Source organism: Papaver somniferum, chromosome 7 (genome assembly GCF_003573695.1).
Source record: "Papaver somniferum cultivar HN1 chromosome 7, ASM357369v1, whole genome shotgun sequence".
Classification (NCBI taxonomy): domain Eukaryota; kingdom Viridiplantae; phylum Streptophyta; class Magnoliopsida; order Ranunculales; family Papaveraceae; genus Papaver; species Papaver somniferum.
In genome coordinates, this window is record NC_039364.1 from 124494894 (window position 1) to 124566982 (window position 72089).

The 72089-nt window shown below is 37.4% G+C and overlaps 2 protein-coding genes and 2 long non-coding RNA genes across 6 annotated transcripts; 2 read left to right on the forward strand and 2 right to left on the reverse strand.

Annotated features, from left to right (window-relative positions):
• Positions 1-8403: 8403 nt before the first annotated feature.
• Positions 8404-16242, reverse strand: LOC113298345 (protein NRDE2 homolog). Its single transcript, XM_026547065.1, has 10 exons — positions 15563-16242; positions 14666-15394; positions 13060-13682; positions 12723-12879; positions 11497-11857; positions 11065-11175; positions 10328-10679; positions 9467-9692; positions 9043-9264; positions 8404-8751 (listed from the first exon to the last, which is right to left on the reverse strand). Exons 1-10 carry the CDS (start codon positions 16063-16065, stop codon positions 8598-8600), a joined length of 3438 nt encoding a protein of 1145 aa, XP_026402850.1. The 5' UTR covers positions 16066-16242; the 3' UTR covers positions 8404-8597.
• A 5778-nt stretch (positions 16243-22020) lies between these two features.
• On the forward strand, positions 22021-23293 carry LOC113298346. The gene is made up of 2 exons (XR_003334164.1): positions 22021-22256; positions 22370-23293. It is a non-coding gene; the product is annotated as an uncharacterized LOC113298346 (long non-coding RNA).
• A 217-nt stretch (positions 23294-23510) lies between these two features.
• LOC113298347 lies at positions 23511-24683 on the forward strand. The gene is made up of 3 exons (XR_003334165.1): positions 23511-23649; positions 23957-24466; positions 24543-24683. It is a non-coding gene; the product is annotated as an uncharacterized LOC113298347 (long non-coding RNA).
• LOC113298343 (DNA-directed RNA polymerase V subunit 1-like) lies at positions 24201-39365 on the reverse strand. Of its 3 annotated transcripts, XM_026547064.1 has the most exons (21): positions 39199-39365; positions 38405-38518; positions 37399-37525; positions 37158-37273; positions 36289-36339; positions 35468-35632; positions 34585-34743; positions 34300-34455; positions 32029-33765; positions 31748-31923; positions 31245-31320; positions 31004-31131; positions 29861-30015; positions 28448-28722; positions 27937-28110; positions 27688-27828; positions 26879-27530; positions 26069-26737; positions 25499-25877; positions 25035-25149; positions 24201-24775 (listed from the first exon to the last, which is right to left on the reverse strand). In XM_026547064.1, exons 2-21 carry the CDS (start codon positions 38486-38488, stop codon positions 24539-24541), a joined length of 5772 nt encoding a protein of 1923 aa, XP_026402849.1. In that variant the 5' UTR covers positions 38489-38518; positions 39199-39365; the 3' UTR covers positions 24201-24538. The 3 variants fall into 3 exon arrangements, with proteins under 3 accessions (XP_026402849.1, XP_026402847.1, XP_026402848.1); XM_026547062.1 differs by having other exon boundaries at positions 26069-27530; XM_026547063.1 differs by having other exon boundaries at positions 26069-27530; positions 38405-38508; positions 39199-39357.
• Between the last annotated feature and the right edge of the window lie 32724 nt (positions 39366-72089).

Consider the following 72089-nt stretch of genomic DNA (forward strand, 5'->3'; position numbering starts at 1 on the left):
TGGTGGTGGAGATGACAAAGGAATCATTGATGGTTTTGGTGGTGGTATTGGCGGTGGTTCTGGTGGTCGCAGAGATGAGGAAGGAATCATTGACGGTTTTGGCGGTGGTGGTGGCGGCGGAGGTGGTGGTGATGGTAGTGGTGGCGGAGGTGACGAAGGAATCATTGTCAGCTTTGGTGTAATCAAAAGGGTTAGGGTTGATGATGAGTCAAAATTAGTAACGGTGGCTGCGGAACAAGAAACAGAAGAACTATGGAGGAGTTCAAATGTTCCGGTTCCAATATTATAGGCAAAACAGCAGCCCATCACTTACAAAAATCACACCATTTCGGTCCACTGGGTTGAAAAATTTGAGCATGCCACCAATTTTTTCGGGTGATTTGTAATCCTGCATTACAATATTTTTGTGCACCGATTGCCAACCCCATCTTCCATTTTTGCAACCATCCTGGAGCATCCAAACACTGAGAAAAGAGTACATGAATCGTGTCCGTGATGGCCAAAATAGATGGAACCTTCCGACTCACCAAAAAACCCATCAAGCTGCTTATTTAAAGGCCAATAAGCCGGCAATTCAATCCTATAGTCATAACAAATGTTGAGATCATAAGCTCTGATGATATGTTTATTGTTCGCGTAAGCTCTGAGGATATGCATATTGCTTCTGCCTTCTTCATCGGTCCAATACAAGACCCCATTGCGGATAATCATATCACTATAACGTGTAAACAAACCTTTATTACCTCTAATTGTATAAATTTTCCAGTCACCTGTTTCCGAAGAGAAGATCTGGAAGATGAAGTAATCAGGATGGATATTTATGAAAATTCAGATACAAGTCTAGTATCTCCAATATTTCCAGTTGCCTGCCTATGGCGACGAGGAAGTGAGACATGTTGATTAGTTAGCGGATTACATACATAGTAACGCCTCCAACGACGTGTTGAATACAGAACTAAACCATTATTGCACGAAGCTAAATGGTGTACGCTGCCGCATATGGATGGATCTTTGAGAAGATTAAAACAAAATCCATTACGACTTTCACGGTGAAATTTTTGGGAGGACGGAGTTTGAAATAATCGGAGATGAGATACTGGTGATAGATTCAAAATGCTAGTAATATTCTTAAATACCTTGTTCAAGAGTGTTGCATCAGAGAGAAGGTTAATCCATAACTTCGATACACACCTGAATCTGAACGTATATTTGTATGGAAGACGAAGAAAGATGTCATGGAAGACATCCCTTGGTAAATCGACAGAATCTTCAGTGCTGGAATTCAATGTCGAACTCATTGTAATTGAATCCTTGCTTGAGAAGAATCAAGGACCGACTGTTTTATGAACTCATTTATTTTACATATGGTTTACATAAATCTACAGATTAATTCATGTACACATGTCCGGAGACGTGCTATCAACAATAATCGACAGAAGAAGCCGGTCATTTACACGTCCTCTCTGCAAGCGTGCTACCAAGTTACTAACTGCTCTGTGAGGGTATAACTGATACTCCACGCATGTGTATCCTGGAGGACGACAGGACACTGCAAGGTTTGAAAAACGGGTCACGGCTCAGGTCACCGGCACTAGGTGTGACCAAGGTTCGAAAAACGGGTCACGGCCCAGGTTACAGGTACTAGGCGTGACCGTTATAACGTGTTTTGACGGGTGTGAGCACGTTTTGGGTCAAAAACGCGTTATATAGGAATAAAACGCGTTTTTTTGACGTTTTTTTTAAAATAACGGGTGTGATAACGGTTAAATAAGAAAAATAAATAATTTGTGATCTGAATTTCCTATGTAACGGTAATTACAGCTGTGAAAACGATTACAACGGGTCTAAATAACGTTGTTACTACGTTTTTTCATTTTTTTTTGGTTTAATTTATTTATTTGATTTTTTATTTATTTGTTTATGGGTTTTTAACATACAAATTTATGGATATCTAGTAAAATTCACAACCCTAAGTCTATGACTTATAACAATGCATTGTAGTTATCGTCTACCGACAATATTTATACACGCATACTATCACTATCCACTTGATATGTTCAAGTTGTCACTCGAATAGTTCAATGCATTCCCCAATATTTCAATAATGCATATTCGGATTCAAAAGCAGACAAAACTTTGTTGTCAAATAATACTCCTAGGCTCTTAGCTACTTGCTACAAGACTAACCAACAAGGAATGCAACAGGAAGAGAGTCAGAGACTAGCTAGAGAAAAAGAGAGTGAGAGAGGGAAGTCAGGGAGTCGATTTATCTTTTTCTTTTGCATTTGGAGGTGTGTAAAGTATATGCTACATGTGGTCTGTACTTTAGAGCTCAGACTCAAAAGTTAAAGAAATAAAACAAAAAAAAAAGTAAAAAGAGTAGTTGGTTTCATGATCAAAGACATAGCTAGCCTGTGCTTATATACGCATGCAACGATATTCCAAATGTTTCAAGAATATTTCGATTTGCTAGCTATTATGTCTTCTTTCCCAAAGGAATGCTTTAAAAGGACAAGAAGAGAATTGAAATGAAATCAATACCTCTGGTTCTCTGGTTCTCTGGTTCTTTGCTCAAAGGAATGCTTTACATTTTGAATTTCTCAAATACAAGTTTAAGAGGTAATATTCATAATTAAATAGTCCATCAACTTGAATCAGTTGGCACGTAAAAAATCATTGTTTCTTTATAAAAAAAATGTCATGATGAATTGATGTATGGTATGTTTGTATTCCTGTTCTCAATCATGAAAAAATGAGAGGCTACACGATCCTTAATTTCAACTTTTAATATTCAAGTTGAGTAAATGACTAATGCAACTTGTGATTTCTAATTATAATGCTAGTCTAACCATTTTTATATTGATGGAATATGTCCACTTAACTTGTATTTATATATGTCACTTATTGCTATGTGAAATTTCCTACTTACAGAATATAATGGAAGGATCAACATCTGCAAAACGAGATGTTTTTCATGCATATTGTACTGTAATGAGTGATGGTAAAAAGTTGAAGTGTATTTTTTGTGAAAAAGAAGTGTCTGCGGGAATTTCGCGTTTCAAAATGCATTTGGCACAACAAAGAGGTACAATTACTCCCTGCATGCATGTGCCACCTGAGATTAAAAATTTAGCAAAAGTATGGGTGCAAGACAGAAACAAAGCAAAACGGCAACGAGTACCAGAAACTGAATATGAAGATACAGAAATTCAAGATATGTATGAAAATGAACCGTGGAACCCTGTGCATGATATAGATGAAGAAGAACAAGCGCCGGTAACACAAAAGAAAATGGGCGGGTTATCGAAGTTGAATAACCTTTTTGGACGAAAAAGTAAGAATACTAATGCCGGAGAAGGTACATCACAGCGTCCACAGGCCTCTATGGACATACCTAGTTCTTCAATGCGTACACCACACCAAGCACCTAGGATGTCTGTAGATATGGGAGGACAATATAATACTAATAGGGATTCTCAACCTATCATGGTGAATTTTTGGAGAAGTAAAACATGCCGGGAAAAAGTTGATTCTTCTGTTGGACGTTTTTTCTATGCTAATGATATTCCCTTCAATGTAGCCAACTCAACTCAGTACCACGAGGCATTCAATGCAGTTGCAAATTTCGGAAAATCATACAGAGCTCCGTCTTCCTATAAGTTGTCGAACCCATTATTAAGGCAGGAAAAACAAAGGATTCAGAAGGATGTGGTGTCGGTCCAACGAAATTATTGGAGAGAATATGGGTGTACACTCATGTCAGATGGTTGGAAAAACAAAAATAACCATACGATTGTAAACTTCTTAGTTTACAGTGGCCATGGGACAGCATTTTTGAAAAGCGTTGACATCGAACATAATCGGTTGACAGCAGAGTATTTGATGAGTTTTTTCAGACCGGTTATAGAAGATATTGGTCCGACAAATATTGTTCCAATAGTAACTGATCAAGGATCCCAATTCAAAGCCGCAGGTAACTATTACAACTTAATTTAATTACAGTTGTTTATTTTTATATATTATTAATTCATTTCTCATTTTGTTTTAATAGGTATGAGATTGGCCATAGAGTATGGTACATTTTTTTGGGTACCTTGTGCAGCTCATGTGTTGGATTTAATGTTGGAAGATACTGAAAAGTTCCCCTTTGTTAAAGGTGTGATTTTAGAAGCTAGAAAAATCAGTAAATTTATTTATAATCATGGTTGGGTTATTGCTAGATTCAGACAACATTCTGGGGGACGCAATCTATTGCGCCCTGGCTTAACAAGGTTTGCGACAAATTTTATCGCAATCAAAAGTATCATTGATCAACGTAATGCAATCGAGAGTCTTTTTGTAGACCAAGAATTTGTGAACTCGCCAGAAGGAAAAACTCGTACGGCTAAAGATGTGAAAAACATTATTTTGAATGAGATGTTTTGGCACACATACCAAAATGCATGCATGATGGTTGGTCCTTTATTGAAAATGATCTGTTTCTTGGATTCAGATAAACCTACCATGGGTTATTTGTTTCATGCACTTGTTACATGTGTGGAAACTATAGAAAGGGGTTTGGGTAAAACTCGAAATAATTCTATTGTAGGTGTGATTAACCGACGATGAAAAGATCAGTTGAGTTCTCCTCTTCATGCTGCAGCGCATTTTCTGAATCCATATTATATCTACAACCCAGCATCCAATCTCATCAACAATGAAATTTCTCAGCCCCAAATTTGTCTCAGTGAAGTTATATCAAAAATGATTAGTAGCCCTCAAGAACAAGCGACATGCATGCTAGAGGTGTGAATTTTTATTAACAATTAATTTCGTAATTATATGAATTTCTATTCACAGTTTTTGATATTTTTAGGCGGGAAGAATGCAAATGATGCAAGGCCAATTTGCATCACCATCAACAAGATTGGCTGCTCTGCAAGGTGATCCTGTAAGCTGGTGGTTGTCATACGATGCTCAGTTTCCATCACTCCAGAGGATCGCGGTAAAGATACTAAGCCAGACAAACACATCGTCTGGATCCGAGAGGAATTGGAGTGTGTTTGAAAGAATTCACACCAAACTACGCAACCGTTTAGTTTCGTCAAGAATAAACGATTTGGTATATGTTCAGTACAATTTAAGATTGGAGCAGCAAAGAGTTCAAGGTAAAGCAAAGCGACATAACATCGATGTCCACGATGTTCATAGCCTGCTGACAGATGAAAATATGCTTGATTGGATAGCAGGGGATGATGAAACACCAGTTTTACCTCAGGAAGAACATTGGTTAAATGAATTGGAAGAGGAATCAGCTAATAATCCAGAGCCTCTCCCTCCACCATACGAATGGCATGATCCAGAAGTTGAAATCTCATATCAAAGGTTGCCAGTGAGTAACTTTGTTTATGACTTTGGTAACCTAACATTTGGAGACAATACACAAGGTCATGAAAATGAAATCCCATATACAATTCTCATTACACTGAAGATCGTCCAGAAGAAGATACCCGAGGAATTAATGAAGAGTATAATTCCAATATTAATATCAATAATGAAGTAGATAATCGTAATGATAATGAGGAAGAAGACTATGGTTATGAAGATGACGATATTGTTAACTACGACAGCCAAATGCATTACGCGAACCAATATGAGGCGGAGGAAGAGGAGGAGGAATCAACTGAGAATCGTCGAGAAAACAGAAAATACTTGAATAAGTCGAAAAAAAATGCCGGTACAAGTTGGTTTGTCTAAGTTTAAAATTTCAAGCACTACTGTCACTAGGTTACTTATTGTAAGTTTATAAAATTTGAAGTGTTTAATGATTATTTATGAAATTTTAGTTGTAAGTTTGAAATTAAAAATTGTATAAGAATTTTTCCAACTCAAATTTTTTTTCCTTAAAAACGGGTTTAACCGGTATGAAAATACGGTGTAAAAAACGTGTGTTAAAATGTTATTTAGAAGAAAAAAACTGAAATATTAATTTTAGAAAAACGGTAATCACAGGTGTGAAAACGGTTATAACGGGTCTAAATAATGCCATTTTTTCCTATTTATCGGTGTTATTTAGGTAAGCGTGTTGGTGAGCCTCACGGGCACAGTATATGGACGTGAGCGTTATAACGGACGTTTTTTCGGAAAAAACGGCCGTTTTTCAAACCTTGGGTGTGACCGTTATAATGCGTTTTGACAGGTGTGAGCGCGTTTTGACAGGTGTGAGCACGTTTTGGCAAAAAACGTGTTGTATATTAAAAAACCACGTTTTTTGGACGTTTTTTAAAAATAACGGGCGTTGTAACGGTTAAATAGAAAATAAAAAAAAATTATGATCTGAAATTCCTATGTAACGGTTATAACGTGCGTGAAAACGTTTTAACGAGTCTAAAAAACGTTGTCACTAGGTTTTTTTTCTTTTTTAATACTCCTTTCGTCCCTAAATAGATGACCTATTAATTTTTAAATTTTGTCTCACTAATAGATGACCTATATCATTAAGAAATGGGATATTTCTAACACTACCATTTTAATTGATTATTGTTAGTATAAGAAATATGTATAATTCGATGGTCATGTTTATATTCCTTACATAGGTGTTTTAAAATGCTTTTCACTATACAATTTACGAAAGTTTGATAAAATTCGTGAATAATGGTTCTGGACGACGTGTCAAAATGCATGCATAATGATTGGTCATTTATTGAAAATGATTCGTTTTTTGGACTCAAACAAACCCACCAAGGGTTGTTTGTTCCATGCACTTGCTACATGTATGGAAACTATACAAATGGGTTTGGGATCAAATCGAAATGCTTCTATCGTGGGTGTAATAAAGAAATGATGGAACAGTCAATTGAGTTCTCCTCTTCATGTTGCGACGTATTTTCTCAATCCTTATTACATCTTTAACCCAACAACTAATCTCATCAATAATGAAATTTCTGAGCCCCAAATTTGTCTTGAAGTTATATCAAAAATGGTTAGTGGCCCGCAAGAACAAGCAAAATGCATGCTTACTATCTCCAAATATGTTTAATTAAGTAATTTGAATTTTTAGTAACAATTGTACTTTTCTTTGTAGGCGGGAAGAATGTGAATGATGCAAGGTCAATTTGCATCACCATCAACACGTATTGCAGCTCAACATGGTGATCATGTAAGTTGGTGGTTATCTTATGGTGTATCCATCCCTCCAGAAGATTGCAGTAAAGATATTAAGTCAAACAAATACATCGTCTGGATTAGAGAGGAAATGGAGTGTGTTTGAAAGAATCCACACCAAACTACGCAATCGTTTACTTTCATCGAGAATAAATGATCTGGTGTATGTCCAGTACAATTTGAAGTTGGAGCAACAAAGAATTAAAGGTAAAGCAATGCGACATAACATTGATATTCACGACGTTCATAGTCTACTGAGGGATGACAATATGCTTGACTAGATAGCGGGGGAAGACGAAACACCGGTTTCACCTCAAGAAGAACAATGATTAAATATGCTGGAAGAGGAATCCGTTAATAATCCAGAGCATGTCCCTCTACCATACAATTGGCATGATCCTGAAGTTGAAATCCCGTACGAAAGGTTACCAGTGAGTGACTTTCTTTATGACTTTTGTAATCTTTCATTTGGAGAAAATACACAAGGTTATCAAAATGTAAATCCAACATATGATTCTCATTACACTTCCGATCGCTCTGACCATGGTGTTCAACAAATGAACGAAGGATATAATTCTAATATTGATAACAATAATGAAGTAGGTAACAATGATGATGAAAGTGAAGGAGGTTATAATGATGAAAACGAAGGAGGTTATGATGATGATACTTATGCAAACGAAGATAGCTAGTACCCCACGACGATGACTATGATGTGGAAAGGAACCGCCGAAAAAAATGAAGAATACATGAATAAATAAATAAAAAGGCGGTGGTCGTAGTTGGTTCGCGTAGCTTTTTAAATGATGAACACTAATTTAACAATTCTATGTTTTTTAAATTTGAAGTTTTTAATCATGTAGTTACTTTCCTTGTATCATTAAAAAAAAAATTAAATCGAAGTTTTAAGCTTTCAATCCAGATAAAGAAAAAAACTCAAAAAAAAATGGTAAGAAAGTTATTTACACGATTATAACGTGCGTGATAACGGGAAAACAGTTCTAAAAAACGCACGTCAAAATGTTATTTAGAAAAACAAAACATTCAAACTAATTTTAGAAAAACGATTATAACGTGTATGAAAACTGAAAAACGGTCCTAAAAAACTGCCGTTATTTTCTATTTATCGGCATTATAAAGACACGGGTTCAGGAATCCTCACGACCACGGTATATGGGTGTGACCGTTTTAACGGTCGTTTTTCCGGTAAAAACGGGTGTTTTTCAAACCTCCGGACACTGTAAGGTTACAAAAAAAGAATTAAAAAAAATAATAATTTGTGAACCGAAAACTTACTTTATACCACCCACCACCGGGGGGTATTTTTATAAGATCCTGAAAATACGAGTACAATGTATACAACTACAAGGCAAGTAGATCAAGAAAACATTTGCAAGGCAACCAACGTGAGCACATCTTACAACAGCTGGATGAGAAAAACAGACTAACAACGTTCATGCATTGGTCTCATCTTGTAAGAGGATCTCATAGATGTCTGTTCTCAGATGGATTTCTTTATCGCGCATAACCTCTTGAAGATCTGACAGCTCCTTCACGGTTAGGATGGAGTTTAACTTGAGAAACCCATCAAGCCATAGCTTTTTCGACCTGGCCAACAAAGATCAAGCAAGATCAAGTTACAAGACTCACACAAACATATGGCAGCTGCTTGTGATGTTATTTATCAAGATGAAGTTCGGGAATCAAACACCTGTGGTTCGCATATACTTGAAAAACAGAACTTCCACACAAACTTTTTTCAAATTCTGTACTTGATAAAGGTCATTGCAACGGGGCAAGATCAAGAGATAAAGGTACTTGATAAAGGTCACAGAATAAGAGATACTAGAAACACAACTTCATTGGAGAGAAATATGAAGATGTAGAAAGAGCACTTACCATGGGCAAGCATGAATAGCTCTGAAGAAAACCCGTTTAGCTGCAGAAGGGTTACACACAACATCCAACTCATAAGCAATATAGCACCGCCACAATATTACCGAGTGTTCCAACTTATCATTTGCTAATGCCCTTTCAAACAGTGCATGGATTCTATGCCGAGAACCTTCTTTGTCCAACTCATATGAAACCGCAAAGAGCCAAGCAATAACAGATGGTCTCCTGTAAGTATATTAGTATAGGACATACGAGTACTAAGTTTCAGTGTAGGAATACATACAGATACAGTGGACTGTAAAAGGAAAGTTAAAAAAGATAATATTCCATAACTCAGAAAACAGAGTAATGAAAGAGAAAATCAGTCAATCGAATCTCAAAAGTGGTAATGTTAAATCTTATGACACAATTAAAAAGGAAATCTTACTTCTGACAGTATTCATCAAACATTCTCCGGAGTTTGACTGGTACTGTATAAAGACAACCAATCTCTACCAAAGATGTAAAGAGCTTTGAATTGTAAGGATATATCTGCAAGCCCTGCAAAGTAGAATCCCATACATTTGAGAGTTTCAACTGACTGTAGTATTTCTGCATCATCTTTATATAGTAGTTGAGCAAAGATTCGAGCTGTAAACTCTGGCCCCTCCGTTCTGAGGATAAAGAACACTACTTCGTCAGTCTGATACTAAGGCATTCAAAAAACAACTTCAGTTTAGCTTTTAACACAATTTAAGAAGTATGTTTTAAAACTAGGAAGTGAAGAATTAGACATTATTCTTTTCTAACATGGTCATTGAGACAAGCATACAAAAGAAAGAGACATAGATCCTTATCCATAAATAAACAAAGCCAGAACCCTTATATAATAGAGCTTCTCTATATTTGCAAATACAGCGTTAGCTTATCAAATGGGACAGAAAATTGCACAACAAAAGTGGACCGCTGGCAGTCCAGGTAATAGCTACAAGTTGGACTAAAAAGAGAGTATGCACTTGTTTACCACAATTCACCAGAAAGAAAGATGAGATCTATCATGGATTGTAAGTTGGGTTTAAGGGGTACCATTTACTTTATCTATATTTGTTTACAATTGTTAATCCTTCGTTAATCAAATTTTGTGTTTTCAAGGAAAGTCGGATCTTAAAGCACATACATATGGTACCCTAAACCAAAAAAATGCACCTTCAAATGACCGAAAAAGTTACCTAATACAAAAGAGTACTCAAGTGAAAATCGTAATTACTAAATGGACGCATCATAAGCGCAAGCAATCAAATTAAATTACCTGGAAGCACCATGGAAAAAGCTTCCTCTATAACTCCAATACCTGCAGCCCAGCCGGTAGTTATCTCTTCAAACAAAGCAGCAGCACATATAAGAGCAATAGACTCATCTTTAATATTTCCACGTGCCCACATTGGTCGTAATGTTCTAATGAATTCTTTAAATCCTTGGTGTGCTTTCAGCAACTGTACTTGTGATGGTTGACATTGGTATGTACTGTATTTCACACCACTTCCAAAGCAAGATAAAATGTGAACTGCACGTTGTGAACAGGTTCCTGAGCCACTGGTGAAATTGGCAAGCTCCATTTCTGCATACCAGAAGTACAAGAGAGGCACATTCCTCCGAAGATCCTGCCCATTGGTTTGAAGTGTACAGTGATATCAATTACAGGCAGGATGCATTAATTAAATAGAGAGCAAATATAATTAAGACTGCATATGCCCACAACAATACTAGAACAATCTGATGAGAAATAGAGTCAACGCGGAAATTGAGAGTGCACTAGTACAGTTGTTTTGACAATCACTAATGCTCAATTGCAATATTCAGCTCAGAAACAGGTACCACGAGTTTGAATTACATGGATCAAATGTTAAAAAATTATGGATAGGACCGAGTCTATGATAGGTGAACCACAAGAGGATTTGGTGTTGGATTAACACGGTGGCACCAAAACACTAAAACAATGGTTCCTCCTATTCGGTCACAGTACACCAACAAGTGTTGAAAGCTTACCAGGGGAAGTCCTTCAACAGAGGATAACGCCATGTCAAAAACCTTTCTTGCAAGATCAATATTCCCATAAGCAGCCTCACGTCGCGCATACAATCCACATAATAATAGATCCTAGACCAAAAAATATTGAACATATTACAAAGGAGTAATAGTGACTCCAGATTGCTGACTATTTGGAAAAGAAAAGCTTCAGAGGAAAAACATTCTATCTTTTCTAATAATTTATCTTCTTCTCTGTCTTATTTATTTGCCAAAGTTCCCTATGGCACGACACACATAGCAAACTCGAGAAAAATATATAAGCCGTTCTTCAAATTGCTTATATATATAACGTTTTATTTCTGCTGTATAGCTTCGTATTATACGCCGCATATTATGATATAAAAGGAAGGTTGATTTAGTCCATTATTGAATGTTAACAAGATAACATACCTGCCGATCATTTTTCAGAAGAACCTTAGCTAACGTCCGAGATGGTGTGACGGACAGTGGACACGAATTCATTTTTGTAGTAAATAGTTCTTCAGCAACAAGAGCAGCTTCTTCCAAGAGGTGGTTACGTGGAAAAACATTCAAACAGAGTAAAATTGCATTTCGAAGAAACTTCATCATGTTAGTTCTTTTAACCTCATCATTCGAAAATTCCAAAAGACACTCCAGAGCGGAATTACTGGAACTGCTCTGCGTCTTGGTCACCACTTGACGTACACATCTCAAATTATCTAAGATTGAATCCGCCAATGTCTCTAAGCTAAGGGTGCTCTCGATCCAACTTGGACTATTGGTGCATGTCCTGCCACAAAAAACAAAATAAGGTATTAAAAACCCACATAACCTATATGAATTTGAAAGCAGGCAGACACAAAACCTCATAGACGGTGCACAGTTCAAGCATACAAGCCATGAAATAACAGATACTTTTGACCCTAGCCAATATAATAAACATCTGCATGTTTGTACACTAATAAACAAGTCAATCTGGCACATGCAGAGCCCGTGTCAGTGGACACACATGTCGTGTCGACAAGTTGGTTCGGATTTCAGATACCGGTGCTTACATTCACTTTCTAAGCACCCATTTTGCTCTTCTTTATTACAGTTATTATTTGATACATGTTGATGAAGATCCTAGTAATTTCAACAGTAGAGATGGATGTTTGGTGATCAGCCTATTTACATACTTGTTAATTATCTCACAAATGTTGAGAGAACATCATTTCTCTTACTTCTCACAATATATAAACATAATGAAAAGACGTCGTAGGTGCCTTAAAGTAGAAAATGATACACATATGCATTTAAGCATCAAAACTAGTAAAAAACAAGGAAATATAACTGTCAGCCAAGAACACATAGATACATAAACTGTAAGGGGTGTTGCAGTTGTTCAATATAAAAACAGGTTACCAATCTCCATTCACAAGTTCATCACAAATCTCAGAACCGACTCTTAAACTACAGCAGATACCCAAACAGTGCTTGTTTCATAACAAGAAGCCCATGGAGGATCTACAGTAGCTTAAAGGTCTATGTATGGCAAATAAACAACAAGAATGAATCTTAATCTGTGACCTGAACTACAAGAACTAAATTCAGTTTAAGCTATCGGATAACAGCTAGCATTATATGTTGATATTGAGTATAGATTAAATACCAACCACTGAGACATCTTCCCGCCAAAAAACTCAATGAATTGAGATGCCAAAGAGAAACGAGCCTCCTCTGAGCACAAGGAAAATAGAAACTCCCTAACGTCTTCAAACAATATAGTACTCATGATTTCATCATCCCCTTCTTCGCAAGAGGCAGCCCCCACTATTTGACAATCAGAATGAGTTAAAACAATGTAAGTGAAGGGATAAGTTCAGATTTCTATTCACTTCGGCAATATGTAAAGCTGCGGCACTAAAGCATAAAATAGCAATATATGAAGGGCAGAGAAATCATGGACTTCAGGTCTAAAAATAAATAGCGAAAATACAGAAGAGGAAGTACCAGAATTTTCACGCGAAGGCATCCATTGCTCCCCGTCTCTTACCAGCTCCTCCTGTGACCATTTACTCCATGTAGCTGTGTCCTTAACATCGGTATCAGCATCAGTCTCAGCATCAATGCCCAGCTTTTTCAGCAAACATTCAAAATCATCATCCTGCAAACTGGTGTCAGCCTCAAAATCTTTCTCAAAGTCATCCTCACCCAGATCACCATCTTTTAAATTTTCGAGATTCTGTTTACTTTCATTTATGACTGATTGAGGCTCCGACCAACCTGTCCAACAACCTTCTTCATTTTCTCTTAAAGTCTCCTCATCCTTAATAATCTGCTGCCTTTTTTCTTCCTCTTTCTCCAACCATATGGACCACCCAAGGGCTCCATCTTCTCCAAGTCTTGCATCATTTCCACCCCAGAAATGCTCAAACAGTCTTTGCTTGCTTTGCTCAGTGAGGAGTAAAGATGGGCAGAACAAACTATACTCAATTTCAGCCTGAAATAACCCGGTTGCTAGCTCTTGATAGCCAGACTGCCACTCTAGTCTGCACAGACTAACAAAAATATCAACCACGCCAAGCTCCAGTTGGATAATAGCTGGATCTGCAGAGGATGGTTTAGCAGTTAACCTGCATGAGGACAAAACGAAAAAACATAAGAAACCGCAGCTGGAAAAAGTGATTAACCTTTCACCAACAACCACATGAGAAACAAGAAAATAATCAAAGTAAAAAGGTTGTCACTCATTGACTTAAAGAGACACAATCCATTTGGGCCTAACTACACATACTTAATATGGCTTCAAAACATCCCAGTACAATAATTTATTACACATCACCGAGAAGGAGATTACTAATGAACCTGTTTCCACTTTCCACAGATCAATCACTAATACTAATGAATCAATGATAAAAAATAAAAATAAAAAGTTCCCACAATCATATATGTACAAGGTGTTAGATTTACATAGGTATGGGTGGTTCCTGATTAATTAATCGTCTTCAAGTGGAAATCGCTTAGTCTGAGGGTAGCTTAAAGGTAAATAAGAAATCGGGTACGTGGAGAAGAAGATAAATCAAACGGCAAACAGGAGAAATCTTAGGCCTTGCGCCATCAAACCTGATAACAATCAAGATTAAAAAAGATAAAAATGCACATCCACAAAAAGGTGAAGATATTGTTAGTTTCATACTGAAAAAAGCTTTTTCTAAGAGTCAATGTTTGCAAAACCCATCATGTCGAAACATGGATTAATAAAACAAGCGCAATTCCAATACATACAAGCACTTCAGGCATGGACCCTAATATGCAAATTCTATTTAACAAACTACTCATGTATGCTTAGACTAACACATGCAGAAGCAAAATTAAATACCAATTCCTCGTATTGGAACAGAAACAGTAAATCATCATTTTTAGCAAATCTTCTTTTCGAATATCGATAATAATAGATGGACACAAAGGTTAGATTAGCAAAGTAAAATATTATAACCTAAACATCAAAGAACTGAAAAAGAAACTAAAAATGACTCAAGTGGAAGAAATAGAAGGGATGTTGATGCTTCAATATAAATAATATATAGCACTGAAGTAGAGAAAATATAGAACCTGCCTACACAGCTTGGCACATGCAGAAGATAATGCCTGGATCGCATGCCCGTACATCTTTCTCATGTTGGAAACCTTGAATCTGGAGAAATCCTCCTGAAGAACATGCAAAAACTCTCTCCATAACTTGTAACTCCCGGAATGCTGCATAAGGATCTTTTCCCATCTTTTGGTAAGGACCTCATTGCTATCCCTTCTCTGATAAGCCTTCATAAGTGACAACAATAAATCTTCGTTATCTGGATTAAGCTCAATAGCCTTCTCAAGTATACTAATCTTCTTCTCAAGTATCTGCAAACGAGCACCTTTGTGTGGTTGCTTACTAGCAACCTTATCCTGAAACTCTGCAAAAGCTATCCAAACTTTTTCATCATGGGGTGACTCCCTGGACAACTTATTGAATTCTTTTGTACGTCGTAACACTTCATCCTCCCAAGATTCTTCAAGTATCGTACTCTTTTCTTGTGATCCATCATCAGAATTTTCCGCTAAAGGAATAAACTCAGAAAATTCAGGCATCTCCGCAGTGCCAACAATTCTCATCCGTTTGAAGTCCTTGTGGCGTTCTAAAGCTGAGTATTTAGATGACCAATAACGTCCACTTGATCTTAATTTAGCATCTAAAGAATCAGCATCTGCTTCACCATTTAACAGTGAATCCCTTCTTTGATAAAAATCTCGATGTCCAGAGAATTCACCTGGATTGCTGAGCTTATATCGAGCAACATCCATTCTGCAATCACATTCGAGTCGTATAAGCATTTCTAAACCACTTGCAACAATGTAGTGCACAACCTAAATAATAATAAATGGATAAACCCTAAATCCATACCAAACTAAAATTCTTACTACAGTATTTTTTTCTGCCAAAGAACAAAAATTCAAAGAGATTAGTCCATACCTGTAAAGTGAACCGAATGCCAAATTATCAACATCACCACGAGAATCAATGTAATAATCCTTGGAGGGTTTATAATCAGAACCAGCCCAAACACGAACACCAGACTTTCTAGATTTTTCCACCGAAGATTCTTCTTTCGATCTCTTCCTCTTGCGCTTCTTATCTTTTTTCTTGTGCCTTCTCTCGTCGGAATCAGATGAAGCTGAATCTAAGAGAGCATACGAAGAAGAAAAAGAAGGTTTGGCTTCTTCTTCTTCATTTAGGTTACCTTCATCTTCTTGAATTTCTGTTCTTAGTTTTTCGCATTGAGAAGATACGGATTGGTTAATTATCGAAAGTTCGGTAGTGAAACTAGTGTTGTTTGAAAGCCATTGATAAGGATTATTAGAGGTAGTGTTGTTGTTGTTGCTCAGTGATGACGATGAATCTGAGACAGGGAAGAGAGGAAATAGTGAGGGTTTTTCTTGATTGTCTACTACATCTTCTTCATCTTCAGTTTTCATGGAGTTTTTCTCTGTAGAATCGGTAGGTATTTCCACTGTCTAGAAATTTTCTTCTCGGATGAAAAAGAAATTTGATTTTCAAAGCCCCGAAGGATTTGGTTTCTCAAAAAGTTTTGCTTCCCCCGGAAAGAAAAACGAGCTGGGACTCCAATGTAAGAGGGGGTGGTACCTCAGATTTTCCTAATTATTTGAAGCCTATTATTGGGCGTCATATTTCAATAGAGGGACTTCATATAGATTCTTAGCGACTAAAAAGTTAGTTATAGGGTGTTTAAGCTACCCTATAAAAAGTTAGTTATAGGGTGTCTTGAATGCAATAACAAATGTTTAAGCTACCCTCATCTAAAATCAAACCCTAATTCTAATTCAAAATCTGCTCATTTTCTTCTAAAACTTCATCTCCTTCATCAATCACAAATCCTTCCCTCTGTTTTTGAACCCTGATTTTGGGCATATCTAAATCTTTCTAGGCATACAAAACAATAGTCCCATCTTGGGTGACCTTATAAGAGGTACCCTATGGGTAGTTCAATTACCTATATACCCTTAATACAAAAATCTAAAATCAGTTTTCTAAAAAATCAAAATCAGTTTCTCTTACCATCTCTTCTTCTTCCTTCTCCTCTAGCCGAACTCTTCCCTCTCCTGCGAAATTTTTTTTCATAAAAATTTGATCGTCGATTAAACTCAACCATATAATGACTCGTACAAAGAAAAGCAGGGACTAGGCAAACCAAATCGTCTTCTAATCCATCAATTGAAGAAGAAGAACCAATGGAAGATGAAGGTGTAGAAACTGAAAATCAACCACCAATTGAACCATAAATTGAACCAACTGCATCTCCAACTCCGGAAATGAGGATAAGAAAGCAAGTTTTACAAACCCAATCTCCTATTTGTTGTTTTTCATTGATTAAATGACGGTTACAGTGTTGGGTTCGGCTCAAAATTGAGTTGCGTTTTTAGCCGACTGTTCTTCACAAAAGCTTCCTGTAAGTGTATATGAACAGTTCGGCATGAAATTTCATGAAATTTCAAGCCGAACCTAGTCACAGATAGAGATGCATAGGGGTTCGGCGTATTCGATAATCACAATATGTGCCGAACCTAGCACATTTACGAGGTTCGGTTATTACGATATTCTCAATATGTGCCGAACCAATAACAATATTTTAACCCAAAAAATAACAAATTGATGTTCGGCTCATACGATTTTCGAAATATAAGCCGAACCAGTAATTATTTTTTCCCCGAGCTATTCAGGATGTTATTCGGCTTACTATGAAACTTTCATATAAGCCGAACTAGTGTCTAGCAAAAGGGTTGGAATTGAAAATTATAGGTTCGGCGGATGCAGTAAACAGATTCAGTGAGCCGAACCGTTCATCAATTGGTAGATTCGGCTCATAGATGTGAGTCGAACCTCAACCTGTTTCGCCGAACCTTGATCCAAAAAATCATCTAAACAACCTTTATAATTCTGAAAATTATCTTAATCACTAAACAAAATATTTAATCACTAATCAATATTACTAACACTAATACGTAAAGGGCAGATTTGCCATTAAAAAATTTTGGGTTAAGGGGTAATCTGATTTTGCTATTTCACAACCTTTTTTTGTCTTTATGCAGTATGCCTAGTAATATTTCAGTATGCCCAGGGTTCCTTTTTTTCTATTGAAATGGTTTCATCATCAGAAAATGGGCTATATAACCAAAAAGGTATAATTCCTGGGTCAAATGGACGGGTAAGCTTTCCGTCTGGGTCAAATGGCCAAAAGAATCTTTTAGTTGAAATGGACACAACTACCCTGCCACGTCCACCAAAACCTTAACACGTTCTCCTTCTCTCTTCAATAAAACCACCAATGCTTTCATCTTCATCTTCTCTCAAACCAGATGAGAACCAAATTCCTCCACCGTCTACCATCCCACCGGAACCACCATCAACAACATAATCTTCTTCCACCTCTGTTATCAACGCCATTAATCCCATCTCCACTACCAGAAACACCAATACCACCATCGAAAGACATCAAGTTTCTCCACCACCAACATCGACACCACCACCACCATCTCTACTACCAGAAAACACCAACGCCGTCGACAACATCGTGTTTATCCAACACCGTCATCGACGCCGCCACCACCACCACCGTCCATAAAGAAATTTCTGATGCCCTAATTCAAAATTCTCAAATTCACAATTTGAGAATTGAAATATCCAAAAAAGGGTTTTGTGTTAATTGAAATATATGCTCAAATTGGTAAGCTTCAGACCCTAATTGTCTTTGGTTACATTGAAAATAGTTTAGTTCATCGTGTTTATATGTTTATCTTGATTGGTATTGGAAATGGGTTCATCATGTACTCAATTGGGGTGGATACGATTTCGTCTAGCTTTAAACTGGGATGAACTTGGTTTCACCCTATCTTAATTGATTGAATTTGGTTAGATGAAAGTGGTTAGATCTAGATTTAAGCTCTGTAAAATCTAGTTTGAAGTTGATTGAATTTGGTTTGGATGAAACTGGTTTCATCCTGTTTTGGGTTGAGCTGAAATTGTGTTGAAATTGTTTTGGTTTGGATGAAACTGGTTTTGGGTTGAACTGAAATTGTTTTCATCCAAGTTTAAACAAGGATGAAACTGGTTTCATATACGTTTACCCTATGTAAAAACTAGTTTGAGATTAACTGAATTTTGTTTGGATGAAACTGATTTCATCTTGTTTTGGGTTGAGCTGAAATTGTTTTCGTCTAAGTTTAAACAAGGATGAAACTAGTTTCATCATGTGTATTCATTGAAAGAAACCTTTTACATCCTATATTTTTTCATCTAAGTTTAAACAAGGATGAAACTAGTTTCATCATGTGTATTCATTGAAAGAAACCTTTTTACATCCTATATTATTACACGTTGAAATCAGTTTCATCATGTATTATATAAACTTAAAGTTGTGGTTCTGTTATAAGTTCCAGCAGTGGTCATTTCAGGTGCACAAAGACCACCAAACAAACCTTTTTCGCTTATATTATAGATTGTTGCAGGAAGCAATAGCAAGCGGAGTGCTGAATTAAGATCCAAGAATAGGCATGAAGTGAACGTGGATGGTGAATAAAGTAGAAGCAGTATGCATGATGTGAACGTGGCTAGCAAAAGTCGGAGAAAAGGGAAAATAAATGAAGTTTATAATGTATGCAATTGCTGGAAGTTGAATGATAACTAAAATCGTTGATGTCATCAGGTTGTTTAGCAAATAGGTCTCTACAAAAGCCTATTGATGTAGTTTAAACTTAAGTTTGTTGCTTGTAAAACTTTCTTTGCATTGATTTATAAATCAAGATTCATCTATGGATGCATGAATCTTAATTGCAAGTCAATTAAATATGTAATGTTGTTACTTAAACTAGCATATACTTCCAGTTGTAAATAATTTAAAATGATCTTTTCTCAGAATATGCAGGTATTTTTTTGCCAGAATATGCATGATGAAACTGGTTGCATCTTGGCAAAAAAAAATTTGTGAGTATGTGCAGGATGGGTATGTTTTTTTTTCTTCAGCATATGCAGGATGAAACCAGTTTCATCCTGGTTTAATCTGTGTTGTTCCTGAACTCATTCAAGTTTTAGCATAAAAAAATGAAGAGTATCTGCAATTGAACATGAGTCAGTAGAATGCATAACCATAGAAAGAACTTGAAAATTCAAAGCATCTGTAAGAAGTATATGAATAGAGTTAATGTTATTATTCAGTTAAATACATAGAGAAAAACTAATCCATATGCCGCTTACAACTTCAGTACAACTTTTCAATAATAACATCATTCCAAACATATTTTTATTTCACGTTCAATCATCACCTGCACCTCAACCTATCTGCTCCATCAAGCACAAACATCTACATTCCAGCCAATTCAAACTGAACTCAGTTAATATAGAAAACCCCAGTTCCGTCTTAACCATTAAACCACTTCTCCCTTAACATATTTGCATAACTACCAACTGCAATTTCTACTCTGACCATCTCATCACTGCTCCTCCCCGAACTGGCATAAAACCAGTCACATTGCCTACTATCGGACAACACCAACTCATCTGCAATGTCCTGAGTTACCTGCAACTTACAAGCACACACATAATCCATTCATTCATTCTGCACTACCAGAACAACCAAAATCCAACACAACTCAGGGTCAGATTCAATCACTTTCATGCTTCAACCAATTCTTGCAATTCTGCATCTCCATACTCGGACCAAAACCAAATCTGAATGCAACCCATTCTCTTAATCTTTATCAGCATCAGATCCCCTCGCTCTCATATCCATGATCGCTGCATCAGAGTACAACTTCATTACAAGCTCATGGCATTTCAGCTGCATACCATCTTCTTTACTAGCCATTTGCTCAGCTTAACTGTAACTTCATCTCACCCAGGCCACTTGAAGCACTATCAACACTAACATCATAGCTTTCTTTCCTTGGCACCAACATACCAACCCTGCATTCTTCGTAACTCATCTCAGCTACAACAATATCAATCAGCAACAACACTTCTATCTTATCCATTTCCATGCTAACCACCATACTCAGTTTTTAATCTAATGTAGTCGACTAATATTGCAGTAGGCATGCTCTTCGCTAAGGTAATCCAAGAATTTAGAAACTAGTTTGCATCTGGTTAAATGTATAGTCACACAAAGAATTTGGAAATTGGGAGCCATCTACAACATACATAAACAACAAAAATATGAAACTGGATGTCATTCAGTGGAAATTGGGAGCCATCTACTACATGTACAACGTTTGATCAGTTAAATACAAAAACAGAACAAACACACAAAACATTGATGAGTAAATACAAGATATACCTGAAATCAATTGAAACATGAAAAACTAACTCAATTCTTACCCAAAAATCAATCAATTGAAAATAACATCAAAACTAAATCTACAAATGATTCGAAATAAAAACAAGCTGAAAAGCATAAAAATCAAATTACTAATAACCCTAAAAAATCATAAAAGTCAGATTATTAGTAACCCTAGAAAATCACCAACAAAACCCAAAATTACAAAAACTAAATTCAATATTACTGAATCAAAGAGTAAAACACAAGGTTATGTGAATTCCTCTTATAATTAAACAAAAAGAAAGCCAAAATCGGATTTATAAATCATAACCAGTTAAATAACTTGATGAATTTGAGATTGAAAACTTACCGTTCGAAGATATGAAAAGATTTTGATAGAATAAATAACTTAAACGTGGATTTCACAGCAGTTCATCACCATGATTGAGCTCTCAGATCTGGAAGAGAATTAATTTTGTCTCTGTTGTATATCGTTTCTGTCGATATAAAGAGAAGGAAATACTTTTGTGCAATATCGTTTCTAAGTAATGGGTATTTTAGTCAAAAATATTTTCTTTATTCACTTGTTTCTGGGTGAAATATCTAAATTGGCTAATTGAACAGTATATTTTTGATTTTTGGCTATATAAACAGTATAAAAAGCTAGAAATCTATTTCACCCAGAAATTGTTTGTTTTGATCTTTTTGGCCAATTTTGTGTTTCATTATCTTCCACAAACCTAAATATGGTTGTCTAAGTACATGTTCTTCACCTCTTCTTCTCCTTAACCAAATTATTTTAGATTTGAAAACCCATCTTTTTTTCCCCTTTTCATGTTTGAAATGGATTATTGAAATGAGAGAAAAATTAGGTATTCTTAATTTCCTACCCGTGAGCTTGTTTTCTGAAGTTGTTACGGTTAGGAAAATAAGAACTCTTAACCGTAAATCAAAAAAGGAAAAAAAGAAAAAAATGTTATTACGGCAAAATTTTTAACCGTAAATATTTCTAACCGCAAAATTTCTAACCGTAAATATATCTACGGTCGGATTAGACTCCCACAAAACCTGAACGTAAAAATCCCTAAGTTCCGACATTTTTTTCAAGTTTTCTAAGCAAATTTACAGTTGGGTTTGATTTTAGGTAAACCAACCGTAATTGTTTTACGGTTGGGTTCGATAAAGACCAAACCTAACCGTAAATGGTTGTGTGTATTTTACATGAAAATGTGATCTGAGCGTGCACAAGTGAGCCGGAGGATGAAAGCGTTTCACTCTCTTTATCATGTCCTGATATACCAACACATAGCTGATGATTCCTACGACTATATATTCAGGGTAACAACTAAAATTCGATTGACTTTTGTTGGTTTTTTGTTTTTCTTCAATTATAACGTCCCTTTTCATATTTTCAGAAATTTTGATAATGTCCAATTTCATTTTATACGTAGGGTCGATGGCAGCAGAACAACAACAAGCCTTGTTCTAGGAAAGGAAGAAGACGGAAAAAGTTATCAAGGCAACAGAAAACAAAACTAATATATGTAAGGATGACGATAAAGAGGATATCAGAGAAGCAGGATTGCTGGCCTATGTCAAGAAGTCTCCATACATATGCATTTACGTGCAGTTAGTAAAAAGTATCGATCAGTATTACACTAGAGAAGATACTTCCTACAAGGACTGTAAATCCCATAGATACATCCCCATGGCTGTTTTTCCTTACGAATGACCCATCCATTTAAAATTTTGCAAACCCAATGCATCATAATGAGAACTACCTCATGAACATCCCTAAATCGTTGAAAGGGATAATGAGTACTCATCCGTAATGCATTATGATTTTCACTTGTTGTCAGTGGCTCCCGATAGTAATGATAAGAAGATGTCAGTCGATGTCGATGCTAGTGCGGGAGATGATCAGTGTTCTTCTGAAATGAGCTTTTGTGAGATTTGTACGGAAGCCAGAGAAAAAGGTGAGACAAAGAACAATACTAGTAAATGTTCTCATTTTTCCTGTTATGAATGCATCACCAAACACATCGAAGCTAAGATACAAGAGAACATCAGCATCATTACGATCACTTCAACCATGTAGATCATAAAAGATTGTAGCACATATGAGTGGGTGAAGCGACATGCCGATCACTTGGACCATGTAAATCACTATTCAGAGACATTCATCACCGCTTTCCAACAGACACTCCACTCAAGGAAGCAGAGCTCAGGTTCAAAGCCATACGGAATAACAAGCAATTTACTTTTCAATTCCATGAAAGAAAAGACAAAAAAAAATAATTATGTTTCTCCTATAATAAAATCCAAACTTTTCTGTAAATATGTAGTATCAAGTAGCTGTTTGATTTTGATGTTAAGGCTAGATTGTTACGTAGATTTTTTGCCACACATTTTGTTTATGTCAACAGTGCATGTTGTGGTTTGATTTGTTCTTCGGATAATTTGGGGTTATACGGAGGCAGTAATGGGGTAATGGCGATTGGATATCCATTTTTGTTACGTCTAGGTTGGGTCTTGACAAAAACTAACCGTAAATATCCTGAAAACTACTCTAAATTAACATAATGAGGTACGGTTGGCTCCGAGATACCATAAACCCAACCGTAACTGTTAGGAGTTCATCACCATCTAACCGTAAATTGGTTTTACAAGTTTACAATGCTTTGAAAAAAAATCAATCTTTGGTTGGGTAGATCATGATCTCCATCATGAGGTATGTAAATTTTTTTTTCTCTGTCATATAAAAGTTCACTCAATTTCGTTGGGTGAATCGAAATCTAGGGTTTTCTTAATTTTTTTTCTTCGCGTTTTTCTTCTACTTTTCTTCCCTACAAGAACCAAAACCCTAAAATTTTCTCTCTAATAATAAATCAAAGTCATTAATCTAACCTAGTAATAGATTAGCTAATCTAATTGAATGATTAGTATTAATTAAACAAGGATTGTTTAGTCATTGTGAAAATATTTTGGATAAGGGGTTTTTGAATTTACTTATGAATGACCCGTTTTTGTCCTATTAGGTGGCGCCCATCTATTGGAATGTGACGTCCCAATAATAGCCTTCTTATTTAAGGGCGCTTGTCAGTGAAGTCCTTTATTTGCATACCTAATACGAAGTTGGGCCGTTTCTTGTATGCTGGTGGGCGCAATACATGACATCTACTAGTTCTCCGGGGACTATACCGGAGTGGTGATGGGCAAGCAGTCTTATCAATGGAAACGGTGAGCAAGTTAAAAAATTACAAAGGTGCGGTAAACTGGTTATTGCACTTTCAAAATGGTAAATTTATAAACTCTTCTCCTTGTCAATGGTTCAAGCAAGACACCAACAAAAACCTACACCCTAAATGTTCAACTGCTCAAGCTAAACAGAGCCAGGCTTTACAAGTCAGTCAGCCGAGGACATTACTTATATGTACAAGGTACATATCAAAACTTCCCTAATGGAAGAAAAAAACATAGCTGGCCGGCCGGATCCAGTTTTTTCAAAATGGACATCAGATGCGTAGAGAGAGAATAAATATGTACAGGTAAGACTTCATCTGCTTTCTTCATACTAACTTTGGATTGCTATAGAACACATGAAGTTGGTTCTTCTCTTTTCAGTTGTTGGGTGTGTCAGCCTTGGGTGTACCAACGTCCGTTCGATTTCTATTAGCTCCTCCATCTCGAGGTTGAGGTTTTTTGAAATACTTCTCATTGAAAGACTCGGCTACTGCAGCATGCTTTTCCTTAACAAAATTCTCCAAACACTTGCGGTAAGAGAAATCTTCTTTGCGTCCATCCGTTGAAACAACATAGAAGCATCTTGTATCCTTGAAACTGCTGTGTGTGCTAACCTGTCAAAACGCACATTCAAATAGTCAACACTGCTGGCAAAGACATTCAACTGTACAAGTTTGGGGCCTAATATTCGGCATAAAACACTTGAAGCACTGACAATATTAGGCATTGAACAAAAATAAACTTTGTAATCTCCCGAACTATTATGGACAATCATTTCAGCATTGTCCTCAGGTTATCACAATTCACAAGTAAAAATAAAAGGTCTATAAGTTTAAGCAGTTTTAAATAGAGGTAGATTGCCGTTCAGCATACCATCACATGATCAATGCCACAACCCATTTTGACATCTTTATCTGGGTGATACTTGAACACGTTTTCAAGCACATATGCTTGATCCTCCGCTGACAACGGTTCACCGTCCTTGTCCCTTCAAAGAGAAACAAGAGTTGTCAGAGCAGACTAGTGAACAATACAAATAATCATAGACATCAACAAAAGGTTAGTAAATAGGTATTCATAATTTTCATCCAAAATTTTATTGGGTTACGATAGCTAAACTAGCATGTACATGAGAATCTTTTTCACAAATGTCAAATACAGGATCATCTCAAACTGGTCAAGCAGAGTGTCCAGTACGTAACATGAACATGTTTGTGGTACAGGCTTGTAGGCCCTGGTATTAAAACCAAAAAGCAGTTTTGGCTCCTCTGACATAAGCGAGATTTGCCTCACAAACCTGTTACAGAAAAAAGTAGAGCATATGTTACAAAAATTACCTTGATTGCTGCATTATTTTCCTTATTGCCAGTATAATGGTGTCAACCTCTGAAAGAGCACTTTGCTCCTCAGATGTAAAACGATCCAGCCGTTGTCTGGTTGCAGTGTACAGTCCACCTGCATTCCACCCACTTTGATCATCTGGCGTTCCTTGGGGATTGTTAGGGCGACCTTTGTTTTTCCAGTCCCCAGTGTTTGAGGAACCCCAACCACGAGAACTCTTATTAGTATTCCATGCAAATGGCTTAACAGGCGGTTCTTTGCGTTGGCTCCATTGAACTTCTTTTTCCGCCTGATCTACAACAGACGAAGAACCCCAAACTTGAGAATCCGCTGATTGATTTACGTGTTCACCAGCCATACTTGTCCCCCATGTACCTAGCGCAACGAATGAACGGAGTTGCACATTAGATTATATGCTTACAAGACGGACTCTTTTATTGACAGTAACCAACACCAGCTAATCAAGAATGAGAAAAAATTGAGATAGCCGACACGTATAATGATCAAACTATTGGTGTAATGACAGTGTAACAGTCTAACTAACTCTCGGTGGCACTAGTACATACCTGCTGATTTGTTGTTAGTGGTCTCAGTTTTAGGTGGCTCGCTCCATTGGTTCCACTGACCATTCTCTTCCTTACCAATCTGGGCTGTTGTATTGGCCTTCTCCACATGTCCTCCCCAAGAATCACTGGGATCATCCTGCGGCTGCTTTTGGGCATTCCAACCACCGGTTGTATTGGTTTTTTCCACAACTCCTCCCCAAGAATCACGAGGTTCAGCCTGGGATGTCTGCGTCTTGGTATTCCAACCACCAGTTGTGTTGTTTTTTTCCACTAGTCCTCCCCAAGAATCGTCAGGTTCAGCCTGGGATGGCTGCGTCTTGGTATTCCAACCAGCAGTTGCGTTGGCTTTTTCCGCCTGCTCTCCCCAAGAATCACGAGGTTCATTCTGGGATGATTGTGTCTTGGTATTCCAACCACCAGTGGTGTTGGTTTTATCCACAACTCCTCCCCAAGAATCACGAGGTTCATTCTGGGATGGCTGGGTCTTGGTATCCCAACCATCAGTGGTGTTGGCTTTTTCTGCCTGCTCTCCCCAAGAATTACGAGGTTCGTTCTGCGATGGCTGCATCCGGGTATTCCAACCACCAGTTGTATTGGCCTTCTCCACCTGCCCTCCCCAAGAATCATTTGGATCATCTTGTGAAGGCTGCTTGTTGGTATTCCAACCACCTGTTGAATTGGCCTTCTCCGCCTGTCCTCCCCAGGAATCGTTAGGATCGTTTTGTGAAGGATGACTTTTGGTATTCCAACCACCAGGTGCCGAAGAATTTGGATCATCTTGTGAAGGCTGCTTCTTGGTATTCCAAGCACCTGTTGAATTGGCCTTCTCCGCCTGTCCTCCCCAGGAATCGTTAGGATCGTTTTGTGAAGCCTGACTTTTGGTATTCCAACCACCAGGTGCCGAAGAATTTGGATCATCTTGTGAAGGCTGCATCTTGGTATTCCAACCACCTGTTGGATTGGCCTTCTCCGCCTGCCCTCCCCAGGAATCGTTAGGATCGTTTTGTGAAGCCTGAGTTTTGGTATTCCAACCACCAGATGCAGAAGAATTATCAATTTCTTTGGAAGAATGGTTCTCTGACTGAATTTTATCGCTACTATCCCAGCCAGCCCAAGCATCTGAATTTGATGCTGCACCAGGATTCTCTGAACCCGAAGTTTTGTCAACTTTCCACTCTCCCCAGCCGCCTGATTCACCAGTTTGTGAGGAATTGTTTCCCCAATTTCCTTCTGATATTTGGCTAGGCTGTAAGTTTGGTCCGAATTCGGCTACGTCATCAAAGGTGGCCTTGCCTCCATCAGGGTGCTCAGGGGACAGGGGCAGTTCAACGTAGTCATTTTCCAGTTCCATGTCATCAACTTCTTCACCTAAACATCCAGATATTACTTCCCCTTCGTTTGTACCTGTCCTTACTATCTGGAGAAAGTTGTAAATATCCACTGCATTTTGATCCAGTCCCATCTAACAGAATAAAATGGAAAACAGATCAATCATGTCATACAAGAAGAGTCCTAATAAATTTATCCAAGTAGATATGGCCTAGATCAATCATCTTAACAACTTGCAATGATGCACAAGTAATAACAGACTTAAAGATGATACACACGAGTAAACTTACCTCTTTCTTGTTCCACAAAATTTCAAAACGGGCTCCTGTACCAACTGCAACACGCTTACCGAAGGAACATGATGCAACTGTGCTTGACAAAGAATCTAGATGACACTTTTCAGCAGCTTTCTCAAAGCATTTCCTTGGTGTCTGAGAAACACAAAAAATTCCATCAGATCAAGAAGGCCAAAGGCACGAAGCCACTTATACAACATTATGTCCACCATCAAAGTATACAGACATGCAGAAAATTCTTACAAAGAGTGTAGCTTCTGTAAATGGTATTTGGACATTTAGTGAGCGGAATAATGCTTTATAACCACCAGTGTTGAAACCGATCAACTTTCCTGTGCAGGTCATGCTATTTGCCACAAGTATGAGGTGCTCCTTCAGCACACCTTTCGCAACCATCCTAATTGATGTTGTGAGTCGCTGCATAAGATAACACACAATATTAGTGTATTAGAAAGGGTTAAGAAACAGGTAAAAACAAAGTAAGACGCACGGGGCCATAAAACGTTAACGCATGAGCAAGTATAGCAAGTGTATTTTATATGATGCAACAAATCTGAATCTGACACTACAACACACATACGACACCAAACTGCACTTTCTGTCCTAATTAATAATTAAAGACATGCAGGAGTTCTAACAAGAAGTTGAGTACCGCAGATACATTTGTTTTCCCAGCGACTGACGTAAGCTACATTCATATACATATAGATCAACAATAAATATCACCAGAGTAAGAATAACAGTACTACGGTACCTCAACCGCTTGATCAAAAGCACAAGAAATGCCAATCATTTCCTGTAGTTGTTTGATGCCATATGGAATAGATCGCCGTGTGTCGATCAAATGTATTACTGGAAGGCAAGAATCCATGACCGTCCTCCAAGTATCACCATGTTGTTTGACAACCTCCTTTTCGAGAACTACTTCCACTGCCAGCTCACCCTTTTGAATCTTACTAGGTCTTCTTACCCAAGATGTTGTATCTGGATTAACCCATACAATATTGGCCATGTTTACTCGAGGATCACCTACATGGTCATTAGAAATATGAGACGACAATTAATAGACACAGATATCATACAGAGACCAAATAAATTGATGTCAATGACCAGAATTACTCTCAGTTAAGTTTGAATGCACTTCCTTGCAAGAGCTCAAAGCAAAGGAAATACTCGGCAATTATAATCAGCAAAAGACACAATGCCCAGTCACTAAACTCCCCGAACCATGTTGCAGTAAGGGAAAAATTTGACTTAAACCATGGTACAAGTTCAAGGGCCACGCTTCAATTTGGAAGTTCCTTCTCCTTGTTAAATGATTACAATAATTAAACAGCTAGTGGCATGTGTTTTAACATTATTCTGTTATTTTTGTCACTAAAAGACCAAGTAGACGATTTAAATACAGATTAGAGCAGAGGAAGCTAATATAGCTGTTGGGCATTGATAACTGTACGAGAAGGGTCATTCACTACTGAAAACATGCAACCTGCAAAATTAACTTCAAAGTTTGTTTTATTTTTTGAGAAGGTACATATTTACAGAGCATTTTTCTTTTAATAGTAAAATCAACGAATCTAATCTGCTGGCTGTACTAACAAGCAAATGAGAGCCGCTTGCACTAAGCCTGACCAACTAGGCTTTATTCGTAGTTGGCCGAATCTTAAAACCAAATAGGACCAAATAAGCCGAAACCAGAACCAACTGTTTAGACCCATCTTCTCCAGGAAGATTGATAATTGATTTTAGACCCACTATTGGTAGCCCTACTGTTTAGAGATGGGTCAAAATTCAGCAACGCGAGAAAGTTGCCTTGAAACCCTAAGTTTCAGGTAGTGTTATAATTGATTTTAGACTAAGTCTTACTGTTTAGGGATACAGGTCCAAGAACAGCAACGCAGGGAGCCAGGGATGTTGACTTGGAAACTGGCAATACCAAACATGTTATGTGAAGAGAGCTCAGTGGAAAAAGATGTTAATGAAGAGGTTTAGTGGAAAGCAAGCGAAATCCATAAGATAAATGCAAGCATCTTTATCGAAAAGATAAGGAGGTCACTTTAAGGCCACAAAGAAGAGCTCAAATTATTTAATCTTATAATGATTTACCAGAACCTCAACCTGAATGATGCATTTTCACAAGTGAAAAACTGGCACTATGATAACATACCTTTAACTATGGTCTCTAACAGAATTGAGCAGATTGAGTTGGCCATTAGCTGTGAAGTTTGTTCTAAAGTACAAGCGCTTGTATCTTGCCATGAGAACTGCAAGCATGGAACCTGGGAGCTTTCCGCATCAGGGGGTGAAAAATAACAACATTCACTGCAAAGCACATCCAACATTAGTTTCTGATGAGCATAAGAAGTAGGCATATGATACCACAAATCTTTGACCAAATGACGACAACCAAAAAGATAACATAAATTAGTTGAAGAAAGTTATGATACTAAGGACACAGCAATATACACTACACACGCAACTAAAACACCCCCAAAATACTTCATATCTATATAGACATGGAGAGAAGTACACTAAATTCATGTTTCGATTTACTTTGAACAGTTTTTGTGAGAAAAATTTGTGCATCTTTTAGCATGACTTCTGACACCAATGAAGCATTAGTATATAAACTTAAATCTGGAAGGATAATGATAATCAATTATTGTTGACGAATTTTCTGCATTTGCTAACACTTTATAAAACACAGCTCATGCAGTTAATTTTATTTGGCTTTCCCGGGAATCACAAATGTTGCAAGGTAGGTCATGGGTGTGAAATACTACCACCTAGCACAGTCCTTTTGTTGTTGCCTTTACTCTCCGTAAGTGGCTATCCCAACTGTGCATTATTGCTTAAACTTTTAGGTTCCTCTGAAGGCTTTGATACCAGTTGTCCGTGGTAAAGATCACTTATATGTGGTCTGTAAGTCGTCACATAAATCTGGCAACGATATCAACTTTTATATGCCTATATGACAGATGGGCCGGACCGACAGTGTTTAAGAAAGCATGGCTAATTCTTCCAGTAGATATCTCAAGCGTCTGGTCAAGATTAGATTCAGCATTTGATTTATACTAAGAAGGTCATCATTGTTTGTCTCTTCCCTCTTATCTTTCGGAGAAGCTACAAAAAGGTCCAAATGATGTATCGGACCCGGATTAATGAGACTTGATACCATGAGACTTACAGCAGGGGGACAAGACCCGAATCATCTTTCATATTCAAGTAGAAATTTGCCATTCTGACATATATGATCAAGTTCAGAAGTTAATCTTGCATGCAAAAAATAAATTCACATGATAAAACAAACCTGACAGACAATGTAAGGGCCCTAAGAATACGACCAAGACAATCTTTCTTCTTTTTAATAGAACCAATTTTTTCTTGACACCTTTGGAGAATTTGATGTACATTTCGGCCCACATATTTCATTTCCGCCTGTCCAAAAAAATACAGGTACATTTCTTTTAAAAGTATTTAGCAGTAACAAGAATATGCTTTAGCTATTCAAACCAACCAGATTACTAAATGCTTCATTGGTAAGTACCAACCTCGTCAAGGTGAATATGACCAACAAGACAGGCATTTGTATCTGGATTCTCAATAGAACCTTGCTGCTTTCTGTATCTGTAAAAACATTGTGTTATCTCTGGCGTCAGTCAGAATCAGAGCATTGAACGATAACAAATTAATATTTAAAACACTGCATATCATATCGATAAACTAATGATGAAACAGAAAACAAGCAATGCAAAATATCCAGCTGTTTTCTATCACAGCGAGGAAAAACAGTACCAGCAAAAACTTGACACAAATAAAGAGAATAAAGAAAGAAAATAAAAGAACTATGATGCGAATGACAAGTGACAAACATTAAACCAGCTGTGAAAAACAGTTATGATGGAAAGAGAAGGCCGGTCCAGGAAAAAAATAAATTGCGAGCAATTCTAATAAGCAAATCGAAGTATTAAAACTCCAGAGGTCAAAAACGAAAGCATAACAGTTATGGTATGACCTGCAATTGAATGGAGAACAAAAGTTTATGATCACTTACTCAACCAGAAAGCTGTTTGCTATAGCCTTCAGATTCCTTCTTTTCAAATGATTCTGAACTGAATATGCTGCATTTTCTTTGCAATACTTTTTTCCGCAACTACAATCGTTCAAGTACAAAATTGCACGACGATCATTAAGATCATTCTTCATATTAACTTTGCAAAGTACTATTTCCTGAAGAAAATAAAAAAAAAAAACTCAAATTGTCGAAAGATGTAAAGATATAACAAAGACCTATAAATTTATGGGTACATTATTCAATCGACTGACTGATAGTACCTTCATCAGCTCCCAAGATGAATTGCTACTTGCTGAAGAATCAAGAACGGCTTTGTATGCAGGATTGGAAATAGCTGTTGCGGCCAAAACGCCAACTGGTTCCCCAGCAGGAGAGAAACTCCTGTCCTCGGTTCCAGCTTCCACTATATAATCGAACTGGATAGCCGAGTTGCTACAGGCATTTCTAACTGTGCCATCATAGCAAATTACAACATCTCGAAGAATTGCCATCAAATTTTTGAAGAGAGTTCCAGGTTCAGTTAATCCTCTAGATGAACGTACTAGCACTTCTCTAGAAGAAATTGAATCCACCAGTTTCTCGTAGGGATTCAAGCCATGAAAGAAACAGCTCCTGATCAGCCCAAATGCCTCTGACGGACAGTCAATCCCACTAACAGCAAACTTTTTTTGGAAAAATGTAGTCATATCTTCAACCAAAGTTCTTGTATAAATCCTTCCCCTGTCAAAAAGCTGAAGCCCTAAGAAGCCTAGTTGTTGAACTACCTTATTAATGGATGACTCACTTTTTGAATCTATCAGAATACCCAAAGTAGATGACTTCAGAATAAAATTTACAACTGGCACTTTTACGCCTCTCAAGTGGTTCTCCACTTGCAACTCAACCACTTCATTGTACGTAGATCTCAAGTGATAGAGCAGCGGTGATATCTTTTGAACATTCTTTTGGAGCTCACGAGTAATTGACTTGGGAATGCAAAAATCTTCCAGGCTTACACTATAACCTTCTGAAAATACGTTTTCCATCAACAATGGCTGCAAGGAATTAAAAACCCTCAACGCATCTTGGGAGCCCTTTTTCAAGAAGACGGCATTGATGATATCATTGAATATGGACTGCACCACATCCCTATTGTAATCAAACTTCACTATCTCACTTTGACGAATAACATATCTCTCCCCTGAGCAATCAAAATCTGCAGGTAAAGCATTCTGCAGAATCTGTAAAGCTGTCCATTGCGGGACAGGACCACAAGCCTTCAATAAAGCAGGAAACTGCAAACCACTTGAAACATACATGGCTAACTGTTGGGCCGTTGCTTTTTTTAAGAAATATTTCTTGAACATAATCTTTAACGACAATAATGCGTCATTTGCCAATTGTAAGTTCAGTTTTCCACTGTGTGAACTAAGTAGTTGTTGTTCCACTGAGAAAAGCTCAAGAACCTCTGCTTTTGCTGCAAGAGACTGGGGATAGAATAAGTGAATGCAGTCACCATCAAAATCAGCACCAAGGGGACTACAAATAAGGGGGTTGATCTTAACCGTATGTTCATCATGGATATACACTGAAAATGCTTGCAGAGAATGTTTGTGAGTACTGGGTGGCCTATTAATGAAGACAATATCACCATCCATAATCCTTCGATGTACAACTTGACCAACTTTTAACGACGTGTGACCCTTTGATCCTTCCTTTAGTGAATACATTGAACCACCATCTCTGTACGTTAGGCACAACTTCTTATCCACAAGCTCTTGCAAATGATTCATGTTATGTACAGTAACCTTTTCTTCAAAAGTAATCTTCTGGGCAATCTCTGATGGTAGACCAATTTCATCCACCCTCTTATATGCATCACCTGTGATTACACTACGAGAAGAAAAACCTGAACCCTTACTTATGAATAATGTTTTCATTTTTTCAATCCAAGCTTTTGCCGAAGTATCATCACTCTCGTTATTGACCCCGAATTTTGATTTGATGCCACGAGGTCCCTTCACAAGTAAGAAATAACATAAATATATGATTGTAGAATGAAAAGAAAACTAAATAACCACAGCTAACTACTTAACATCTGTAAATATTCAACATGAAGGAAAGAGAAAAAAAAAACATAAACACTTGGCAGATAGTTCTTTTCAAAGTCTTCTCTTTCATAAGCATAGAGAACATCAAGGGAGGGAAAACACAGACACCCACTACTTAAAATAAAAAGATCTCAAAGAAACGCAACATGTACAATCCTTTAATAAATTTATCTTGACCACTCTTAATCCTTTAATAAAGAAACGCAACATGTACTTAATCACAACAGTATTATCTGACCTCAACAATTCCGGGCACTGGTATCCTAGTTAAGACCAATATAACTGACAAGCCGGATGGTCTACTGAAGCACGGTGTTTTCTATACAGTGTTGTTCTCTTTTAAACCCAAACACAAGGATTTGTCTGAAACACAGTTTGCAGAAGTAAGAGGACACCATCAACCTAACCAGTATAAAATACGCATACTGCGCCATAACATACCTTGGTGCTACCCCTCACATGAAGATACTGCGCAATTGCTGACTGCAACTCGTTGGCTTCCACTTCATGAGACTCAAAATTCGGAGGGCCAGATCTCGAGCTTTTGATGATTTCGGCTTGCTTGAGAACTTTCTTAAGCATTGACACAGAAACATCCTGGAAATACAATGCCCAGATTTAATATACTGCCAAGTTTATTAGCTGAACGACAGAAACTAAACAAACACCCAGTCAATTTAGACAGCAAACTCAGCATTGCTAAGAAGAGAAAGGGTAACAACTTACTGAAGACATGATAGTAGTTCCATCTGAAATATCTGGTACAGACAAACAATTCGGAGGCACAGGTAATTTTTGTAGAATGTAGCCATCCTGAGGAAAATATCCTTTTGCAGCAAGCTTTTTTTTTGTCTCCGCAGGAATTCTTTTTAGAATTTCCAGAACCTGATTGTTGTAGATTTGCAGTAAAGAATGCCACATTATAAACCGTTTAGGTTCTCTTAGAAGTTGCAAACAGAAAGAAGACTATCCAAACAGATCATAACGTACGGATTTAATGTAGGCTAAGAAAATAAGATACGACAAAGAAGAAAAACTATTGAAGAGAATGTTTTTGACAATATTTAAGCGCAGAGTCTATATTTTTCAAACTTGTAGACTTGTTGTTCAGGTTCTTCTGTTACACTGAAGCATTTATAGATCCCAATGATGCTAATTGTAGGTCTTGCAGAGTGCTCTACTGGAAATACCCCACTCTAATATTGTAAGGGCAGGAAGGTAGTCCGCCTGATGTCTTCAAAATTATCATAAATGGAGATACAGATACTTTTACATCATGTAAGCTTAAATATTCACAACTCAAAACCACCCACCAACTAGATCACAAGCATGAGTATGTACGATTAACCAACAACCCGAGTGGGAAAGATTTAAGGAATAGTTAAGTAAAACCCGCCAATGGACATTTGTGATATGTCATACACAAGTATAAAAACTGAAATCATACTTCTTGTCCAAGCACTGTCAAAGCCAATTGATGAATTCAAATAAAATAATATTATGACAGAAATGAACATAAAGATGTATAGAACACCTCAAACCATCATATCCCTGAATGAAACTGAAATTGTTAGTATATGAAATAGGAGGGAAGCAATTTTTGACCCACCTCACAAGGGAGTAAAGTGCGACATTCTTCGTAACCATAGATGAATCCATATCTCTCTAAGAAATTCCACATATTTTCTCTTAATTTCGACTTGGGCACTTTCAGTTCTAAGCAGAATGAACCATCTTTTAAATTACTTTCTCTTACGGTTATTGGTGGCATATCCTACAAAAAAAGGGAGAGCACAATTAATTGGAGATAGCACTTACCATTTACAAGTTGAAAAAGTTTACTACATGAATCATGCAATGCAAGAGACAACATCCTAATACATGCATTAAATTTAAGTATACTACTTACTCAACATTAGATTTTTTACCGTTTCTTGGGCAACGAAGAAACTTAGATTGAAACGCAAAGTTAATAACCACAGTCCTTTTGATAATGTGTTTATACATTATTCCCTAATTTTATAGCTGTATCCCAACCGTATGTTACCTTAACCCATGCATGCAGCCCCTGAAGACTGAAGCTTGGCTCGTACTTTTCTAGCATATTCATGCCGAGAACAGAAATTAATTATTGACCATGCATATGCAGAACGATGTCCCATGTCAAATCAGATAACGATGAAACCAAGTCATGCAAACTAATCAAGCGCAACCACATAAAGTGTGATGTCCACTGACACATAAAATGGGTCAAAGACATTCATGGACATGAGACTTTTATAACATCCATAACATGAAAGCCAACAGAAAGTCCTATGGTGATTATTATAGTTCAAAGCTTTTGCCTTCTTAAATATGCAAACCAATATAAGCACATAAGTTTTGAAGATGTGGACTACATACAACATGGAAGCAAGTTACAGGCCTTACCAGACATTGTGTGCATGCAGAGGATTTGTCCTTTTCACCATTTTTCCTAATCTGCTGACACAAAAGCAGTTAAGAACAAAGTTCACAACAATTATAACAAAAATGGAAAGGAGAAAAGAAAATGCATGACCAAAATAAATAACTGGAAGCACTCATAAAGTCATTCTACAAAGATTGAAGGTGTATCATGCTTGCAATATAAAACTTGTGAGCAACCCTAGTTTTTCTCTCCGCATCCAGACGGAAGGGAAATATTTGCATACGATGTCGTTAAAGTGAAATGCACAAGACGGTTTGCCTCCACAAGTGCCAGCGTCTTTGCAAGAAAGTAGATGAAAGCATAGGAATTATAATTCAGAAAAGGTTGGCCAGAAATAGTAACGTGGAACAATACTACGAAACTATGGAAACACAAACAAGAAAGATTCATTTTAGCAGGGTAAAAAACAAAAACCAGGCAAAGTTAAAACAGAAAACCCAAACAAATAGGAAAAAGGTTAGAAGATCTCCAAGTTCCAACAACTTACATAAAGATATGACTAGCTCTATTCTAATCAAATGTTTCATTTACCGGGTTGACTAACATGCAGAGATAACACTAGCTTTTTTCTAGTCACAATGTTTACATTACCAGGTTGACTAGCAAACATTGGCATTCAAATAATGGGAGCATAATACCCTGGCAGTACAAAAAAGTTGACCACATTGACCAGCTACTAAAACAAACATAAAAATAATTGCAAAATAAGAACCTTGGAAGAAAAATGAAAAAAAAAAAGGAGAAGGAAAGAAGAAAACATATATGACTTTTGATATGGAGGGTAAAGTGCTTAACCTAAGCAAGGCTACATGGTAAGAAATGTGACTACCTGCCCCTTCTTCATGCACAGGCATTTCAAGCAGATGATACTTAAAAGCCGTTTAAGCTCCCCCAAATGAGACGGATGATATACTGGTATGGGCAACTGAATGTACCCAAAATGACCTGCACTACCAAAAAAAAAAAAGAGTATGAATCCAGGCTCATACAATCAGCAGTACCAAACCTACTTGAGTATTACTTCCTAGCAGAAAATATGTGACAGATTTCAGATACATACTGTTACTTACCATCACACTCTCCTGGTTCTGCTGTCCCGCAAGATTCACATTTACCGGTTTCCAACGGCAGGCCAAGGAAAGGGTTTGTTAGCTGACTAGGATGACTAATAGGACAATCACTTATGGATGATGTACACTACAATGGAGAAAGAACCATGATCAGTATGTTATGCTTAAGAAATTAGTTACTAGTAGTAGTAGGGAAGCAGATTCATATAAAACCATCAGTAACAGAAAGAAAACGCTTGAATAATAGAAAAAAGTCTTTTTAGCGAATAATAATATAAAATCGGATGGTGCAGGTGATCACGTTACACGTAGTGCATGTAGAGACGGCTAGAATATATATAAAGTAGAGTTCCAAACGTCAACAACTCCTTCGTTCTATGACTCTTATAATAGGGACACAATGTACTCTTTAAGGTTAAACATATATTGAATTTCCAACCGAGCATCTAATGTCACCATTCTGAATTGTATCCAATATCTGAATACCTTAAGGAAATTTACAGAACTTTGGTGAACTAACTGTTCTGTTACTTAATATACGGATATATTCGCCCTCCATTAACACGTGGCTGATTGAAATCAGTACTTCTGGCTTATGCATGTTTTAGTTCTTCCTCATTAATAGATTCACATAACTAAACTCTGAATCTAAGATCGCAGAACCTGACGGACAGCAATTTAAGTTCTTCCGACAAACCTCTTCTTCATCATACAAGCTACAATCCAACTTCATGCATTTAGCACATAAGCATATCATTATATAAGATATAAGTATAACATAAAAAAATCTCCATTGAAACCACTAAATAAACCAATTGCAGTGTAGAGGAACAATATTAAAGACTGAGAAAACACATTTGCTAGTCAAGTTTGAACGTAAATGAAACCCTCTGAACATCATGGACTACTTGATTGACAGAAAAAGCATAACTAGCACAAAGAAACCCATGGTAAGAAAGTTAGACCTACTCTTCACAAACTGAATAAAACACAAGTTTGTACTTACGATTTCCTGATGAGATGCTAAGCTAAATTTAATACTGGTTAATCTTCCTTCTGCTATAAGCGGAGAGGAGCGGTTTTCCTCCATCTCTTTCTTCACATTTAACACTAAAAATGCCTACAAAAAAAGTTCAAAAGAAAAAAAAAAATAGTGAGCAGAACTGCAATATAATTTTGTAAACCTCAAGGATAAAATAAAGAACTAGAACACACGAAAACCCAACAACTAAACAAAAATAGAAGATACAATCATAGATCTCCAAAGAGAGAAAAAGAGCGAGACTGTGCAAGTGTCCTAAGTTGAAAGGTAAACCTAGATTTCCTCTCTGAATCAAAATCTAACACCATAGTACTGCCTTGATAAACACTGACAGTCACAATACTGTCAAAAAAACTGACATGCAAAGGAGAATTTGAAGTAAACAAGAAAATTTCTTCATTTGGCAAAAAAAAAAAAAAAACTAAAACCCTGATTTTCAGAAAACAAAATCAACAAATGCAGTATCATCTTCTACGATTCGCAACTCTGAAATAAGAATCAAAAGTAAGAAAACGCAAAAACCCAGGAAAATTACCCTTAATAGAAAAGTAAAAGAAAAAATAGAAAAACCCCCAAAACAACAAGGGTTTATTACTACTACTAGGTCACTTTTTTTTCCTTTTCTCAACGAGAAAATCCTCAACAAGTTTCGAAGGGTTTAAGAGAAAAAGGGGGTCTTTTTGAATCCTTACTTCACACTGTGTGTGAACTCTGAAAGTAGAGATAAAAGAGAGACGAAACTTCTTCAATTTCTTTACCTAACAAAAGCTCAACCGAAGAAAAATGCCTGATTCAGTTGAAAGATGAAAATTTTATTATGGTTTTCCTTCTTCTCACCGGCGAGAGCTGTCTGAATTAGAGGAGAGAAAAGAGAGAATTAGAGGAGAGAGAGCAAATGGGAATCGCTTAACATCCTACATGCAACAGATGCAGGGCAGCAAGCAGCACTGTGTCTATTGTACTATTAGTCTCACACCACTGTGTGTGAGAACAGAATGGAAACTAGAGTTACCAAGTTACCCCTGATCTATGTTATATTCACAATTTTGCACGACTGTCTGTATATCTGTGTAGCGGGAAATATAACAAGGTACGGAATTTTGGACTCGCTACAGTGAATTTCTCTCGTGATGATCCCGGTATGGTACTCCCTGGTCTGGAAATTTAATGCTAACATTTTATATACAGATATAATGTAATTACCCAATCAGACTAGGGTTCTTCATAGAGTTAAAAATGTGAGTTGTTGTTGTAATATTTCGATTGCAGTAAATAAGGATTCGTTGCTAGGACTTGAAAAGATTTTTAAAACAAAAATATATACAAAATTTGTCACATGATCAAGAGATATTAGGACTCAGGATTCCACCAATTCTTATACTCATGCGAAACAACTATTAATTCTAGACAATTATAACTTATATTGATAACAAATATCGACTCTTTTCTTTGCGAAAATAGATTTTATAAAGTATTAGATGTAAATCATAAGCATGATGCATCAAGAGTTCCTAGACTAAGCATATATCATCAGATAAAATCACAAATAATCAAGAAAAATCATAAATCAACTCATAATAGTGCAAATAGTCATAAAAGAATTAAATAGAATTACTCATGCATAAAGAATGGTTTCCTCCATCATCCCAGTATTGGGGTTTAGCTACTCATAATAATCATGTTCTCAAAATACATACTTGATGCTCAAAATATGATTAAAAGAGTGAAAAATATAAAACAATGAAACTACGACCCTCTATAAGCGTCCAGAGAAGAACGATACGTACTGCTGCTGAAGAACAATACTTCAGCGTTGTTGTTGAATAACGACGCAAGTCTGCTGCTGCTAGCACTGTTTGAAGAACGACGGACCTGGAGGGTCCGTTCTTCGTCTTCTTCTTCCTCCTCGAGCAACAGCAGCAACAACAGGAAACTTTTCCTGCAACTCCTGTTCTTCGCTCATCCGGTCTCTCTCTGGTCCCTGCTCGACCCCAAACACTTGATAATCCTCTCTCACTTCGCACCAGCCTTTATATACCCAATCAGCTCCAAAAATCCCGAGAAAATCTCATCTTCTTCCTTTCTTCCAAGTCACGGCTTTTCTTTTCTACACGGCTGCTGATCCTTGTTCAAACTCTTCGTACGCGTCTTCTGTTGTTACCAAACTTTCCCAAGATATAAGGGAATCGAATAAGAGAAGATATCCTCCCTAATCCTCCACGCAATTGCCATAACTGGACCCAACAGAATCCCGTGAAAACAGCATTCCATGTTGAACTTTGTTCTCTTTTCACAACTTATCCAGCCCAATTTCCTTCGTGAAATCACTTACGCTATCGATGTTTAGCTTAATCACGTTCATCCCAACTGTTTCCAGCGATTGAATCTCTTCAAATCTGCTCCAAAATTCGAACCCTAAAAATTGTTCTTCGTTGCCCATAGTTTCCCGCCAAAACGAATGTTTGAAAACGTGAAGAAATGTGACATTCCCCTATCCAGTCCCGGTCTCCCTTTAGCAGATGCCTGGAAATGGGTCACCCCTTAGTAATTAGGTTACCCCTTATCCAAAGTGAGAGTCCGTATAGTAATTTTCTCCCACGAGCGCAAAAACCACCGTTTTAGCCAATTTCGCCGCAAAAGCTTATTTCTCCAAAAATACCTACAGGGACATAAAAAGCCATAATAAATATAAAATCGAGCACTAATAATATATACAATTGAGATTATATAAGACACAAAAATGTGCCTATCAAATACCCTCAAACTTATTATTTGCTAGTCCTCGAGCAAATCAAATAGAAAATAAAATCCTAACTCACTGTCGCAGGCATCGTCGGTTGCATTTAGCGTATGCAATAAGCCTTTAAACCCCTAGGTGTCCCTAGTGGCCGAGTTATAGTCTCGGGAGGGCTTACAAGAGATATACCCACAAAACTTGTACTCCAGACCCCAACTATCTATGCAAAACCTTGGAAAGCACTAAAGAACCTCCTTGGTTGGCATACTTATTGATTGCAGGAGGAAGTACCCTGATGCGAATTTCCAATTGTCGTACACGAGTTTGCACTCAAGCATACTAAAATTCATATAAAGTGACAGAGCTCTACTCAGATAGTTTAACTATGGACATCATATTCGGAGTCAACAAATCACATGGATTGATTAAGAGATGGATATAGAAAAACATAGATGGTTTTGATGTTGACTAAGTGAACGGTGTTTCTCATATCTGTCTGAAGGCCTCTGCCAAGATGAACCTAACCTAAATGACTGAGATACTAGTCCGACTAATATCAACTCACTAGCATATACAAGGGAACCAGTAGTCGATAATCCTAACTCTAAGTCAAAACAGCTGGCATATACAAGGGTTCCAGTGGTCGACTTTATTTAGTTTTATTCTGTTTGGTCTAATGGTCTGGTCTCAATTTCTTTTTCTTTTCTCTTTTTTTTTTCATAACATTTTTTTTTTCATGGGTATCTCAATCACTCTATTTCACCCTAGCAATGGTAACAACTTGAATCGTGAGCCTCACCTAATCACTTAGAGAAACATAGTTTAAAATGAATAAAAAAAACAGAAGTGAAAAGGACTCAACGACATATGGCGAAACTATCATGTTATTTCTAACACCTGAGCTCTGTGCTTTTATGAATAGACTCTTATAGATGTTTCCATCTAGTCAGTTGGTTCCTCAACTCCTAAAACCAAAATGCTTCCATCCACTTAGATTGGTTAGTGTTATCCTTAATATGCATAAATTTCTAGGCTCTGGAGTTTATTTATAATGCAACTAAAAAGTTTCTCCCATACCCCCAAACTTAAATCTAACATTGTCCTCAATGTTCTAAAGATAAAATTAAAAGCATGAACAAGGAGAAACTATTACCATTTGAAGCAAAAGAGTTAAGGAAAGATATTACCGTGTTGCATGAGATTGGCTACCTCCCAAGAAGTGCTAAGTTTAAAGTCTTCAGCCATACTTAGGAAAGGATTAGTCAACTCGAACAGTATAAAAGTAGTCGGAATAACTGTGGGTCTTTAAAACCAAAAAGAGCTGACAAAAGGAAACTGCAGTGAACCAACGAAATGAACAATACTAGCATGACCTTACCTAGTTTCCTGATAACTATCGATATTTGCGGTTCAGGTTCAGGTTCTATGAAAGGGTCTAAATAGAATATTTTCCTCGGATGCATTTCCTCATAGGTTGGATCCAAATTATTAGGTCCTAGAGTCTGGAAAAACTCAAATAAGAACTTAGAATCACAAAATAATAACCTAAATAACTGAGGATCCTCTAAGTCAATCAGGTTTGACTTACATAATTGACCACAATGAGAGTAGTGGTCATTCTTAGGAAAATGTGTCGATTCTATTAACCTAAAGTACTTAGGCTTAGTCTCAAAACTTAATATTCGACTCATTTTAAATACAAACGTTCCCACATTTGGAAGAAAACTATTTGGTGGGAAAATAAATTCAAACTTGGTGTTATTGCCTGGGCTAACCACATCTACCAGAGGATGGGTTTCTAACGACTGAACTTCTTCTTGGACATTATGAGGTTCGGGAGAGCGAGTATGAAGATAATCTTGTAAGATGGTTGAGGCATTGATGTCAAGTCCCAAGTGAGGGAACTTCCTAAGAGTTAAAGCATATGGAGAATGATAATCACCCCCAAACTTAGAGTTTTCAGTGTCTCTAGTTAGACTAGTCACAATCTCCCTAATTCCTAGGTCATTAGATTCCTGAAAATGGGCAATTGATTCTTCTAAGTCAGGTTCATCCTCATTAATCTCTACGAGTTCATCTAAGACTATTGTTTCTAAATCGTACGACTCTGAAACAGTATTCTCAGGGTAAAACCGTTCCTCGAAACCATCATCGATTACAGTTTCTAAATCGTTCGACTCGAAAACAGTAGTCTCAAGATAAACCGGTTCCTCTAAACCTTTATCGGATTCGTAAACAGGACATACTACATCGTCTAAAACGGGGATATTTCTAGTCAAATCCTTGTCCATTTGAATAGGTGAATAATTGTTAAAATTATTAGGATCTGAACCAGAAATAATATAATCATTATAAGGCTCAATTGGGGTAAGAAATTCCTGATCACTATTCCTACATGTTTCCGATTTTTCATCAGCACTATCCTCATCACAATCGTTATTATAATAGCATGAAAATGGTTGAACCTCATCTAAAGTAGTGTTATCAATTCTAACCTCGTCATCCTGATTATGGAAATAACTATTCTCAAGGGTATTATCGGAAACACTATATCGAGCATTCTGCGCCTCTAACAAACGCTTCTCAATCCACTCACAAGATTTCCTGATGGTATCATGTATCGAAGGTTCACTATTAGTTGCGATTCTTTCGTCCATAACTAAGTCATTTGTCTCAGTTGACTCATATGTTGACTCAAGTAACCTACGACGTGATGACTCAATTAGCCTACGCGCCTCATCTAGAGGAGAGGAATTATAAGATTTTTGCTCGTAAGACAAATTCGCGTGTGGATAGTAATTGGGCTCACCATGGTATGAACCATAACCTTGAAAAGGTTGGCGTTCCCAACTACTATTCTCACCATGGTCATAAAATTGATGATGTTCATATTCAACTTCAGGTCGATACTCATTGTATTGGCTTCTATTATACCAGTTTGACATTCTTAATTGCAAGGGAATTCTACAAAATCACAAATAAGGTTGACTCGACCAAATCAAACCTATAAAATCTAGCAAACAAAAAGCATGATGGCTCCACTTAGATTGTTTCTAGACCAGCTTCTATCTCTCGAAGGGGAATTCGTTACAGTTTGAGCAACCTCTCTGGATCAATCCGAGCTAATGTGAGATGAAACTGAGGCGAGGGAAGCTCAATGGAGCTTTGATACCCAAGGCCTCACCGGCGTTACAAGGCGGCTTGTTTCAACTCCCAGAAGTCATCATGAATTTTGAAATTGCTTAAAAGGTAACCAATATCCTTCGAAATTTTTTCCTAACAAGCTCGATACCCTATAGGTCTCTTTCTAATCAGATTTTAAAGCTTGGGTTCGCGTTAGGTTTTGTTTTCCTAAAACGGGCAAGAAGGGAGCGGTGATGAAATCCAAACCCTTATCTTGTTTAGGCAGGTCTTGCCCTTTACTAGGAATTTAAAAACAGTCCAAATTCGTCCTCAATCAATGAATCACCTTAAGGAATACAATAAACCCGCTAACAGGGGATTCGCGGGTGTTTCGAAAGCTTACCTCTCGTACCAGACGGGGGATGAACCGTTGAAGTCGACTCGGGCCACGACTCCTATGTCATGTACGAACCCGAGGGGCCGAGACGATATTGTAATCGTCGTCCTTCCCTGCAAACAGTTTATATTTAAAAAAAAAATTATTAATAATAAGACCCTTCTGTAGGGTTAAAAAAAATGTCCAAAAGTCCAGAATAAAGTCCAAATAAAAGTCCAAAAATTATGAAAAATAAAGCCTATTTACAAATTCTAAAAAAAAAAAGCTATGTACAAAAAAAATAATAATAATAAAAATTAAATCCTAAAAAAAAAATTATGTCTTTTTTTTTCTTCTCTTTTAGCTTTTAGCTTTAAGCTTTTTGTTCCCAAGTCCTTAGTATTCCACTTCGAACCTGTAATCAAAGACACAAAAAGAAATGTAAAAAGGAACAAATAATAGTAAAAAAAAATAAACCTAAAAACAAGTCCCCGGCAGCGGCGCCATTTTGTTGTGATATTTCGATTGCGGTAAATAAGGATTCGTTGCTCGGACTTGAAAAGATTTTTAAAACAAAAATATATACAAAATTTGTCACATGATCAAGAGATACTAGGACTCAGGATTCCACCAATTCTTATACTCATGCAAAACAACTATTAATTCTAGACAATTATAGCTTATATCGATAACAAATATCGACTCTTTTCTTTGCGAAAATAGATTTTATAAAGTATTAGATGTAAATCATAAGCATGATGCATCAAGAGTTCCTAGACTAAGCATACATCATCAGATAAAATCACAAATAATCAAGAAAAATCATAAATCAACTCATAATAGTGCAAATAGTCATAAAAGAATTAAATAGAATTACTCATGCATAAAGAATGGTTTCCTCCATCATCCCAGTATTGGGGTTTAGCTACTCATAATAATCATGTTCTCAAAATACATACTTGATGCTCAAAATATGATTAAAAGAGTGAAAAATATAAAACAATGAAACTACGACCCTCTATAAGCGTCCAGAGAAGAACGATACGTACTGCTGCTAAAGAAAAATACTTCAGCGCTGCTGTTGAATAACGACGCAAGTCTGCTGCTGCTAGCACTGTTTGAAGAACGACGACCCTGGAGGGTCCGTTCTTCGTCTTCTTCTTCCTCCTCGAGCAGCAGCAGCAACATCAGGAAACTTTTCCTGCAACTCCTGTTCTTCGCTCCTCTGGTCCCTGCTCGACCCCAAACACTTGATAATCCTCTCTCACTTCGCACCAGCCTTTATATACCCATCAGCTCCAAAAATCCCGAGAAAATCTCCTCTTCTTCCTTTTTTCCAAGTCACGGCTTTTCTTTTCTACACGGCTGCTAATCCTTGTTCAAACTCTTCGTACACGTCTTCTGTTGTTACCAAACTTTCCCAAGATATAAGGGAATCGAATAAGAGAAGATATCCTCCCTAATCCTCCACGCAATTGCCAAAACTGAACCCAACAGAATCCCGTGAAAACAGCATTCCCTGTTGAACTTTGTTCTCTTTTCACAACTTATCCAGCCCAATTTGCTTCGTGAAATCACTTACACTATCCATGTTTAGCTTAATCACGTTCATCCCAACTGTTTCCAGCGATTGAATCTCTTCAAATCTGCTCCAAAATTCGAACCCTAAAAATTGTTCTTCGCTGCCCATAGTTTCCCGCCAAAACGAATGTTTGAAAACGTGAAGAAATGTGACCTTCCCCTATCTAGTCCCGATCTCCCTTTAGCAGATGCCTGGAAATGGGTCACCCCTTAGTAATTAGGTTACCCCTTATCCAAAGTGAGAGTCCGTATAGTAATTTTCTCCCACGAGCGCAAAAACCACTTTTTTAACCAATTTCGCCGCAAAAGCTTATTTCTCCAAAAATATCTACAGGGACATAAAAGGCCATAATAAATATAAAATCGAGCACTAATAATATATACAATTGAGATTATATAAGAAACAAAAATGTGCCTATCAGTTGTCACCCTCACATTCCATTTACAAGGTGTGCCCAACTTTGAAGGATTGTTTTAGTTACCCATGGCTTTCATTTGTGGGCCCTTTTTTTCCAAAAAGGAATCACCATTTTCAATTTAAGAAAGCGTCAATTACAAAATGGTCATGCTTTTCAATTTGAGTTACAAATTGATCATACTTTTAAATTTGCTTTATATAATAGTATTTTTTGAACCCCAATTGGGGAATATGAAAACTAATTGGGATATGAATTACTTCCCCCAACCAAAAATGTCTGCTAAGGGGTGTTTTTTGGGGCTCAAAAAACTTAAAATCAAGAAACAAAAATATATCCCCCATTTCCATCTCCATTTCTTATTAATCTCTTTTAGGGTTAAAGCTTTGAAACCCAAATGTTCCCCATTCTCTTTTAAATTCTAAATTTTTCCCACTCCCTTTCAAATTTTCTTCTCCTTCTCTGTCTGCTCCTCACTTTGAAAACGATTTATTTTTTTCACATTCGGAAGTGATGAAGACCATGCCGGTACTGATGAAGGCCATGCCGGAAGTGATGAAGAACATGTCGGAAATGATGAAGACCATGCCGTAAGTGATGAAGACATGCCGGAAGTGATGAAGAACATGTCGGAAATGATGAAGACCATGCCGGAAGTGATGAAGACCATGCCGAAAATATATTTTTTTACATCGCCGGAAGTGATGAAGACCATGCCGGAATTGATGAATTCAATGTCGGAACTAAATGCCGGCATGCTCGATATAAATCTATGAATGCCGGTAGTCAAGTGAAAAAAAATCAATTTTCTGGATACTTTTCATCATGTGCCGGCATAGAAATTTAAGCAACATACTATGCCGGCATAGGTACCGGCATGCTCGAGAATTAACTGACAGTGCCAGCAGTGGACTGATTAAAACAAAAAAAAAAGGTTTTGAAGATCAAAACCAGAAAATTTTGTTATGAGACAATGTCTCGTAGGGGCTACGCCCCCCGGACCCCCCGTATAGTGGCAAACATTTATGAAAATTTCCAACAAATGCCGGCACCGAGCTTTTTCAGCTGCAATGGTGGATTCAAAGAAAAAAAAATCAATTTTTCAACCTCTTAGCATCAATTCTCTCTTCACAATCATCTTCCATTTTCACAAAAAAAAATTCCACTCAAAAATATTTTTCCCTCCTTCTACTCTCACCTCACTCACACAAATTCAATTAAAAATACACACTAATCTATCCCCCAAATACTTAAGATTTTCCTAATTATTATTAACCACTAAACCTGATTAGTGAGGGCTAGATTAGGAATTAAAAAGTAATTACATAAGGGTTAACCCATATTTGATATTTGGATCCAGTTTTTTTCATGTAGCTATATCCCCCAATTGTGGGTTCTATTTTTTCCATCCGATTTAACACTTTTGAGTAAAACAGTGTATGTTTTTCCAAAATACCCTCATCTGAAATATTTTTTCATTTGACTTAATTGGTTGAGGTGGTGGTGATGAAGTGGTGGTAGTGGAAGCTTAAGAAGCTTCGCTAAACCCAAAAGGAAAATCAGTGAACCCCTTGAGTGAATGACATTTAACGATCCTGAGTGCCATGTAATGATCCTAAAAGTTATATAGGTGGTGGCACCACTACTACCATAATAGCACTACCGTCAAATAATACTAATGAAGGTTATGTTTAGAGGGATAAATAGATAATTTAATTGACCTGTTTAACCGTGAGTCACCGAGTATGATCATTTTATAAAGTGTTTGTAACAGTATGACCGTTCCGTGAATCGGCTACTAATAGTGAATTGTTTCTTACAATTTGACCGGTGTAAGCTGTTGAAATGTATTCCACTTGCCCCACGTGCATAAATAATTTGATCGGCGGTTTTCAAAACCACGAAGTTAGCAATGTTTATAGGAGCGTTCAGATGCAAGAAGCAGAAGCCAGTTCCAGATGTCAAAAGCAAAAATATTTTGTTTTTAGAAGTCATTTTGGAACAGCGTTGCCAAAATAATTTCTGGCTTTTCGCCTTATAGAAGTCAAAAGCAACTTCTCATGTGTTATCCAAAGATTCCAAACAGGTTATTAGGGTTTCCATCAATTTCATGGTTTATTCAACTGAACAATCTTCTGGGTTTCATTGTCTTTTTTTTTTAGGTGTTCTTCTTCATTGATAATTCAAAGTTAAGTTTACAAAGAGTTTTAAGACATCAACACATTAGAGTGATAAATACACACCATATAATACTAGTACAAACAAGTAATCTAACAAGTAAAGAGAAAGAGCACACGAAAAATACTAAAAAATGTATGCAAGAGCCGATAAAATTAGAGGATAAATGGTTTTTGGATCATAATTCCACCATAATTATTGATTTTCTTCTTCTCGATATATATATATATTCAAAGGTATGAGTGATTTTCTTTGAGTCTTGAATATTCTGATAAGATTCCTGTCGTAACAGCTCACGACCGATGATCTTGAACACTAACCTAATGAAGAACGACCGTGAAAGTCGACAAAAGATGTTGTAAAAGCATAGAAACAACAGTCATTTTGACATAGATAAATTGCCACCAATAAGGGGAGATTGATAAGTGCATAATTCATATGATTTTAGTGCCCATTCCATACTTGTTCTAGCTATTATTCTTGCATATTTTCGTACTATTACTTTTTTTTGCTACTATCTGTCTCTATTAGGAAAATCATCCAAAAAGGAGCTATAAAGTGCTAAAAACATGTAAGAAGAGAAGTATCAAAGTGCCCAAGTCGAAGAGAAGTGGAAAAAGTACGACGAAACGGAGCAAAGATGCTAAAAATCAAGAGACGGGTCAAAGACCAAGCTTAACTCATTCAAATTAAGGATTTATCATCACCATATTTAAAATTCAATTACAAAAATAATGCAATAAGAATGAGATCATTCCAAGTTCGGTCGAAGAAGTTGTTGGCAAAACAAGCTTTTTAACGAATACCTAAGACAAGAAGGTTCGCAAACTGGTTTGCAAATTTTGGATTAAATAGTTTGCATAATGGTTTGAAAACTAAAGTTCCTATACACTTTTCTAAAAAGATGGTTTGCAAACCATGAAGGCTAAAATTCACGATCGGTTTTAGGTCTTTCCTTACTACTTTTTAGGTCGGTTTCCGAAACCGACTAGGATACTTGGAGGCCAAGCATTGTAAACCTATATAAATAGGTATTAGGCCTTTCAAATATATGAGTAGCTAAATCCTTTGTCGATTAAGGATGAATTCAATGCTCTAAGCATGAAGCTTTATTAGTAATACAAATACATTTGAAGTTTTAATCATTCCCGTTTTTCTTTACTATATCTAAGGTTTATGAGTGATTCTCATATTGGTTTGGGAGGCCTACTAGATCAGTATATTTATTTTTCTATTGCTAGTAGATACTTGGAGCGGTCCATAATTGTCGTGCATCTCCTATACAAGTAGAGAACGCGAGACCTCGCAGAAGGATTCTGTGGAGCAATCGTGTGTGAAGACAACACTAGTAAGCGGACCTTGCGCTAAGAGTCTAACTGTTATGATCAACCTAAGTTCACATAACTTAAATCTTCTGATTGGGTTACACCTTGAGTGCACTACTACTTGGTGGTTCGGTTGGATAGAACTTAATATGCGAGCACTTCGATATCCAGTTACACAAGGAACTTTGGGGATAACATTGCGTCAGCTGTAATTCTACGATTGGTGATGACTGGTTCTAACGGAAGATAGATAAGTATTCTAATCATGTTAACGGTTGGTAACAGTGAAGGATTCCTTGATCATCTCTTTCTTTTATTATTATCTTTTTATTTATCTTACAACCAATCCCCCATTTGTTATTTACTTTGTTTTGCTGATACAAATAAACTATCAATTACACATCTTTCTGTGGGAACGATCCTTACTACCGCTATATTACCAGTTAATTGTGTGGAATAAGTGATTTGATTTGATTGCACTTACGACAACCCATCAAATTTTGGCGTCGCTGCCGGGGAGCAGTTTCTAATTGATTTGTTACTTGTTTAGCTTGTTTTTGTTTTTATTTTGTTTTTAGCTTTTTATTTAGATTTTTTATTTCTTGTGAGTCGTCATGTTTCCTTACGAAAATAACATGTACGGAGCACAAGATTACACATACAACAGTAGTAATCAATATGGTTTTCAATCTCATTCATATGACAACTACCAACCATCATATCCTATGGGTATAATCAAATCCAATCTTTTGGATATGATCAATATCCTACAGAACCTTACGGATGTTCTCATACATGTCAACAACCTTATGACAAGCATGTAAGTGAACAATCACATGGATGGGAGGATAGTTATGCTTCTAATCATTATTCTTCTAGTCTGACAGATCTGATACAACAATATATAAATAACATGGACCAGCACATTCAAAAAATGGATGAACGCAACCAGACTATGGATGGTTATGCTTTTAATGATAGTTCTTCTAATCTAGAAAATCTAATGCACTAATTTTTGAATAGTCTGGATGAGCACAACAAAAAGACTAAAGATACACTCCAAAAAACTTCAAAGGACTATGAATATCCCAAGGAATCGCATTGCTCAACTCGGTGAATGCAGGGATGAGGAGAAGTATGGCCTCAAAACCAAAACAATTCCGAAATTTCTATGCATGACGAATATTATGATGAAGATGAGCAACCCTTGGAAAGTCGTTGCAACAATGATACAATTATTCCAACTCCGGATCTTTATAATGATCATTCGCATATTCAAAAGGAGGAGATTGGGTATGACATATCTATTGTTATAAATGGTGTAATGTACTCAAACGGAGGTATTACGAGTTGCATCAATGAACTAGACTTTTTAGGAGAGGATTTTGATTTCGATGACGAGATTGTTGAAGAGATAAAGATTGAGAATGAAATCAAATTGATTGAAGTCGTGGAACATGATAGGTGTTGTAAAACACCTAATTTTGTATCTAGTATTTATGCTTTCTTTGCTATTATCCTTGTGAATTGCATCTCTTATGTTTAGTTTTGAGTTGTTAGGTGCAATGGAATCCTTGGGAGCAAAAGAAGGAGAAAGCTCATTTTGAGCGAAAAAGGCACGAACATCATTTCATGTGCAACTGTTATTAGGAGCAGAGCCGATCCAAACCAACTATTGCAGCTTAGTCTAGAGAAGCAAGGAAAAGACATCCTTGGCTGGCTCTTATCTACTCTACTTGGGTGGATGTATCCACTTTCATTTTCCTACAGTAAACCTAAAAATCAGAGAACCTAAAAATCAATTCTATCATTAGCTTTTATTCCTCTAACCTGAAACCAATGGCGGCATCTAAAACTCAGAGAAATCGAGAAATTTAGAGATGAAGTTGTTCGACTGTTACATAGTTGCAGATGAAGAAGCAGGAGTTGGTGATGAGTACCAGGGTTTGATGGCTCGATTTAAAAGAACAACTCAATGGTTTGTGTGAGTTGAAGATGCAATGAAGAGCTGTTGTTGTTACTGAAGCAGATTTGTTTAAATCAGAGATGAAACAGATCGAGAAGGTGGAGGTTATAACGGGTATGATACGAAGCTGAGGATGAAGAGAAAGTTAGGGTTTTAATGAGTTACAAGGCTGAGAAGACCAAGGATCTGTTGTTGTTCAGATGGGGTTTGTAGTGATGAAATTGGAGATAGGTTTGATTGTTGAGTCTTCCCTGAGTTGAAATGATGATTTGGGTTTTGCAGATGAGTGGAATTATAGGGAAGAAGATGATGAAGGTTGTGCTACTTCCACTGAAATTGCAGAGAAGATGGAGTCGATTATGAATCTGAGAATGGGAGTTGTGTTGGTGATTTGTTTTAAGGAAATGGTGGTACTGATATGAAGTGTTGCAGCTGCAGGTGGAGATAAAACTGAGCCTGCCATGGGATTGGTTGTGAACAAGAAATCAAGAATGACTTGATTTGTGTCAGCAAATTGAGATGGGTCTGGTGGGATTTAAGTTGAAGGCTGAAGTGGTGGTGCTTTACAAGATATGTTGCAGCTTGACTAAACCTGAAATGGAGTTGCAGCAATTGTTACAGGAGATCGAGAGGAACAGAAAAGTGGAATCCGAGATAGAGAAGAACAAGGTCTTGATGGCTGTGAAAATGGTGATGTATTGGCTTGAGTCTGTGCAAGTGACTCAATGGGTTTGAGGTTTTGAATTGAGGCTTTGTTGGTGGAGCTGTTTCAAGGAACTGAAATGGGTTGATGTTGTAAAGCAAGGAAATGGAGAACTCTCGGTGCTGCTGTGAGAAGAATACAAGAATGTTTTGTGTATGAAATCCATTACAGGGATGGAATTTGTGCTGCAGGGTATGATGATGAATTAAGAATGGGTTTGGTTCAGATTCAATGAAGATTGGTTATGAAGATGATGAGCTGATACTGTATTAGCTTGAGGAACTGAGCAGCAGGTGATGGAAGTTTATGCTGGTATTGAGATTGCAGTCAGTGTATGAAGAATGGGTTCAGTCTGGTATGGAATATCTGGGTTACATTTGATGTTACAGATGAAACAGGTGGTTGTAGGTTGTAGTTGTGAAGTAATGCAGCTGGGACAAGAGGGATATTGCAGGTGATGAAGTTGAAGTGCAGTCAACAAAACAAGGGAAGAATGGCCTTGGATCTGGAGTTGGTGGTGAGCTTAGATGTATGTTAGGACAGGTACAAACTACAGGAGCTGAACATAATGTTGGTTGCAGTGGCGATTTGAAGGTGTTGCTGCAGTTGGGCAATGATGGTGTTGTTGGCACTTGGTTCGATAGAGAAGAGAAGTTAGATGTATGTTAGTGATATTGCAGCTGGAGGAAGAATTGAGGCTGCAGAGTGGTTGAAATTGCAGGTGGAGTTTACAACATATGCAGTTTACTATGGAGCTGTCGGTATTGTTTCAATGAAACTGGAAGTGAAGCAGCTGAGATTTGAGCTCATAGAGGAGACGGCTTATGGTGGTTGTTGTGCAGTGGTCTGGTACTGAAATTGAAGATGGAAGTGCCTTGTCCTGTGATGGGTATTTTGCAGCTGAAATGGGAGCAACAAGAGCAGGTGCTATTGGGTATGTGGCGTGGAGTTATGTTTGATGCTGAGGTTGTATGTGAAGTTGCAGTCTGGAGCTGAAAATGAACTATGGTGGTGACTTGGTTGATGTTGTTGTTGCTTATGAAGAGATGGATTAGGTGGAGAATAAGCTGACAAGGATTTGGACTGCTAGTTGCAATGGGATGATGCAGTTGTGTGTTGGTATTGCTCGCAATTGAGAGACTGAGACAGGGAAGAAGAAATGAAGATTGTTGTGTAGAGCTGAAGCTGCAAATGGTTAAGTTATGCATTTTTTATGAAACTGGCGGTGCATAAGGGTCATCATGGCGCAACACCAACTCAGGCAGTGCAAATGGCTTTGGCCAAGACCACTCCGCTCAGTCAGGCTTGTTAGACTCTGACTCAAGTCTGACTGGACCACCTGACTCACTTCAACTCGGTCTGACTTCTGAGTGGACCCGAGTTGACTCGTTTAAACAGTTTTGACCGGTGGCTTTTACAGTCACCTGAGATGATTTTTTTTTCGGCCAAATTCTGGCCGGTGACCCCAGTTTTCCGGCAACTACTTTTTGGCACGGAATTTTTCTGGGCTATTTTCTACATGAGTATTCTATGCATATGGGCTTGGTGGACATCTTGTTATTGGATTTGGAAGATTGGACCTAATTTTAGAAGTTGGAGAAAAGCTATAAAAGGAGAAAGTTTCTACTTTCTTTGGTATCACGTATTTTTTTATTTGGAGTTTTGGAGGAGAGCGGCGATTCTACTAGGGTTTGCTTTCATATATTTTTCATTTCTTTATTTTATGAAAATGATTATGATGAACTCCATTATTATGAGTAACTAAATACAATTACTGGTTATGGGATAAAAGTTGATATCTCAAGCATGATATTTAAATCAATGGATTAGTTTTATCTCAACTTTATTGTTTATGATTCATTGTTAATATTGTTGCATGATTTGAGTGCTAGTTTGATTGAGTCCGGAATCAATTAGATTGGTCTTCATATCTATTGCTAGATTAGGTTTTATTATACGAAAAAGTGAAATTCTTGATTACAAGTAGCATAAATGTGAATAGTGCTTGTAGTGATATATCCTACTAGTCACATATGAAACATAGCCTTAATTAAATGGAATTAGTGCTTTTACACATTCGGTTGCTTTGATTAGTCTTATTCCATAAAACTTATTGCTCTTAGGGAGTTAAACTTAATTGTGCTTTTACACTTTAGGTTGCTTTCTAGGTAGAATTCACATATGCATCTTTTAATGTGGTTGTGATGAAATCAGGGAATTAGCGGGATATTCTTGCGATCAAGGTATCCTAGGACTTTTAATAAATGAGAGATTAAAATACCAATTCTAGCCATTGATAAAAATACATGTTCGTGAGTGATACTATCCCGTAACCAATATCTTCCTCTTATTGATTATTTTCATATTTTATTGCTTTCAATTATTTTTATTGCATTGATAAACAAAAATCCCCCCTTGGTTACTTAAGAATCTGAAAATTGCATAACAACAATTGCCTCTCTGTGGAACGAACTCTTTCTTATCACATACTTCATTTATTTTAGTTAAGTAAGAAAGTGAAATTATTTTTGACGCATACGACAACGATCAAATTTTGGCGCCGCTGCCGGGGAGGCATACGACTTGTTATTAAGTTTTTAGTTTCTTATCATCATTTCTGCTTTTATCTTTGCTTTTTGTTTTCTTGTCTTGTTTCTCATTTGTTTGCAAGAATTGTTTTCAGGTACCTAATCCCTGGCTTCTAAAGATTGGAACTATAAGGTGCGGGATAGCTACTCGAAGAGGCACAATACTCCAACCAAGTTAAGACACGACGGAAGAACAAGAGTTAGAAGTGGAAGAAGAGTTACAACTAGAAGAACAAGAAGTTCCATTCGTAGAAGAAGCACTAGTTGAAGAAGAAGAAGCAATGGGTGATGCAAATCGTACACTCAAGGACTTGGCTTCTCATAGGCTTGATGCACAACGGTGGTGTATTCAAACAAACTCAACCTTCGAGATCAAACCGGGGTTGATTAGAGAGTTACCGAAGTTTCATGGAATGGCAAATGAAGATCCAAACAAGCATCTCATGGATTTCCACAACGTTATCATGGCTATGCTTCCACCGGAGACTAATGCGGATGGAGCAATGTTGAAAGCTTTTCTGTTTTCTTTGGCGGACAATGCTAAGGAGTGGTTGTGTTACTTGCCTTCCGGAAGTGTCACTACATGGAATGGGTTGAAGAAACTTTTCCTTGAGAGATATTTTCCTGCATCCAAAGCTACGCAAATTCGTAAGGAGATTTGTGGAATACAACAAAAGAACGGGGAGTTATTGTATGAATGTTGGGAACGGTATAAGAGATTGGTGGCAAGCTGCCCTCACCACCAATTTAGTGACGTGATGATAATACAATACTTCTACGAAGGTCTCCAACCAAGTGATAGATATCTTCTTGATGCAGCGGGTGGTGGTGCACTAGTGAACAAGACAGTGGCTCAAGCTACCAAGTTGATTGAAAGCATGGCTGCAAACTCGCAACAATTCTACACAAGAGGTGAACCAATGGTTAGGCGAGTGCATGAAGTTACGGATTCATCATCACACCGTGATCAAAGGATGGATAATATGGAGCAAATGATGGAAAAGATGGCTGCAATTATTTTACCTTCATATGGTGAAGAGTTGGAGCAAGCTAGTGCGGTTTTTCCAAACCAGCAAAGACGGTATGATCCCTATTCCAACACTTACAATCCGGGATGGAGAGATCATCCCAACTTTAGCTATGCCAACAAGCAAGGAGCGGTCCAACAACCTACTTTCAACCATTCGAGTGGATTTCAGCCACAACAACAACAATTCCAACCGCAACAACAACAATTTCAGCAACCACAAACACAACAAGCAACTCAAAATCAAGGTTCCGATATCGATGCAAAGCTTCAAACGTTTATGCAAGGCATTTCTACCATGTTTAAAGAAAGTCAACAAGAAACTAAGAGTGCTATCAAGGAGTTGCAGACACAAATGGGCTCCATGGCGATGGACATAAACAAATTGAAGGCACAAAATAGTGGGAAATTCCCTTCTCAACCCATTAACCCAAAAGAGGGTGTCAATGCTATTACGTTGAGAAGTGGTACACAACTTGTCAAACCCGGGGTTACTGATTCGGGCAAGGTGGAAACACCAAAGGAACCTGTTTTGGAGGAGAAGAATGATGATTCTACCCAAACTTATGAGGTACCTATTCCTAACTCTAAAACTCCGGTTTCTACTTATGTTCCTCCTTTACCTTTTCCTCGCAGATTTGCAAACTCCAAGAAGGTGGAACTAGAAAAGGAGATTTTAGACGTTCTTAAAAAGATCCATGTGAACATACCACTCATAGATGCGATCAAGCAAGTTTCCAAGTATGCAAAAGTGTTGAAGAACTTGTGTACCAATAAGCAAAGGCTCAAAGGTAATGGAGTGCTAAGTGTGGGGGAGAATGCTTCGGCAATCTTACAACACAAACTCCCACTGAAATGTAAGGATCCCGGTAGCTTTGACATTCCAGTCACAGTTGGTAACACCACATTTAACAAAGCTATGTTGGATTTAGGTGCATCCGTTAATGTTATGCCTGCATCTATGTACAATTCACTTGAGTTAGGTCCTCTTAAAAAGGCTGGAATTGTATTGCAATTAGCCGATCGCTCTAATATTTACCCAATGGGTATTGTTGAGGATGTTCTTGTGCAGGTTAATCAACTTGTATTTCCAGCTGACTTTTGTGTGTTAGAGATGAATGAAGGGTCACCGGACTCGTCTCTTCCATTGCTACTTGGGCGTCCCTTCATGAAACCGACGAAAACCATTATTGATGTGGACAAGGGAATGCTAACTACGGAGTTTGATGGAGAAACAATACGTTTCAACATTTTCGAAACGATGAGATATCCTAGTGATGTCCACTCTTGTTTCTCCATTGATATTATGGATACATTGGCACAACAAGTGTTTGAATTGAATGGTGAAGATGCTTTGGAAACTGTTTCAGCTACATCCATGAATAATGGTGTAGAGTGTGGTAATGAAGTCAAGGAAGCCCTTGGTGATCTTAATTCACTACAAGGATGCCCGGAAACTCATAATATCTCTTTTATTTCTTTACCATTCAGTGATGAAAAGCTTGTACCTTCCATTGTTAAATCTCCAAAGTTAGAATTGAAACCTCTTACCGATCACCTAAAGTACTTGTACTTGGGTGACAAGGAAGATTTACCTGTGATTGTTTCTAACAAGCTTAGTGAATTACAGGAGCAAAAACTTCTAAGGGTGTTAAGGAAGTACAAGACTTCCATAGGATGGAAAATTGCTGATATCAAGGGTATAAGCCCTGCCGTTTGTATGCACAAAATCCGTTTGGAGGACGATGCAAAGCCTACAAGGGATGCGCAACGTCGTTTGAACCCTCCCATGATGGAAGTTGTGAAAAAGGAGATACTAAAGCTTTTGTACATGAGTGTTATCTACCCCATATCCGATAGCAAGTGGGTGAGCCCGGTACAAGTAGTACCAAAGAAATCAGGTGTGACGGTGGTGGAGAATGATAAGAACGAACTTGTCCCAACTCGTGTGCAAACTGGTTGGAGGGTTTGTATAGATTACAGGAAATTAAATGCCACCACTAGGAAGGATCATTTTCCATTGCCTTTTATTGATCAAATGCTTGAACGTTTAGCTGGACACTCTTGTTATTGCTTCCTTGATGGCTATTCAGGTTACAATCAGATTGTGATAGCACCGGAGGATCAAGATAAAACCACTTTCACTTGTCCTTTCGGTACTTTTGCTTATAGAAGCATGCCCTTTGGCTTGTGCAATGCTCCAGCTACCTTTCAAAGGTGTATGGTAAGTATCTTTTCAGAATATGTTGAAAACATAATTGAAGTGTTCATGTACGATTTTAGTGTATTTGGTGATTCATTTGACCTTTGCGTGCACAACTTTTTTCACTAATCCTTGAACGATGTGTTGAAACAAATCTTGTGCTAAATTGGGAGAAGTGCCATTTCATGGTAACTCGTGGCATAGTTTTAAGCCATATAATATCTTCTAAAGGTTTGGAAGTCGATAAATCTAAAATAGACCTTATTCGTGCTTTAACCCCTCCCACTACGATGAGGGAGATACGCTCTTTTCTTGGTTATGCAGGTTTTTATCGTAGATTTATCAAGGATTTTTCCAAGATAGCATCACCACTTTGCAACTTATTGCAAGAAGATGTGGTTTTTAACTTTGATGAAAAGTGTATGGCGGCATTCAATCGTTTGAAAGAACTTTTGATTTCAGCCCCTATCATTAAACCAGCGGATTGGAGCAAGCTTTTTGAGCTCATGTGTGATGCAAGTGACTATGCGGTTGGTGCGGTGCTTGGGCAACGTGTGGGGAAGATACCTCATGCTATTTATTATGCTTATAGAACGATAAATAAGGCCCAACAAAACTACACAACCACTGAAAAAGAGTTGTTAGCTATTGTTTTTGCTTTGGAAAAGTTTCGCTCTTATCTAATTGGTACAAAAGTTGTTGTCTTTTCTGATCATGCAGCACTTAGGTACTTGCTAATGGAGAAAGAAGCGACCGAGGCTTATACGATGGATCTTACTCTTGCAAGAGTTTGATATTGAAATCAAGGACAAGAAAGGAATTGAGAACACCGTTGCGGATCATTTGAGCCGTCTTGCTGTGGACAAGGAAGCTATCCCATTGTGTGAAAGTTTCCCGGATGAGCAACTATTCTCAATTGCCTTTGGAGAACCATGGTATGCCGATATTGTCAATTACTTGGTGTCTAAACAAATCCAAAGAACTTGTCTCGTGCTGAGAGGGATAAACTTAAGAGGTTAGGGAACCAATACATATGGGATGATCCATACTTATGGAAACAAGGTAGTGACCAGGTATTACGAAGGTGCGTTCCCGAATCTGAATTTAATTCTATCTTGTCTTTTTGTCACTCCTATGCTTGCGGAGGACATTTTAGGAGTAAGAGAACCGCTCACAAGATACTTGAAAGCGGTTTCTATTGGCCAACCTTGTTCAAGGATGCATATATATTTTGTACAACTTGTGATAGGTGCCAAAGAACAGGTAATCTAGGTCTCCGAAATCAAATGCCACAAACTTTTATTCAATTTATTGAAGTTTTCGATGTATGGGGTATTGATTTTATGGGTCCTTTTGTCAACTCTCATGGGAATTTTTATATCTTACTTGTTGTGGATTATGTTTCCAAATGGGTGGAAGCTAGGGCCACCCCGACTAATGATTCTAAAGTGGTTTCAGATTTTGTGCAAGCTAATATCTTTGCAAGGTTTGGAATTCCACGAGCCATAATTAGCGATGGGGGTTCTCACTTCAAAAACAGGATCTTACAAACCTTGTTGAAGAAGTACAATGTGTTACACAAGATTGCAACACCTTATCATCCCCAAACAAATGGACAAGCCGAGGTTTCTAACCGGGAGGTGAAATCCATTCTAGAGAAAACGATGAATCCAACAAGGAAAGATTGGAGCATGCGACTTAATGATGCTTTGTGGGCTTATAGAACCGCATACAAGACACCTATCGGGATGTCTCCTTTTTAGGCTTGTGTATGGTAAACCTTGTCACTTACCCGTTGAAATTGAGCATAAGGCGTTTTGGGCTATTAAGCAATGCAATATGGAGATGGATGGGGCTGGAAAGCAAAGGAAGTTACAACTCCAAGAGCTAGAGGAGCTTCGCAATGATGCATTTGAAAGCTCGCGCATTTACAAGGAAGAGACGAAAGCATTTCATGATAACATGATTTCTAGGAAACAATTTTGCATTGGGAAGAAAGTGCTTTTGTTTAATTCACGTTTGCATTTATTTCCGGGTAAATTAAGGCCACGTTGGATTGGACCTTTTATTGTTACTAATGTGTTTTCTCATGGTGCAGTAGAAATTCATAGCATAGCTACATGCAAGGAACTTAAAGTTAATGGGCACCGGTTGAAACCATATTATGATAATTTCACTTCCGAAGTGGTGGAAGGAGTTAACTTTGTGGATGCACTCCCTCTGGAGGAGTCATAGAAAGCAAGGAGATAGTCGGGCTGACGACTTTAAACCAAGCGCTAAATGGGAGACAACCCATAGAATGAGTATTTCTTGTCTTATTTTTATTTTCTTGTCTTGTTTTTAGCTTTTTTCTTGTCTTGCATTTGCTTTTTCTGATTTCTTGTCACATTATCATGTAGGATTTCCCACCTTGACTTGCTTTGGATGACTCAATTTACATTGAGGACAATGTAAAGTTTAAGTGTGGGGGAGTGGTTAAACATTTGCATTGTAAATTTTTCATGAAATTTTCAACTTTTGTGTAAAATAGTGAATAAAAAGCTCCAACTTGTAGTTAGTTTAGAGTCACATAGTATACTTGTCGCTAAGATTACATCGAGATTCTCATAAGAGTGACTGAACTTAGAGATGACAGAGAACATGATCGGGTTTCTTACTTGTATGAGAGTTAAAGTTGGATTTAACCATGCCAGTGGCAAATTAGGTGCAGACTGAATTCAATATTAGAGTTGTGATCCCCTATAGTGGAGACTACCCATTGTTACATCATGTGAGGCACCGACCTTCAATTCTTTGTACCTGTCTAAATATGTGCTGTTAGAGTGTGTGTCACTGTACATAAACTCTGGGTAGAATGGTGAGATACCCAACCTCCCACCAATAGAAGCACTATTTTGATCTCTTGAGTGCTATTTTATCAATCATGAATGGTGACATCGAATTGCTAACTTACATACCACTTGTAATCTTGTTCGCAGTTAGCACCATCCACTTTATCTCTCTCTACACCAACAGGTCCATAGAAACACCATCATCATCAATAAGAGGAGCATCACAAATTCGAAGGAAAGTTGAAGACCTTCAAGGTTTACAAGCAACGGTACAGAAATGAGCAGATTTCAGATTCAAGTAAAGCAACAAGACAAGAAGCAAAATTTTTACAAGTTGAAGACTATTATACAAGAGCGAATATTATCAAGATGAGAATTCAAGAAGTTTATGATATCGAGAATACAAGTTGTGAAGAATCGAGCGGTAAAGTACTTACACCATGGCCTTTGTACTTGCATTTTTATTTTATCTTTGTTTTGTATTTGTATTATTTTCTCTTGTCTCAAAAAACAAAAAAAAAAAAAAGACAAGAGAAATATTTTTATTAGGTTCATCATTAGTTTTCATATTTTGTTTATTTTCATTTTGTATTTACTTTATTTATCTTGCATGTTAAAAAAAAAATTCATTGCATCATATTTTGGTTTGTTTAGTTCATTTTTGGTTTTGTATTCATTCAATAAAGCCAAGGAAGAAGAAATATCCATAATGAGGTTTCAAGCAACAAGGAATTAGAGGAAATAGTTACATTGTCAAGATTCTACGAAGTTCAAGATTTCATCATCAAGAGTTGAAGACCGAAGACGAAGATGAAGACAAGGATTAAAGACCGAAGACGTTTCTATGGATGTTGTGAGAGTGGTGCTAACTGCATGCCGAACAGATAACGAGGTAAGTAAGCATATTCCCACCTTCGTTAAGTGGTTGATTTCCTTTCTTAGAGATCGTCGGAAAAAGGGTTTTCAAAAATGATAAAAGATGTGGGTTTTCAAAATAATTCGGATGGTTTTTGCCTTCCTACCATTCAAGGTGTCGCGGGATTCTCTCTTCACTCCTACCTGGACACATGTGTGACCATAAAAAGCTGTTTATTATTGAGAGCAATATCATAAAATCCTTTCTTGTGAGGCAGAGTCTAGACTTTTGATCACTCCGAACCCGAATTTCTTTCGATAAGGAATGATTATTTCTCTCTAACCTTTTAAGGATGAGATTGTGTTCATATATGTGTCTAACTTCTTATGACTAGTGTGGAGAATCTCTATGTCTTCTTAGCGCGTTGGATGCTATCCTTACGGAGAACTAGTAAGTTGGAAAAGTAGGTTTTGTGGGTATATCTCGAGTAAAGCCTCACGAGATGGAGTTGTATGTATCCTTTAGAATAAGTTTTGTTTGATTTGATCGATTACTAGCAAAGTCTAAGTATAGGGGAATTTGATAGGTGTTGTAAAACACCTAATTTTGTATCTAGTATTTATGTTTTCTTTGCTATTATCCTTGTGAATTGCATTTCTTATGTTTAGTTTTGAGTTATTAGGTGCAATGGAGTCCTTGGGAGCAAAAGAAGGAGAAAGCGTTAATTTTGAGCGAAAAAAGCACGAACATCATTTCATGTGCAAATGTTATTGGGAGCGGAGCCGAGCCGAACCAACTATTGCAGCTTAGTCTAGAGAAGCAAGGAAAAGACATCCTTGGTTGGCTCTTATCTAGTCTACTTGGGTGGATGTATCCACTTTCATTTTCCTACAGTAAACCTAAAAATCAGAGAACCTAAAAATCAATTCTATCATTAGCTTTTATTCCTCTTACCTGAAACCAATGGCGGCATCTAAAACTCAGAGAAATCGAGAAATTTAGAGATGAAGTTGTTCGATTGTTACATAGTTGCAGATGAAGAAGCAGGAGTTGGTGATGAGTACCAGGGTTTGATGGCTCGATTTAAAGAACAACTCAAGGGTTTGTGTGAGTTGAAGATGTAATGAAGAGCTGCTGTTGTTACTGAAGTAGATTTGTTTAAATCAGAGATGAAACAGATCGAGAAGGTGGAGGTTATAACGGGTATGATATGAAGCTGAGGATGAAGAGAAAGTTAGGGTTTTAATGAGTTCCAAGGCTGAGAAGACCAAGGATCTGTTGCTGTTCAGATGGGGTTTGTAGTGATGAAATTGGAAATGGGTTTGATTGTCGAGTCTTCCCTGAGTTGAAATGGAGATTTTGGTTTTGCAGATGAGTGGAATTATATGGAAGAAGATGATGAAGGTTGTGCTACTGCCACTGAAATTGCAGAGAAGATGGAGTCGATTATGAATCTGAGAATGGGAGTTGTGTTGGTGATTTGGTTAGAGGCAATGGTGGTACTGAGATGAAGTGTTGCAGCTGCAGGTGGAGATAAAACCGAGCCTGCCATGGGATTGGTTGTGAACAAGAAAGCAAGAATGACTTGATCTGTGTCAGCAAATTGAGATGGATCTGGTGGGATTTAAGTTGAAGGCTGAAGTGGTGGTGCTTTACAAGATATGTTGCAGCTGGACTAAACCTGAAATGGAGTTGCAACAATTGTTACAGGAGATCGAGAGGAACAGAAAAGTGGAATCTGAGATGGAGAAGAACAAGGTCTTGATGGCTGTGAAAATGGTGATGTATTGGCTTGAGTATGTGCAAGTGACTCAATGGGTTTGAGGTTTTGAATTGAGGCTTTGTTGGTGGAGCTATTTCAAGAAACTGAAATGGGTTGCTGTTGTAAAGCAAGGAAATGGAGAACTCTCGGTGCTGTTGTGAGAAGAATACAAGAATGTTTTGTGTATGAAATCCATTACAGGGATGGAATTTGTGTTACAGGGTATGATGATGAATTAAGAATGGGTTTGGTTCAGATTCAATGAAGATTGGTTATGAAGATGATGAGCTGATATTGTATTAGCTTGAGGAACTGAGCAGCAGGTGATGGAAGTTTATGCTGGTACTGAGATTGCAGTCAGTGTATGAAGAATGGGTTCAGTCTGGTATGGAATATCTGGGTTACATTTGATGTTACAGATGAAACATGTGGTTGTAGGTTGTAGTTGTGAAGTAACGCAGCTGGGCCAAGAGGGATATTGCAGGTGATGAAGTTGAAGTGCAGTCAACAAAACAAGGGAAGAATGGCCTTGGATCTGGAGTTGGTGGTGAGCTTAGATGTATGTTAGGACAGGTACAAACTACAGGAGCTGAACATAATGTTGGTTGCAGTGGCGATTTGAAGGTGTTGCTGCAGTTGGGCAATGATGGTGTTGTTGGCACTTGGTTCGATAGAGAAGAGAAGTTAGATGTATGTTAGTGATATTGCAGCTGGAGGAAGAATTGAGGCTCCAGAGTGGTTGAAATTGCAGGTGGTGTTTACGACAGATGCAGTTTGCTATGGAGCTGTCGGTATTGTTTCAATGAAACTGGAAGTGAAGCAGCTGAGATTTGAGCTCATAGAGGAGATGGCTTATGGTGGTTGTTGTGCAGTGGTCTGGTACTGAAATTGAAGATGGAAGTGCCTTGTCCTGTGATGGGTATTTTGCAGCTGAAATGGGAGCAAGAAGAGCAGGTGTTATTGGGTATGTGGCGTGGAGTTATGTTTGATGCTGAGGTTGTATGTGAAGTTGCAGTCTGGAGCTGAAAATGAACTATGGTGGTGACTTGGTTGATGTTGTTGCTGCTTATGAAGAGATGGATTAGGTGGAGAATAAGCTGACAAGGATTTGGACTGTTAGCTGCAATGGGATGATGCAGTTATGTGTTGGTATTGCTCGCAATTGAGAGACTGAGACAGGGAAGAAGAAATGAAGATTGTTGTGTAGAGCTGAAGCTGCAAATTGTTAAGTTATGCATTTTTTATGAAACTGGTGGTGCATCATTGCTGCTAAGGGTCATCATGGCGCAACACCAACTCAGGCAGTGCAAATGGCTTTGGCCAAGACCACTCAGCTCAGTCAGGCTTGTTAGACTCTGACTCAGGTCTGACTGGACCACCTGACTCACTTCAACTCGGTCTGACTTCTGAGTTGACCAGAGTTGACTCGTTTAAACAGTTTTGACCGGTGGCTTTTACAGTCACCTGGGATGATTTTTTTTCGGCCAAATTCTGGCCGGTGACCCCAGTTTTCCGGCAACTACTTTTTGGCACAGAATTTTGTTGGGCTATTTTCTATATGAGTATTCTATGCATATGGGCTTGGTGGACATCTTGTTATTGGACTTGGAAGATTGGACCTAATTTTAGAAGTTGGAGAAAAGCTACAAAAGGAGAAAGTTTCTACTTTCTTTGGTATCACGTATTTTTTTATTTGGAGTTTTGGAGGAGAGCGGCGATTCTATTAGGGTTTGCTTTCGTATATTTTTCATTTCTTTATTTTATGAAAATGATTATGATGAACTCCATTACTATGAGTAACCAAAAACAATTATTGGTTATGGGATAAAAATTGATTTCTCAAGCATGATATTTAAATCAATGGATTAGTTTTATCTCAACTTTATTGTTTATGATTCATTGTTAATATTGTTGCATGATTTGAGTGCTAGTTTGACTGAGTCCGGAATCAATTAGATTGGTCTTCATATCTACTGCTAGATGTAGGATCAGAATCTCGCAACAACGACATGCTTGCGAAATTACTAGCAATACATCACGAAGACATCGCAGTATGATTTCAGAAATGACATAACAGATGACATCAGCTTAAACGTGAGAAAAGTATGATGATCGTGCGAAATTTAGGATGTTTGTGAAGTTAACATTTGTAAGTTTGCGAAAATACCGCAAGCCAGATCCGAAATTAGGGGAAATGTTAGCTGTACCCCACCATATACGAGCTGTCATCCATTATGTAAATACTTATATAAAGAGACAGACAAGAGAGAGAAAGGAGGATAATCAAAAAGAAAAATGAGAGAGACACTTTATGTTGGACACATTTGTAGAGAGAGAGAGAGCAGAATTTGTATTATTATTATCTCATTCTTCTTTCGTCATCAACCTAGAGCTCCAAATATTCATTAATGGAATCTCAATTGTAATCCATATGTAATTACAAACAATCATAGTGAAGATCCCTAACCCCGTGGATGTAGATCACATTGATCGAACCACGTAAATCTTGTGTCTTATTTTCTATTTTCATTATCTTTATCTTTATTTTCATATCAAATAAATTTAGATCTAGAAATCATATTCATGATAGTACAAGGGGTGTGTTGTAGGATTTCCTGCAACTACATTTTTGGCGCTAGAAACTGGGAGGAGTAAAGGATTTATCCCTCCTGTAGCTTGTTGGTTCAAGAAATTTCCATGAAGATTAGCTATTGTTCATATTTTTCTAGATCTACAAAGTTTAGGTTCAAAAATGAAAATGTTATGGAAGAAATCACACTTTCAGGGAGTAAACATCATCAACATTTCAAAGCCATGAAAAGAGTGAGAGAAAAAATTAGTTGTTGTGGTGAAATTTAAGCAAAAAATGGAAGTTTCAGTGGAAGATTTTCATGTTCAGGAGATGAAGGCAAATGTGAAAGAAGTTAAGGAAGGACGAAGAAAAGATAAGAGGCAGATGCTGCAATTTCTATCATAAACAGAAATTCGCACAGATGGTTCAAGGCTGAGCGAGCAATAAATAGATCACGGGTTCGAATTCGCAGAGACACATATTTTTCATTTTCTTCTCATTTGCATGGGAGAATAAAAGAATAAGGAAAAAAGTTATGCGTTAATTTTGCAGAGAGGTTCTTGCACAATTGGTCCAGAGAGCAGTATGTGCGTTCGGGGTCGCAAGTTCGAATTCGCCTGCGAACATAGTTTTCTTCTTTTTTACAGAGAGCGAAAAAAATGATAATTTCACAATATTGTTTCATTATTTTGCAAAAAAGAGGCAGCACAATTGGTCATCTGCGAAGTTAATGAGTTCATGGTCGTGTGATCAAGTCCCAACACAGGCGTATTTTTTCGCACATATATTTCTTTGATTATTTCGCACATAAGAGAGTTGATGATAATTTCGCAGAGATATTTCGCAAAGAATAAGATTGCACAATTGGTCACGAGGCATGAATGCAAGCAGCAGGTTGCGAGATCAATTCTTGCTTCTCGCATGATTATTTTTGTTACGCGAAATTTATACAGAATTGCCTCTCACACAGTTGGAATTTGATTACTTCGCAAGAAATTTGATTATTTCGCAAGAGAGGCTTAGCAAAGTTGGTATGCTGCAAGAAAATCCAAGAAGCAGGTTGAGGATTCAAGTCTCACTTCTCACACTTCTTTTTGCTGCGCGAAATTCATACATTTCAAGGCATTTATTCACTTCTCTGACAACAATAGCGACTCACATGAAAGATAAGTACCACCTCCTTGAACATTTTACTTTATACTAGGAACGAATAAAAATATTTTTGATTTGATTTACAAAAAGCGATTCAATCGCACGATTACAAAGATTTCAAGATTTCAAAGATTATAAAGATTACTAAGATTTCAAGATTACAAAGACTTCAAAATTACAGAGATTTCGAGATTTCAAAATTACAGAAAACTGAGAAAATTCAATTTATATGTTTCTCTAGAATATTTCTTTTGCAGAGAATAATAAGATTTTTGATTTGATTTACAAAACGCGATAGAATCGCAGAATTACAAAGATTTCACAACTACAAAGATTTCAGAGTTACCATGTATTAGAATTTCTCTTGAATATTTATTTTGATTCAAATGATATGATATTATGAGAATGAAAGAATGAATGAAAGAGATGACAGAAATGAAAGAATGAATGAAAGAGATGACAGAAATGAAAAGATGAATGAGAGAATAAAGAAACACGAATATTTCGCAGAAACAAAGAGACGCGAAAATTTCGCAGATAGAGGAAAACCTTTATGGCGTACACCCTAGTTCGCGAATAAAATTTCGCAAGAGGCAAATGTAAGAACTAAAGTGCGTCATAGAAGGGGGTACCTAGGGCTGCACATGGGCGGGTATGGGCGGGTATAAGCTAAAACCAACCTCGCACCCACAGACTGCGGGTTTTTTTTTTCATAACCAACCCCGCACCCACAAACAGCGGGCGGGTTTTGTTACCCGCCCGCTACGGGTTGGGCGGGTATGGGTTTAAACGGGTTTAAACCCGCTTTATATTCAAGTATTTAGAGTAACTTCTATTCTCCTTGATTAAGTGAGAAAAAAAAACCAAAACCCCCAAAATATTCATATCTAGGAAGTTCACAGATGAAGATTAAGTGTTGAATCTGTTGATTTTTCGATTGTTGTCGATTTCTGGTGAAGATTCGAAGTTGTTGTTGTCGATTTCTGGTGAAGATTTCTGGTAACTGTCGTTCGTAGGTGAAGAAGAAGAACTGAGGAGGAAGAAGAGGAGAGGCCGAACAGAGAGAAGAGTGTAGAAAGTGAATGAGGGTTATCAGTTATCCTATCTACTAGTATTAGGGTTTCATAATGGACGAGTAGGATTAGTTTTATATAAGTTTATATAATGTGCGGGTTTTTTGGGCGGGTATGGGCGGGTATTAGCTTAAACCAACCTCGCACCCACAGACAGCGTTTTTTTTTTTTCATAACCAACCCCGCACCTACAACGGGCGGGTATGGATTAAAAACCCACGGATTTAGCGGGTACGGGTGGGTTTGGGTATCGTGGGCGGGTCTTGTGCAGCCCTAGGGGTACCTGTTGCATGGCTCAGGGAAAAGGTTACACCGCCCCTAGAACCTGAGTCATGGAGATTTGGGGTCAATAAAACCCATCCAGGAGAGGTACCTTGGATTTTCAACCTAAGCTTTTGCTTTAGGTTGGACGAGGGGTCTCTTCTAAGGAGTGCAGAAATCGATCAAGGCGCCGAGGTACACAGTTGAGTCAAGAGTGCGGGGGGCGTTGGAGCTTCTTTATCACTCTTGACAAGTCTCGGCAAATGATGCACTCGGCCCGAAGAAAACCCCACTTAGGGTGTAGTCTCGTAACCGTAAGCCATATAGGCAAAAGGGATAAGAGGCTACGAAAACAACTGGTTGTTGTTAAGACTGGATGGGAGGAGCTAACCTTGTATGGTAGAAGTACGCCTCCTTGAAGGGGCAACCGGGGGAAGATAAAGGAGGCACCCTCCATTAGGGAGCTGATAAGCGTCTTAAGACGCAAATGTCATGAGGCTTCTTACTCACGGGAGTATCAAGGCTTGTCATATTTGTGCGAAAATCCTGAAGAGGCAATAATACTAGAGAAAAAGATAAAACGAGATCAATGGGTCATTACATGAAAGTGTGAAGACGTCCTGCGATTTCGTCGCAAGACGGCAATATCATGGGGCTTTATGTTCGCAAGAATATTTAGGCCTGTCATATTGTCGCAACAAAAATTCAAATAAAAGAGAGAGTTAAGGCAAGATCAATGGGTCCTTACATGAAAGTGTAAAGACGTCCTGCGATTTTGTCGCAATGACAAGAGGTAGCAAAATAAGACCTGTAACTAGGAAGGAAAAATAAGACCACATAAAAAGATGAGTAAGCAAATAAGCTTGCGAAAATGATTATATGTAAGCAAATAAGCTTGCGAATATGTATATGGAAATGAAACTGAGGAAGTGAAAATGCCGCAGACTTGATACTATGATCATACTGTTATGAGATACTAATGGTGCAGGAAAGAGGAAAGATGAAACACAAGTAAGAACTTGTGAGGAACAATAACTACACAAAGAGGAATGCATACACTAAAGAAAAAGCCAGAGAAATGGAGAATGGAGGCAATTTAAAGATACATCAATTTTAGCGTGCAAAATGAGCTAAGTAACACAAAATTAGCTATACATTGCAATAGATAAGCATTCTCATCATACAAGCATCATACTCGCATCATAAAAGCATTGCATAAGCATTTCATAGCATAAACATCGCATACACATTTCATAACATAATTATCACATAAGCATTATATTCGCACAAGTACTTTACAAAACTGTGTGGAATAATATTGCAGAATTTCGCAATAATATCGCAGAATTTAGCAGAATTATTCAGGATTACTCAAAATTTCACAGGATTATTCAGAATTTCGCAAGATTATTCAGAACTTCGTAGAATGATTCAGAACTTCGCAGAATGATTCGAAATTTCATAGAATGTGTCAGAATTTCGCAGAATGTGATTATTTCGAATGATGTGATTATCTCGCTCAATTATTTCGCACAATTATAAGCAACTTGAAGAGATTATACTATCGCATGAGCACAAAACATGAGACAGAGGCAAGATAAGAATTAAGAGACAGTTCGCACATTCAACATTTTCTCAAGGATTCTACCCTCATAGATAAAGAACAGAGGCAACTATGGATTACCAAGAAAACATTTTATGTTCTTTATCTTCTCGGCAAGAATCACCAAAAATGGAGTAATAATTTCGCATGAATAGAGGCAATACTTATTATTCTCATTCAAGGACGGATACTTCTTATATTTCGAGGATTGAATACTTCTTATACTTCATCAAGGGTACTTCATGCTTCTTATACTTCATCAAGGATATTTCATGCTTCTTATACTTCTTCAAGGATACTTCATACTTCGCATACTTTAAAAGATGATACTTCTTATTTACTTCGCAACATTCCAGAACTTCACAAAAGAATAGAGGCAAGTACGTACTTTTCAATTCCAGTATTCTTTCGCTCGTTCCTTCATCAACAAAGATCAAAGACTACTCCAACAACACGTATCTCGCTCCAACAATTACAACAACGGATTTTTTCCTGAAGATCGCTCTTCAAGCAATATTCAAGAAAAAAGAGGCAAGATGTAGGATCAGAATCTCGCAAAAACGACATGCTTGCGAAATTACTAGCAATACATCACAAAGACATCGCAGTATGATTTCAGAAATGACATAACAGATGACATCAGCTTAAACGTGAGAAAAGTATGATGATCGTGCGAAATTTAGGATGTTTACGAAGTTAACATTTGTAAGTTTGCGAAAATACCGCAAGCCAGATCCGAAATTAGGGGAAATGTTAGCTGTACCCCACCATATATGAGCTGTCATCCATTATGTAAATACCTATATAAAGAGAAAGGCAAGAGAGAGAAAGGAGGATAATTAAAAAGAAAAAGGAGAGAGACACTTTAGGGAGGACACATTTGTAGAGAGAGAGAGAGCAGAATTTGTATTATTATTATTATTATCTCCTTGTTCTTCCATCATCAACCTAGAGCTCCAAATATTAATTAATGGAATCTCAATTGTAATCCATATGTAATTACAAACAATCATAGTGAAGATCCCTAACCCCGTGGATGTAGATCACATTGATCGAACCACGTAAATCTTGTGTCTTATTTTCTATTTTCATTATCTTTATCTTTATTTTCATATCAAATAAGTTTAGATCTAGAAATCATATTCATGATAGTACAAGGGGTGTGTTGTAGGATTTCCTGCAACTACACTAGATTAGGTGTTATTATACGAAAAAGTGATAAATTCCTGATTACAAGTAGCATAAATGTGAATAGTGCTTGTAGTGATATATCCTACTAGTCACATATGAATCATAGCCTTAGTTAAATCGAATTA

What these genes read in the sequence shown, in the direction of transcription:
- LOC113298343 (XM_026547062.1), bottom strand. Translation starts at nt 38,488, where the DNA reads ATGGAGGAAAACCGCTCCTCTCCGCTTATAGCAGAAGGAAGATTAACC. An exon ending in GTCATATTCACCTTGACGAG is followed by an intron (nt 31,132 to 31,244) that starts GTTGGTACTTAC and finishes TTTTTTGGACAG; the next exon opens with GCGGAAATGAAATATGTGGG. An exon ending in GTTAGAGACCATAGTTAAAG is followed by an intron (nt 28,723 to 29,860) that starts GTATGTTATCAT and finishes ATGACCATGTAG; the next exon opens with GTGATCCTCGAGTAAACATG.
- LOC113298345 (XM_026547065.1), bottom strand. Translation starts at nt 16,065, where the DNA reads ATGAAAACTGAAGATGAAGAAGATGTAGTAGACAATCAAGAAAAACCC. An exon ending in GCATGTGCCAAGCTGTGTAG is followed by an intron (nt 13,683 to 14,665) that starts GCAGGTTCTATA and finishes GTCCTCATGCAG; the next exon opens with GTTAACTGCTAAACCATCCT. An exon ending in TTCTGAAAAATGATCGGCAG is followed by an intron (nt 11,176 to 11,496) that starts GTATGTTATCTT and finishes TTTTTGGTCTAG; the next exon opens with GATCTATTATTATGTGGATT.